This window comes from Saccostrea cucullata, unplaced genomic scaffold, assembly GCF_032062105.1.
Source record: "Saccostrea cucullata isolate Sc308-1 unplaced genomic scaffold, CSIRO_AGI_Scuc_v1 ctg281, whole genome shotgun sequence".
In the NCBI taxonomy this organism is placed as follows: Eukaryota; Metazoa; Mollusca; class Bivalvia; order Ostreida; family Ostreidae; genus Saccostrea; species Saccostrea cuccullata.
The window spans coordinates 28,542-83,903 of record NW_026926059.1 but is presented as its reverse complement, the minus strand read 5'-3'; the positions used below and the strand labels follow the sequence as shown (position 1 = coordinate 83,903).

Genomic DNA, 55,362 nt, shown 5'->3' with positions numbered 1-55,362 from the left:
GAAATAAACCCGAGTTGTATTAAGGCTAGGTGCAGAGTCAAGCATAATTTCATACATCTAATGTATCGAATTATTTTCATCATATTTTCAGAGGATATCAATGTCTCGAGGATTTTTCAGTGCATTTTTCGAAGGTTAAAATTATCCTTGATACTGTTTCCTCCAGGAAATAAACGTACTTTTTCAATTATTACACTAATATTAATCTGCAAGAGGTGTCTTTAGAATGCCGCTCTTTAATTATTCAAGATTTCATTTATATAAAATATTATAATAAATAGACAAATTGTAAATTCTAATTTCTCAAAAGGTGTCTCTTTTAAATTGTATTTATCACATATTTCAGTGTATCAGTCTTATTTCTCTTATACTTATTGATTATTTTGGTGGCGACCATTGTACCCAAGAGTTGCATTAATAATGTGAACGTTATCTTGTAAATGCTCCGCTCCCTGAAAATATGTATTTACGTACATTTACATGCATTCCAGAGTATGAATTAAGTTTTATTCTGTTGATGTTTGAATGAGATATTTTATCTGGAGAGAAAATCCCTTTAGCATTTACACAAGGCTTTTGCACGAGGAAGTATATTTTCAAGTTAATTGATTTTTGCATCGAATATATGGTTTATTTGAAAAAAAAAAAAACTAATGTTTTTTATCTTGCGGGTCTTTGTACGTCGAGGAATGTGCTTATTATGATATAGATTTAAGCTGTCGGAATTCTGTACCCGTTAAATGTAGATTTATTAGGTTATTGTTACATATTTTACAATTACATCAAACAACACTGCAATAACAGAAGATGAAGGAAGCCATTTTCCGGGTGTTCAGTACTCATTTATTACACACTTCTCCGGGGTGGCCTCACACAATCAATAACTTCAGAGTTCTTCACTTCTGCAAATACGTCTTTATTCTATGTGTACAAATTACCCGAATCATCTTATTGTTTGTAACGTGAATCGTGGGGTTATACAAAAGTTTGAGATCGGATTTATGTATTGGAGGATCCACTTGTCGTTTTTTCCATCCAAAATGACGCGCACCTGCCAGATAAATGTATTTCTTCGTGGGAGATTGATGTGTAATCAAGGACAATTAAAAGATCAAAACACTATTTCATCCGGCAACAAAAAATGCGAAAAAAAAGGAATGCAGGTTTGCGATCAGATGTTTTCGGTATCCCTCGGGTGTCTTCCAACAATCTGAGACACAGCAAACCATGGCATGAAAGACATACATATGTTATTGTAAAACAAGACGCAAGACGAAAAACGGATGGATTTAATAAAACATCACTACATCAAATACTTAAGGGGAAATAATTAAGAAATCATTTTTGTTAGGTTACAGGTGTGTAGAAAAGGTTGATTTAAGTTCAGGATGTGAAGATATAATATTGATATAATTTTGAACGTATTTACTAATTCTTTCATGATTTCGTTAATGACTGTTTATTTCATGTACATACAGTGCGGCTTGAATCGCCTTTTCCTTTTACCTGTAGTAGAAGTAAGCTTAATATAAGCACTTTCAATTTCGAGTATGAACAATTTTTATATTGATTTACTTTTTCTCAATATAAGATGATTGTTCTTTTTGAACTGTTTATACTTATGAGTTGTAAAGCTTCATATAAGTAATGGTAAAGTAAGTAAGCTAAGTTGAAAATGAATACAGTGGACACCACAAAAGATGCATTCATGTAGGTGTGTTTGAAAAGTACATTCTCACATCCTGGACCTTTTAACCATATAATTTACGTAAAAACACTTTTACCTCAATCGGCATTTTATTCTGCTATGTTTTATTACGTTCAGTGCCATTTTTTTAACTTCTGCTTTATTATTGAACAAATTAAAAGAAAGGCGACATTTAAAGGTTCAGCAAGGATGATTTGTACTGTTAACTTTGTGACACTGTCAAAATGGCGACAGAAGGTCGTAAGTCACGTGTCATCCCAATAATCAAGACACTATCAAAATTAATGACCAAGGACATTTTGTGCCATACATAAACCAATTCATAAATTGGTAGAACCCACCGAAACTTATTTGGAATGGAAACTGATTCTTTAGTGTACATAGTTAGGTGGGGGTTGGAGACACATATTGAGAAAAAAACCCTGTTTTTCTCATCGGTGCAGGGAGGGAGACAGACATCTTGATAGCAACAAGTTGCGGAGTTTTACAAGTACATGCGTATATGGTAAACTAATCAAACTGGGTGGTCTTATTAAATCATTTCTGTAGAATCATACAATTAGCTGATTGCGAAAAAGACCCCAGTTTCATAACATATATCAATGCATTGAGTCTTGTGTATAGAAGAGCTTTTCAGTGTTAATCACGAGTGCCTCGTACACGACAGGTTTTATTTTACAAGAAAACATATAGACTTGTAATGAGTTAATAAGAACACTTGTAGATGCTTTGAAGTCGAGCAGGGTCGTTTCAACTTCAATTGAGACGATAAGTTGCAATATGCACCTTATATACGACCATACGATGAAAGCATTGATAAGGTTACAGTCAGGAGTAAATTTCTTTTATAAATAATGACAAATGAAAAACCGATATTTCCGAACTGACGCACTTTATCCGCCCAGTCTCTGGGTCATTGGGTTTTCAGATTTCTCTCGTACTCGAAATGTCATTTACATAACACTGGTTAACTTCACTATACCAGTTATTCGCATAGACAATTTGATGATTCCTAATTACAACTCACTTGTGAATATAGGTTTGACTTTTGTGTCCTGTGTCATTCAATATATTTTACATTTTAAATTTAAGTTTGCTATTGGTTTTTGATCTTTAAATAGTGATGCCCTCTGACATTGAAAAGACGTTTGTCCCTGACATTGAATAACATTGAAAAGTTTGTCCTTGACATATTAGCGTGTTTCATTTGTTATTGTGGCCATACACATGTTTGATTTTCTTTCCAATAAATTGGCAAATTTGTTATTTACTTTGATGGGGATGTGGATATTTCCGTCTACAGAGCAAGATTTCAACGGGAATCCATGACCCTAGAGTGAGTCTTCCCCAGGGGGCTGATATCATTCTAGAGCAAATCTTGGGGTGCGTATCATCACCGCTACATTTTCGAAATTTTCATTACCGCTACAAAAACATTACATTACCCTACATATAAGTATACATTACCGCTACATTGCCTATTTCGTTAGCCAGCTTCTTAATGTGTGTACAGATTGATTTAAAGTACTAAATATACATACATGTAATCGATACCAAATAAGGTTACCAATTTGCAAGTAATAAAATGGTCCACCATAAAAGCTCTGCCAAAATTATTGGTTCATATATGAGAACTGAAAACAGCCGAAGAACTCCCTTTTAAGATATCTATTAAGCAAACGGAAAGAACTGCACCCGTATGACAGTGACACTGAACTTCGATAAATGTACATCAAAATTTTCCTCTGGTTATTTAACATCGCTAGATTTACAGAGACTGAGGGATCAAACAGTAATCTTTATTGAATCCACAATACTACTGGCTTGCATCTACACAAACGGACATGTTCAATTAACACTTTCAAGTCCTAAAAAGTGTTTGCAAAATTGAATTCGTGGAGTTGGAAGAAAAGAGTTTAGGAAACTTTATTGTTGGATAATATGCTTTAGAAAGAATCTGAAAGAGCATTAGTACAGTCTTGTATATATGAATCCTTTTATCTGCCTTCATGCAGCTCTATATACTCGTATTTTTATACAATATGTGTACAGGCTGTTGGTATGTTACGACTAATTAAACAAAATACTTGTAACATAGTTTATTGACATGATTAACCCTGCCTGCTAACACATTCTTAAAATAAAACAGATCGCTTGTAAAAGAAACAAGCAGAATTCATTAGATTCTGGCATGTACCAATTTCGGCCTTGACACCTGTCTTAATTGTCATGTACCTAATTCAAGGGCACCTGAACGCAGTTAAAACAGCAACCTCCTGCAAATGAAAACATAGCGAACATAAATTCCCAGATCAATTGTATTAAACAGGTGCAATCAAAAAATGGCGATTCTGGTTTTGCAGTTAAGAGAAAGGTTGTAGAATGCTTTAGAATAAACCTTGGGTTTTTGATAGAACTGCCATTTCATACAACACCTGTACCCTATCCACCAGGCCTTCAAACGTGGCATTCCTCCGCTGCATAAAAATGTATATTATGTACACTCTCGTTTTCTGAGGGTGGTCCACATAAACCTAAAAGGCGTGAAATGACAAAACATTTCTAATTTGACGTTTATACACGTTAAGGTTGTACTTGAAGAAAACCTCGTTACTTCTGAGAGTCATCGTAGGTCATTGTTAAAACACCTATTACTTGGTTTTCTTGACAGTTATTTGCTCGTAGAATATGGGTATTCTTGATGAAAACTTAATTTTTAGACACTTTATCATTTGATACAAAATAACAAAGAGGCTTTAAACAAACGTCAAGTTTAAATATTACTGATTATGGACATGGAATTTCTTTGGAGGATCTTTGACAGTTTTTGTTCTTAGTCAAAGCTGATTTGTCGAGATACGTTTTTAAACAACTATTACCACCTGAATGGTAAACATGCAGAACATTGCACAGTCAACATTGCTTTAAGACAGGTGATATTCCAAAAGATACTGACTATGGAGACTTATGATATATTGACAATATTTATGTAGTTTGGGAGATCAAGGCTTTTAAAAAAAAAATCTGTCGGAAATTTAATGGGTACCAACTGCGCCCCGTATTAGCAGACCTATTTGGTAATCATATGAAGCAGAATTTATGCTACGTGAAATGAAGTCTCTTGTGAAGTCCTAAATTTAACATTGAGATTCATTTCTCTCAATGTTCATTCTCGATTTCCTATGTTGACTCGATATTACAATAAAATCGAAGATGTCACAGAGTCTGACATATCGTGTCATATTTGGACATTTAGCTAGCAAAGGACGTAAATGATAACCCAACAACAAATCTTTATGAAAAACGTATTGACTTCAAATTTTTGTCCCTCAAGTGATTCAGTGGTTAGAGCTTCTGCTCTGGAGTCACGGAGTAAGGCGTTGATCCTTAAGTCGCGGGTTCGAATCCCACTGTGGGACGTGGAGACCGGTCCTTCGGATGAGACCGTATAAAACGAGGTCCCGTGTCGCAGTAAGTGCTGACACGAAACAGATCCCTCACTGCCCAATGACCATAAGTGCCGATTATAGGACAAAATTTGCAACTCTCCACAGGCAACTGGTGGCGTCTCCATATGAGTGAAAAATTCTCGAGAGGGACGTTAAACAACATACAAACAAACTTCAAATTTTCTTTCGTCATCTTCCCTAATGTAACATGCAGCAATATATCAATATTAAAGGAGGTATGCTATTGACAAACAAGTTGATAAATCGGTGATTTCATCCCCTTGTGTTATGTCAATATTCCGCAAATTGAATGGTTGATACAACGACCTTGTTAGCTAGTACAATCCATAATTGAACCGAAAGATGATTGTATTTTTAAATATAAATTGCTAGGCCATTATTTTCGCACTTAGTTTACGAATTGTTTCGTTTTCTTGATGACCGACACTGAGCACACGAGGGTGTGAGCATTGGACAAGGTACGAGCATATGTATGAGGCGCCGTTTTGGTATTTATTGGCAAAAAGTGATATCACCTATTTGGATAGGTGATATCACTTATTCGAATTGGTGATATCACCTATTCATTTTCAATAGGTGATATCACCTATTCGAAAAGGTGATACTAGTATCACTTATTAGAATAGGTGAAATCACCTATTCCAATTGGTGATATCACCGATAGGAAATGAATATGTGATATCACCTATTCGAATAAGTGATATCACCTATTCGTGCTGAATAGATGATATCACCTATTCGAATAAGGGATATCACCTAATAATTTAATTTAACTTGTAACACGTCATTTGATTGGATAAAAGATTCTATCCATTTTGTATAACATAACTTGCCTATGTCACAATGAGTTACGTCAAAAAACGTATTACTCCGCTTGACGTTACTTTTGAAATTTAATCAATGTGAAGCCTTATTCTGGGGGGAAAATTGCCTCCTTGTCTGCACTGAAATTCGCGGTTTATAAAGCGTAAACTGCCCCAAGTTATGTTATATCGTATAATATAAGTAGAAATAAGCTTCATTCCTTAATTCGACTAGGTGATATCACCTACTCAGTTTAAATTGGTGATATCACCAATTCGAATAGGTGATATCACCTATTTGAATTTCTTACAACATTAAATAATGAATGCCCCCTATAATATATAGATTACCACTGGAACCAAGAAAATTCGGACTACCCAGCTAGTTTTCTTACGTTTTTCCAATTTTTCTTGAAATTTATATGATAGATAAGTGAAATAAATTAATTTGTGAACAAAACAAACTACAATTTCTATTGAGGTTGATTAAAATCAAATGCAAAACTGTATTCTTTTGTCTCCTAGAATGATGAGTTATAAAACGAAAGTACAAGTATATAAGATTTAGGGACCTATAGTCTTGGAAGCTGTTGTTATTTCATAAATAATTTGAACAGGTGATATCACCTATTCGTGCTGAATAGGTGATATCACCTATTCGAAAAAGTGATATCACCTATTCGAATAGGTGATATCACCTATTCAATTTGAATAGGTGATATCACTTATTCGAATGAGTGATATCACTTATTCGAAAGGAATTGGTGATATCACCTATTTGAATTAGTGATATCACCTTTTTGAATAAGTGATATCACCTTCTCGAATAGGTGATATCACCAATTCAAATCAAATAGGTGATATCATTTTTTGGCAGTAAATACCAAAACGACGCCCCATACATATGCTAGTACTGGTATACCTGAACCCACCTCGTATGTTTTAGGGTCAGTGTTTGCTCCCAATTTACATTGCTTCAATGAATTTTTTGAGCTTGATTTTTTGTTTGTTATCTCTATGCATATTTCATTTATGCAAAAGGCTTACTGAGTTGGGTAATGTATTGATAAACGACCAAGGTTTTTATACGAAATATAGGAGATAATATTCAGCGAATGCAAATATCAGACGCTGACCAGAAATGAAAAGTAATACAATTTACATAATGAATTATAGTAGGTGTAATGTTCAGAATGTTTTGCAAAAAATAGGCGCTTTAAGAATAAGGAGAAAGAGCAGTTTAATGGCCAACATTTTTTTAAATTAATGATAATTATACACGTGAACACCAGTTTTTGTCTTTGACCAGGGAATCTTTCTGTCACATTTGTATTCTCCGATAAAACGCAAATATCCTAACAGAAGGCGTCGAGAAATAGAGAAGTTAACGTTTATTTAAATTGTTTGAAAATGTGGTCATATAAATAAAAATAACGAAGGGCGTGTTTTTTTTTATAATATTTATGACATGCTTGAAAAAATTTCCGTGGTTGTATTCGTAATACTAGTACCCCATTCTGAGAAGCCAAGGAGTTGATCCTTACGTCGCGACTTCGAATCCAACCGCAGGACTTGGAGACCGGTCCTTCGGATGATACCGTATAAATCAAAGTCCCGTGTCGCAGTAAGTGCTGACACGAAAAAAAGATCCCCCGATCACTGCTCAATGGCCCCGAGGGTCAAGTATGGGTCTAAATTTGCACGCGCGCGAGAAGTGGTGGCGATGGTCTCCATACGAGCCCATACCACAAATATTAACGTATTCAGGTGATTTGTCGGTTCCAATGCAAGCATGTTTGTTTAAATTTTTTAAACAACTGCTATTAATGTCATATATTTAAAAAGAATAGTAATTGTTGAGAAGTTTCAGTGAATACTAGATATAATGTTCATGTACATTTCTGTTGGCAATACCTTGTTTAAAATTGAAACGTACCATTACTCCATGCGCTGGCCTTCAAATGCGAGACTTCAGAACTTTTCACTCTGAAGTCTTAGTTTAACCCTTAACAGGAATTGTAATTCCCATATAAAGTCTTAAACGTGTTGGGACAATCTTCGAGGGATAAATAACTGATTTACAATAAAGAGGTTCTACAAAGGACGTCTGGCTCGAAATATTAGAGAAAGGAAAACAGTATCTCGAATCGAAATATATCTTGTTGAACATGTTCCTTTCTTGCTTTAGATATGATTCTACCCGTAGAGGTGAGGGCACTTGTTTTCCCCAGGAACATTTGTTCACAAGGGGCATGTTACTCTGGTTTATAAGTGAGATCTTTCGAAATAGAGATTGATTTATCAAACTTGATTTCTCGTACCTTTGAAAAAGTTCGAATTCATCATGATACAAATGTTTCTTGATAGAAATCAGCGTTATGTCACAATGACACATAATATTTTTATCAAATATACCATCAAATATTTATATCATTTTTTTTCATACGCACTTATCGGAGCTTATGGTTCAGTAACCCCTGTTAAAATTGGGGTTTTTTTTTATCAGGAAGGACGAACAATTTCAAATGTCATTTAACATTGCCGGTTTTATTGATAAAGATGATATGTTTAATATATGAATAAATATTGAATAAATTTAATGAATTTTTAAATTTACATAATTTAACGTTACACGGAGAAATGTATTGAGATAACCATGCCAAATTACAGTTCTACCAGTTCAATCCAGGCCCCAAAAGCATAAACTACATTGTGAACAACTAATCAATTTCAAAACAATACAACTTTAATATTATTTTGATGAAACGATTTCCATCGAATTTTTTTTTTATTATTATACAATCCTTTAAGTTTTGAACAAGTATGTTAAATAAAACTGAGGATATGCTAGTAAAAATCCAAATTTCGATTTAGTTTCTGGTCTTAAGTACAGGTGGCTGTAAACTCTGCAAGATTACCAATCATTGCGTTTGGAATGGAAGGATAATTTGTTACGGTACCATACTTCAGTACAAAATCAATCACTATTTCTATCATATCTAAAATCGAACATACCAAAGTACGTTAATCAATAATTAGTCTTCATAGATAAAGGAGGGGGGCGTCTGAGATTTCCCATTTGATGAATGTTTTGTCAATAGTGAACCGACGCCTACAATTTAATATAAAGTTAGTTAACCTGTTCATGTTAACGTTATAGCGATGCAGCAAAGTACACATAATTTACAAAGGCCATGCCCTTGAATTCCTAGATAACAATTACTTTAATGTGCATACCATTTTCATTGCCACTCAAGATTCTCCAAAATATTCAAATTGTATCTCTCTGTCTGCCACCTGTGTAATGCAAGTCAAAATGAATGAAAATTCTTAACACTTCTGATAAATATTCCACAAAATATTCTGACGTCAATGGCAAAATGCTGTCCCCGACAATAATCTAATAAATACCAATCTATATATTTTCAATGAGTTGTGTCATTTAAAGCTTTAAGAGAAACTAGCTAAATCTTATCTACGCACTTCAAACAGGTTTCAAAACTTAAGACTTCCGGAGGAAGATAGGTATCAAATTATTGATCTTGTAGGAGTCGTCGATAACATTCTGAAATCATTTCTATATACTTCTTCAGGTGAGAGTTGAGTGTATATTTCATTTCCTGCATTTCCGGGGCTTCTTGTGAGTTCCGTTGTAAAATATCTTTGAAGCTGAACAGCCGTCATTTTCACCCAAAACATTTTGTGTCAGAGGCTGCAAGTCGACATCCCTTGGCGGAGTTTTTGGTGGGGACAAGGGTGCCACTGATCTTCTGTCGAGTGTTCGAAAGAAATACCTCTGCTTGATAGATTTTGCTTAATTCTTGTAATCATTTTTTGCGGCATGTTCCATGCATCGCATTTTAATCACCTCCATTCATCTTGCTGACGTTATATTTTGAAATGTGTTCCTCATCCCAGCCCCCTTCTCATTCAAAATAGATTTTTATGTTGAAAACTAACATTTATTTATTCTAAATTTAGAAACTAATACGGAGAGTGGAAGAGCGTTCAAATTTATTTCTTAATTTTGCGTACTCCAAACAAAAATAACGATTTTTCTTCGTTTGTATATATAGTTTCTTTTGTTATTGTTGGTTTGTCATAAAAGCCCACCAAAGGTTTTACTTAAAAACTTAATATTTGTTTACTTGAAAAAGACGTTAATGATGATCTAACAACCAAGCTATATGATAAACGTGATGACTTTAACTTTTCTATCGTCAGCTTCCCTTACTTATGCAGCAATATATCTTCATCACCTGCATACGGAGTATATATATCTCAGTTGATTCGATACGCAAGAGCATGCTCTACGTATGAACAATTTCTAAAACGAGGTAAATTATTGACAAACAAGTTGATGAAACAATAATATCAGCAGTCTCGTTTAAAGTCATAATTTCGTAAGTTCTATGGTCGATACAATGACCTTGTCAGCAAATACAATTTATCATTGAGTCAAATGCTGATGACGTTTTTCATACCAATTGTTAGTCCATTATTTATACACTGAGTTGACGACGGATTTTCCAGTTATTTCCTGATCATGACAAGGAGCACACGGCGGGTGTGACCGGTCAGCAGGGGATGCTCATGCCTCCATGGCACCTGATCCCATCTCCATGGCACCTGATCCCACCTCTATGGCACCTGATGTTCTGGAGGTCCGTGTTTGCTCTGCTCCTATTTTGTATTGCTTTATGGACTTTATGACTGAATACTGTTCGTTATCTCCATATCCTTCTTGTATGTTGTTTAACGCCCCCTCGAGAATTTTTCACTCTTATGGAGACGCCATCACTTGTCGGTGGATAGCTGCATTTTTTTTTACCTTAACTCGGTATCTGGGCCATTGAGTAGTTTTTTTTGTGCCAGAATCTACTGCGACACCAGGACCTCAGTCTGTACGGTCTTATCCGAAAGATCTCAACGAACCCGCAACGTAATGATGAACTATTTACTCCACAAACCTCAAACAAATGCTCTACCACTGCGCCACGCGGGTGACAAAATAATTCAAGAAAATAAAAAAAAAAAACGTGACGATAATTAAAGACATCATTGTAACTGTTACAAGAATTTAAAGCACTAACCGTGACTATGTCAACGAATTAAAGCATTAACTGTACATGTAACTACACATGTACATGTGTGTCTAGAATTTAATTGTAAGTGCATGTGACAAGAATTAAATATTCTTACTGAAATTTTTTTTAAAGAACTGTAGTCATTAAATGAATTTAAGCTTAAGGCACTAATTGTAACTGTGACAAGATTAGAGGTATTGTTGTTACTGTGACGAGATTTAAGGCATTATTGTAACTGTGACAAGAATTAAAGGCATTGTTGTAACTGTGACAAGATTAGAGGCATTGTTGTTACTGTGACAAGATAAGAGGCATTGTTGTTACTGTGACGAGATTTAAGGCATTATTGTAACTGTGACAAAAATTAAGGCATTACTGTAATTGTGACGAGAATTAAAGGCATTGTTGTAACTGTGACAAGATTTAAGGCATTATTGTAACTGCAAGATTTAAGGTATTATTGTAACTGTGGCAAGAATTAAAGGCATTGTTGTTACTGTGACAAGAATTAAGGCATTATTAAAATTGTGACAAGAATTAAAGGCATTGTTGTAACTGTGACAAGAATTAAAGGCATTGTTGTTACTGTGACAAGATTAGAGGCATTGTTGTTACTGTGACAAGATTTAAGGCATTATTGTAACTGTGACAAGAATTTAAGGTATTATTGTAACTTTGACAAGATTAGAGGCATTGTTGTTACTGTGACAAGTTTTAAGGCATTATTGTAACTGTGACAAGAATTTAAGACATTAAATGTGAGAAGTATTTTTTATCGTTGCCTATTTGCCTGAAGTAGCTGAGAAAAGATTTAACACACTTGCTTAACTGTGACAAGAACTTTATTTGTGGTGACACCGTGTAAATATTTGTAAAAAAAAAAGTTTATAAGTATAAATTGATTATAATTTGTAATACATCAAATAAAAAAAGACCTTCATGTCTTAAGAATTTTTATTTTACTATTAAATTATTTTCCCACACTTTAGTCGGATAAAAATCAATATTAAACATATGCAGAGAGCATCTGACACGATGCAGAGAATTTATCAAAATGCATGATCAAATAAACGTATAAAGGTGCATAAAACAAATAAATTCAATGCCGAATGAAAGCAGATGTATTAAAAACCTACTAATCTGATAATCTGGTTAATAATTTAATCCAAGACTCCCTATCATATGGCCGTTAAGTCAATGTCAGACCCCTGCATGTCAAAGCACGCACGAACACCGGTCCTCTTAGCTTTCGATCATCATCCAAATTTTTGCTGAACATTTTATTACCATATTTTTTATTTGTAACATGTTTCATGAAAAGTCTGGAAAAAATTCATTAGCCCCGCCCCCAAAAATAAATTTACATATTTTCATACATACAATATTGTTGGAAGCTCGATACGGGGTGACCATCATTCATATGAGTGGTTTGTTTTATTTTATGCACCGTGTTTATACTTGTCTCGAAAGTTCAAAATCCAAATCTTACTTGTTGCTAACAAATTTCTTAAAATCTTGAGTCGTTATTGTAGAATATAAATATTTTATTTTGTTTATAAATGTACACAAAATGATCTAGCAATCAAAAGGCGACTTCAATAAAACTATATTTTACTGTTACTTCATCGAAAGCTCACAATTATTCGGGTAGGGCAGATTTCACGATACCAAGATCAAGCTATTGTTCTATTGTTCAATTTCCCAGTAATGTTTCACTTAATCAGTTAACTTAAGTTTATTTACAAATGTTCATGAGAATTAATTGTGTTAAACATGACCTTGATTATATAATATGTGATATCAGTACTCTTAAATTACGGAAGATCACCATACAAAATTGTCATTCTTCAGAAATTACTTTGAACTTGGGTTGAAAATATTGATGAAGTGATAAATATTTGTTTTATTGTAGTTAGATATGACTGTATTTAGGGCACCGGGTTTTCTTTTTTTACATGTTATTGGAATTCAAGGACAATATAGGGTAATTTCCAAGGATTTACAATAATCTTTTAAAAATGGTCAACATTCCTCGAAGCCGGCATCGAGGCGATGTAATGCAACAGTCCTGAAAATAGGTCAAACAGTGAAAACCCAAATCAATGATACTAGTACCACTTCTTCTACACTATATACATAGATCCTAAATATTAGAACAAACTAACAGGTAATAAGCATAAACACACTAATCAAAGATTTAAACGATACGATCAACTTCTCTTTTAGTCAAAATGTTACTGTTGTTTAAAAGACTGTATTTTATATTCAGTCTTGTGTTACATGTATATCTATAATTTATTAAATGATTTCGAGAAGCGAAAGATCATAATTTTTATGCTCCCGTAATCGAAGATTCGGGGGTATATAGTTTTTGTCGTGTCCGTCTTTCTGTCTGTCTCGCTGTTTGTCCGCAAAAACTTTTGCCTTGCCCATAACTTGATTTAGTGGAGCTATGACTTTCATATTTCACATGTGTATTCCTTGTGACAAGACCTTTTTCGGGTACCACCAAATTTGACCTTGGAGTTTGACACACTTTTACACAAAAATTCCCAAACTTTTACTTTGGTCATAACTTTTGATACTAGGACTTCCATATTTCACATATGGATTCTTTGTGCCAAGACCTTTTATTATATACCAACATCTTTGACCTTGAAGATTAACGTACTTCAAAAAAAAAAATAACCTCGGCCATCACCTCTGAAGGGTAAGGGCTAAGGCTTTCATACTTAACATATTTTATCCTTGGGAAAATTGAGTTTACAAATGAAGGTTTCGGATTCTTGAAGAAAGCAATGTCTTTAACAATGGTTGAAAATTCCGGGGTAAGATTTCTTGTTCATTAGGGTATCAGGAAATATATGGAGATAACGAACTGTATTCAGGCTCAAAAGTCCAATGAACAATACAAAATACGAAGAGAGCAAACACGGACCTCTGAAACATCAGAGGTGGAATCAGGTACCATAGAGGTGTGAGCATCCCCTGCCGACCCGCTATACCCGCCGTGTGTTCCTTGTCATGATCGATAGATAACGGGAAAATCCGTCGTCAATTCAGTGTGAAAACAATGGACTAACAATTAGTATGAAAAACGCCAGTCAGCATTTCACTCAATGACAAATTGTATTTGCTGACAGGATCATTGTATCGACCAAGAACTTACGAAATTATGACTTTAAACGAGACTGCTGATATTATTGTTTCCTCAACTTGTTTGTCAATTATTTACCTCGTTTTAGAAATTGAACATAAGTAGATTATGCACTTGCTTTTCGAATCAGCTGAGAGATACTAGTATTAACTCCGTATGCAGGTGATGAAGATATATATTGCTGTGCATAAGTAAGGGAAGTCGACGATTGAAAAGTTAAAGTCATCACGTTTATCATAGAGCTTGTTTGTTTGATTACCATTAACGTCTTTTTCAAGTTAATATCAAAATATGCAACAGATTTGTCAAACTTTATGCTCCTTAGCGTACATGTATTTCAAAAATTCATATTCCTTCGTGTGTATATACATTTTGAACTTCATGCTTATTGGCATGTATTTTTAAAACTTCTTGCTCATTATTTTCTTAAACGTCTTGCTCCTAAGCGTTTATTTTTTTAAATTCATACTCCTTAACGCATATTTTCGAACTAAACTGGTCGTCGGATGAGACCGTACGTATAAACCGAGGTCTCGTTTCGCATTAAGTGCTGGCACGAAAAGGACCCCTCACTGCTCAATAGTCCTGAGTTCCGAGCATAGCATAGGACAAAATTAGCAGCTTTCCACCAGCAAGTGGTGGCGTCGCTATAAACGAGTGAAAAAATCTGGAGAGGGACGTCAAACAACATACAAACAAACAAATCAAACCTTATGCTCCTTTGCTCATAGTTTTTACAACGTCATGCGCCTTAACGTATATATATACTGGAGACTCCTTCCTACAAATTTCTTTATAACACATAAATTTAATATTAATATTAGGACTCGGACTCCGAGAGCCTCGACTAAAAAAAAAGTTTAAAACTGCTTAAATTAATGACAATTTCTGTAGAATGCTATTTGTTCTTAACATGCATTCATATATTATCTAAAACTTTTATCTCAAATTTCCATTTTACAGAACAGAAGACAATTTTGAATTTAACCTTCTTAGGAATGCTAGCACATTTTGTCTTATTTCATGTCCGTCGAATTTCAGATAATAAATATATTTCTGATTATATTCTACATTGTATTCATTCATCCCTGAATAATTCCTTAATTTTTATCAAGACTTAGTGCCCTACAGCCAGGGATTAAAATTGTGAATGATGAACAACTTGAAGAATACTGTTGATTATAGGGTAGTTATGTAATTTTTTTTAAACATTCATTTTTATGGACTTATCTATAAACACAATACATATATTAAAATAAAAATGCGTTATTCACCATCTTTAAAAAAATAGAAAAGCAAATTGAAGGTCAATTTCCTTCGTAGCTTCCAAAAAGGGGTTTAATTCTTTTTCCAATGCTGTCCAGAATATTTTCTTTAAAACTGAAGTACTGGACAATATATAACGGTAGGTAATAAGAATACAGAAATCAGAAAGTTACAGACAATATTAAATAATTTCATTGCTTTTAGGATGTGCGCTTTAACGTTAACATGTTTAACTGTAGAACACGTACCTGGGAGGCAATGTCTCTATATTCTAGATAATTTGTTTTAAGATTTTTACAAACCCCTGTGAGATAGAATGACAATGTAATCTTAAGTACCAAACATTGTCTATAAACTTTCAAAAACTAGAAACGTGACCACATATTAAAAACCGAACAACCAAATGACATTGATCCATTTGGGGTTATTAGCTTACACAGGGAGCACATCGAAAGCCCGGACTAATCTCCCCAAAATGCCATCATGATCCATGTCACTGTTCATGGCAGATCAATTTACATCGTCCTTGTTCTAGAAGAAGGTAAAAATCATTAGATATCTGCACAGACAACCTTAGTTTTTAATTTGGCACGGTCTAGGCGGGGGACTATGTATACACGGGGCGCATTGAGTGATGGCGGAAGGCGTCAGTTGACATCCGTTTGACATCGGTGCACAAGTGTCCGTTATAACCATTCTGACCACCAGTGTTAGGCTTATATTATCTGTCAGATTAAGACTTGTCAGCCTGGTTTATTTAGCTTTACTTTCATTTTGACGGCGATCACAATTACTGTCACCTGTCACAAGGCCAATCAGATCTCGTTTCTTCCGAGATTTTACACCGATTTTTCTTCAGATATATAGAAAAACATACAATACAATGCATGAAAATTGATTTTTAATTTAAAGTAACAAAGTTACCCATTTTAAGAAATGTAAAAATATTAAAGAAGAATATCGTCTAGATATTATCATAAATTAAATACAGTGTTTTAATTTTGATTTTAATGAACCTTAAAGTACAATTAAATAGTATTTTAAAGCAAAGTAACTTGGCCCTTCATTTACTGGCGACAGTTTGTCCTGAATTTTGATCAGTTATCTTAAACCTCTTAAATTGTGGAAGTAACCCATGTTAGTGGATACATTGATGTTTTGTCACCTATTGAAGAACTCACGCAGATAAAAATTGTGTTTTCACGAAACGTACTTTTACCTATCTACGACTTGATATTATTTACGATATTTTCAATATTAAGCCTGGATTTGATAATTATCTTAACAGTATCAAATTGGACACCTTCGAAGGAGTGAAATAGATGGACATTGTTCTCAATAGCAGGTGCTTTGATTGTTTGAGAAGATAAATGATCAACAGAAAATCAAGCGGGGATCCAGCGGAGCTTCATATTTCTACAATTAAAACCTTCATCTGTCTTAAGTATATAAAAGATCTACACGCGAGAAATTGCACCAGATACAATGGGATTCTTTGTAAAGTGCCACTATGATGTATAAGGGAAGAAGTCCTTGTCATCGCTGATTATAACAGCATATTGATTACATAGATCTCCCATCAAAATTCGACTTTTTTCTAGACTAAGGAAGCTAAAGCTTAAACTCTTAGTCAGTAAATATTTGCTATTTAAAAAAAAATCTTAGTTTATAACGAATTTGGTGTTACAAATAAAAATATAAATAAATAAGTTTTCTTCTTTTTAATATAAATTATGTTTAATAATGAAATCTAAATTTAAAATACTTAACCGATTGATAATTTTTAGGTTTCTAAAGTATAAAATAGAAGAAAAAAAATCGAAATTTTGTAATTTATGTTACGTCATGCATTTAGTAATACTATTGAATTGGGTACTTTTGATAAATTAAAATGTGTACATAATCTTCCTTATAATTTATCATCTTTCGCTAAATCAGATGGAAAGTACCCCATGAATTTAATCAATATAGTGAAGATCTCTTCAATAAACCCCAGTGAAGAGAACACCCCATTCCAAACCCTTGAGAAGGCTGTTATGAAACTTAAGGGTGTCTAAAGTACCGTGTCCCCAGATTCTCATTCATAATAATCTCTCTATTACGCAGGCAAAGGGAGTAACAGTATATATTTTTAAATTTCTGACATGCAAAATAGACGTGTCACAGCGGAGTGAAAAACAAACTGACATAAACTGATCAGGCCTGACAGCTAGTCGGTCGGACTCGTTGTTCCTAGTGTTTTTTTTTTTCTGGTGACAAGACGGGTAACACAATCATTTATCCTAATTTTTATTTATATCCGTGATATTATTACCCTGATAATGCCGGTATTCCAAAAACCTCATTTTTAAATATCAGTACCGATATTATTAATTCAGTCAATAGACATAAAACTCTCCTAAAATGATTTGCAAGGTAGTTATAAATTAATAAGATGTTCTCGCCTCTGTGAATGAGATTTGTTGATACCAACTTGGGTGGTCCGGTGTATTATATGAAAAGGTAGCTAATAGCTGCTAGTACAAGAAGTGACCGCCTCAGTGAAACAGGCTCATTTTCTTATCTGGCAAATTTTGTGATTTTCCTCAAATGAAAAGAATGGCAGATATATTAATAGAGACAGTCAAGAAATAAAAGAAATTTGTGTTTCACACATAAAAAGGAAGAACACGCGATGAAAGTGGAGATATAATGGAACAATACAGATGCACATTAACCGCTGTGTTCTGAGTTAACGGTCAATTAATCGCCTGAATGGTAACTAAAAGTTTGGTCTTTTTTCCTTTGCTTTAATCTCTCAAATCGGACCATTCGGGAAAAGAAAGAAGAAACTTAAAGTTGAAATATCAAAATACTGTCCAAAGAGGGGCGGGAATAAGGAACTAGAGTACGCTAAGCGGGGCTGGTGTGAGAGTATGACGTTGGTTATAACAAACCACGTGTGGGGTCTCTACACAGCTTTTATACACATTGGTAAATATTTGTTCGAAGAAAAACTATGAAGATTTTCAGTATTCGTTGACATCCAGACTTATCAGCATCGGAGGAAAATATTACCTTTATGAATATAAATATTTTTCATAAATATTTTACAAAAATAATTTATGGTTTACTCTAGATAAGTTCTTCATGAAAGAGAGAGGAAGATTTTCCCTAAAGATTTGCTTCTATAAATGATATTGCTAGAATTGTCAAACGAAATGTCGCTTATGTTCCAGCGGATATCATAGAGACTTTGAAGATTAAAGATGAAACAACTTCGGAATACGTTGGTTGTCGATATTTGCATTGGCTGACGATATTGCAGATTTATGCAATTCAATATTTAACAAATGAAATTCAAAATGTGGATTTATACCTGTGATATGAAAAAACTTGCCCTGTGTGTTTTATTATTGCTTAATGCGTTTGTACTTGCAAGGAGAAAAAGACATGATTCCAAATTCTGGTACAATGATTGTGGTAAGTACTTTTGAATGAAATTAATGTTAATTTCTCAACATGACTGTTTGATCTAAATCTCTTTGTACACTTATAATTTAAAATTGGTTTCAAGAAATGCTTTTGATAATTCTGTTCAATACAGATTTTCAATCTAGTTTGTCAAAATTCCGTCGACGATTTTTTAAAATTAGATTAAAAAATTATTTTTAAAGCGTTTGAAGAAATAATACTAAATTTTGTAAAATTTTCATTTATTATGTTTATGTCCTAACATAAAATAATGGAAATGTATTATAATAATAAGATTCTTCGTAAGGCGCGGGTAAAAAACCAAATTACCGTTTCCTCGCAAAGTATACATCAAAGAGAGAATGGTGAAAGTAATTCCAGCTGAGGTTAAATGTCAGACAAAAAAATCTCTAATTGCTCAGATAACACCTGTGTGTTGATTAAATTAGAAACCTCAGTCAATAACGCGTAATATCAACCTGCCGTATTTTTAATTGAAATTGAGATTTTTTTTTTTTTGACTTAAATTACATCGGACTTGTTAAAGCCCAGCAAGAGGCAGAATTTTTGTAAATTAATTTGAATTGTCATTGGCAGGTGTGATTGATCTCTGCTAAGGTGGTATATTTTAAAAAGGTTACATAATACAAGATTGACTCCAAATCAGGGTGGTCTTGTCTTTAAGATATGACACAAATTATTTCGTATCTAACAAACCTGTGTTGAATATACATCTTATTGTGCATGATGTCAGTACAAAGAGAAAGCTTAAGCCATTACACACTGAAATAAGATTCAGTGTTTTCCTTAAGAACCAGCTACCAGGCGAATTGACCGCTTCAATTGACAAAAATGCCGCTTTGAAACAAAATTTGTTGTTAGGTCCATAGATATTTTGTTCATAAACATCAGCTCCTAGCCTGTTACAACTGATCTCTAACCCCTTACTTTGAAAGAAAGGGAAAACACTGTAAGATTCTGGATATCTTGACTGTTCCAAGTTCAAACCATTTTCAAACTCTTCAGAGCATCGAACCTATCAGCATCCTTAATATTCAGCTTTGAATCGTGATTCTGAACAAAACATTCGTGACTAGGGGAAATGTCTAAATGATGTATACATAGAGTGTAACTGAACTAATTTCTTAAATATCTAAACAGAATTTATTTAACAACTGCAATAACAATGAAAATCAGATATAGTCGATAAAACACAGTAAAAATCGAATCTCTAAAATGAACGAGTTAAAGATTAAGGCCCTAGTGTAAAGTACAGCGAATCGCTTTACTTTTTTGCGTAATTCCGTACTCTTTGATATTAATTGGAGAATTTGTGATTCCTAAGGTTGCTTTAATACTTCTGTTGCATTCTTTACAGATAGTTTACACTAATCTTTGGCCATGTGTGAGCTGTAAACATAAATTATCTTATTTGTAATTCTACGATAACTGTCAGTCGATATATCTTTCATTGCAAGCAGGTAGTTGCGGTGCCAAGGTGTGAATATATACAAGACAGAGCCTGGGAGTTCTACTATTGAGGGAAAAGGCTCTCGAAAAAATACACTGTTTCTCAATTTTCAATAGGCATGTTTATTTCTAATGGTGTATCTGGCACCTTACAAGTCCTTTGCCACCTTTACGATTCATTTGCTGGGCATAAGCAAAATCAACAGTGAAAAAATATTCCAACAACCAATCGCTGAAAATCAAACGATCCTTCCGAATAAAAGACCCCTAAATATTTTAGGTGTTTTCTAAATACCATGGCATTATTATCGTTTAACCCCTGCGCTGACCTCCCACGCGGAAGCTCGATAAACCTGCAAACAGGTCTCAATCTTTCTGGTGTATGCTCATCATTTATAATAATTTTATATACCAGAATTGGCACGACATGGGCTATTTCTTTCTAAGATGATAAACCGAGCGCTTGAAATGACGCACCTCGAACGTGAAATTTAATGCAGGTGCCTGTTTGTTTATTAAGTTATATTATTGAAAAGTACTTTACATTGGGAATAAAATGAAAAAAGTTTAATGCAGTATATAAGTTTTGGTTCCAAAACGGAAGCTTGTTGATATATTTGTTTAGGAATGTACATTAATTTAACAGCAAATGATAGTTAGAGATGTCAAATAGTTTTCCACGCCTTGAGTTTTATCAATTGGCAATAAGATCTCGTACATCATTACTTATGTAATTTTGACGAATTTTTCTTGAAAAATAAAAACATCTTGAGATGCCATACCGTTGAAACGTTTCTGGCACAGGTGAGAACAAAGCGCCGACCACAATACCCACAAAGCGGCCTCTGTGGTTAGCGAAATGTGTGAAGATGTTCGCCAATTTAGCTCTCCGCGGGTTGCGGGTAGGGGAGGGGAGGATGGGTTAGTGTCGTATTATTATGTGGTTTCATCATTTACAACACTCGTCAATTATATGGTATATAATCACTGGTTTTCTTGCAAAGATTAAACAGACCACGTTTATTACACAACCGACCTCTTTGTGGATTTGACACGGCTTTTTTCGTTTCTTGAAGTGGCTTTTTGAGAAGCTGTTAAATCTAGCTGTAATACTATTTTTTCTGTACACACTACATCAGTCATGTTTAATATGAACTTGGCTTCAGTGATTCACTGTCCAAATAAATTATTACTGGAAAAAAAAAACGAAAAGCAAAAACAATAATAATTATAATAGATTAATAACGATAATAAAATTCATTCATGAATTAATTTGACGGAACAAAGATTAGTACTCAATGTAATAAGATACTATGAGGGCATATATAACCTAAAAACTCCACTTTAAAAAAAAGTTTTAAATCAATCAATCGTCCTAAATTTATAATACTGTTTGAAGTAAAAAAAAAAAAGAACAAAATGATAAAAATACGAGAAAAAAAAGAGAAAAAAAATCTGTCGTATTTGCCCATCTATAGTTTTAATTCAAATATTAGTCCTGCTTGAATTTTCAATTCAGTTCTTTATTTTATTCATATTACGTTTTTCTCTTTCAGGATCTGAAAACCGATCAGTGATATTTAACGAGTTGCTGTTATTCCCCACTCCAATAATCACACCAGGAACTTTATATATCAGTATGAATGGGAACATTACTCGTGAACTACCGAGGAAGTTATCCATCCAGTTAACAGTACATAAATACTGGATAGGAATTCCATTTATGCTTCCGTGTTTTAATAATCAAATTGGTTCGTGGTAAGTGAGTAAATTATCAAATCAAAATTCCTTGCAAGTTTCATGCCCTATTCACAACGAAAATCGAAAACAGGTTCGAATTTGAAAATGGTAAGCTAAAAATTGCATTTATTTCAACATTTTTAGCTCATCGGCGGCAGAATTATACCACCATTCATCGGAGCTAAGGGATGTGGGTTTCTTCTTATAAAAGTCTCCCCGCGTCACATTCCTGTCCATCTATATATATATCTTTATAGTTAGTAATAACAAATTAAACTATAAGCAATCATCTCATTTCGGCCTGACGACAAAATGATTAATCCACTGTGGGACGTGGAGACCGGTCCTTCGGATGAGACCATATATAATGTCCGTGTCGTGGTAGGTGTTGGCGCGTAAAAGATCCCTCACTGCTCAATCTCCCTGAGTGGCGAGCATAGGTATAACTTTGCAGCCTTCCACTGGTATGTGGATGTGGTGACGTCTCCGTGTGAGTGAAAAAATCTCGAGAGGGGCGTTAAACAACAAATAAACAAACAAAAGAAGTGATTAATGTCAGGACAATCAGTTTTTTTCCTGTTAACTGGTTTTTCAAGGCTTGGGATGGTGGGCTCTGTAGGACTATTTCTTTTTTCTGCCGAAATATGGCTGAAACGTTACTGAGTTGTTGCCGACTCGGCGTAAACGACAATCAATCAATATGTCTAAAAATTCTTTAATCAATGAGAATAAAGATTAGTTAAATGGATAATCAATCATTGCAACTCCCAGTCAAATGGCAATGAAAGCATTGAAGTAGTAATAAACGGTGTCTGCTCCTTAATCTTAAATAATAAGCATGATTTGATAGATCCCTTATGATTTAGGTGTTTGCTTGTCAAGGTCAAGGACCAATGTCACTCGGGACAGATTCACATTACTGTTCCATTTATCGTTCACACAGACTCAAACATTGCACTTGATGCATACATACTTTACATGTAAGCTTTCAGTCTTATTATAAGCATAACATATAAATGCATATGGTGTTTTTGCAAATGAAATATCAGGGTTTTTTTTTTCAAAAATATATTTAAAGAATATTACTATAATAGGGCTTGGGATTGACCAGAGATTTCGTATTGCGGTATATTACGATACACTACTAATATTTATAACTGAGATATACATGTATAATGCAATACTAGTATTCTTAACGTAATGAAAATGGCATTTTCTCATTATATTCACTTCAATTCAAAGGCAGAATGTACAAATTAACTATGATAAGTGATCAAAAGGGAAAAGAATCACGTTGATTTAAATACAGTTATTTACTGAAATACACCCATACAACAGCTTCTCTCTTAATGTTTTGCTTAATCACAAACCTTTCTGACAACTTTTCTTAAAATTTAAAGATAGTATTCCCAAGTCAGAACATTTTGCCGATATATTGGTATTACAAAAAGAAAATTGCTTCTGTGGAAATTGTGACCAAGTTTCTTTCAAACCTTTCGTTAGAACTGTTTCATGAAACATATGGAAATAAAGAACACTAATTGAGAGCAAAAGTCCATAAAACAATACAAAATAGCGGCAGAGCAAACACGGACCTTGAAAACATCAGAGGTGGGATCAGGTGCCATAGAGGAGTGAACATCCCCTGCCGACCGGTCACACCCGGTGTGTGCTCCTTGTGATGATCAGAAAAATTCGTCGTCAGTTCAGTGTATAAATAATGGGCAAACAGTTAATATGAAAAACGTCAGTCAGCATTTGACTAATGATAAATTGTATTTGCTGACAAGGTCATTGTATCGACCATAGAACTTACGAAATGATGACTTTAAACGAGACTGGCTAAATTCTTGTTTCATCAACTTGTTTGTCAATAATTTACCTCGTTTTAGAACTTGTTCATACGTAGGGCATGCTCTTGCGTATCGAAGCAACTGAGATATATAAACGCCGTATGCAGGTGACGAAGGTATATTGCTGCATAGGTAAGGGAAGTTGACGACAGAAAAGTTAAAGTTATCATGTTTATCAGAGAGCTCGGTTTTAGATTACCATTAACGTCTTTTTCTATTGAAATATCCAAATATGAAACAGATTCATCAAAGGGCGTTATTAGTGACGAAGTAGAGTTGGACCCTGACTTAGGTCTTTTCTCACAAGTCGTGGGTTATTTTTGTGGTTGAATTCTCTAATTTTGATTCCAACTCTGTTATGTCAAGGATTCTTGTGGTATGTTTGGTCAAAATTGGCCCAGTGGTTCTTTATAAGCCAAAAATATGAAAGTTTACAGACTGTCGGAGGGACGACGAAGAAAATTAAATCAAAAATCTAACTTAAGCTTCAGTTAAGGTTAGCTAAAACAATTTATATCTGCCCCAATTTTCTTTGACTTTGTTGATACCTGAATCAATAAAAAGGGGACCCAACTGAAAACTGACACAGTCAGATAGAATTCCCTTTAGAGAGTGACAAAAATTCTTTTTTACAGTAATAAACGACAGGAGAGTTGACACTGCACATTATAGATATTAAGACATTGACAGTCGCAACGAAAACTTGAGTACTATGCCATTATTGTGCAACAATTTTTCCCGCATCACGGTCACGTGTCCAATATAATCAAATTGTACAAAACTTCTGTCTATTTTTGCAATAAATACGGCATATCATATTGATAAAATCCATTTACTGAATTGAAAGAACATCCCCCAAATAGACGCCGAATGAAAATATACAAGCAAAGTGAACTGTGATGACAAAGGGTACATGTACTGCAAAGATAGAGCATTGTTTTTCTCTAAAATCACCGATTTTTAACACATATCAAGTCGCACCACTGTGGCAACGCACTTTGAAAAAATTACGCACTTTGAAAATTTTTTTCAAAGTGCGTTAAAATTGGGACAAAATCAACGCACTTTGAAAAAATTTTTCAAAGTGCGTTAAATTTGGGACCTACTCAACGCACTTTGAAAATTTTTTTCAAAGTGCGTTAAGAGTCTACATCAATATATTTTACCATGGAGACACTTAACGCACTTTGAAAAAAAAATCATATTTTAGTCATGGAAAGATTTTATTTGTTATTTATCTTTCAAAAAACTAATCCTAACCCTAACCTCAAAAATGAATTGATTTACTCCCGTCGAAAAGAGGAGAAGACGGGTATAAGATCCCTCAGTCCAAATCTTTATCTTTCCAATACATAGGTGTCGGTAACAAACGGGGGAGGGGAGCAATAAACCAAAAAGGGGTACGCTGCATTTTCAATGCTTATACGATGTATATATCTTTCCAAAAAAGGGGGGGTAGCCCCCCATCCCCTCCCCTGGCCCTTCGCCCAGTCTCGATGTCTATGCTATACTCAAAGCATTCATATAATTATGTATTTACCTAACTGGTATGACCTTGAAAACTTCCAATAATAAATGAGTTAATTAAAACAGATTAAAACTAGAAATTTTTAAGTACAGTAAAACGTATGAGAGAGAAAGAATTTTCATAGTTTTGAACAATCAAATTGGCCCCTTTTTATTAAGATAAATGCTAAGCTGCTTGAAGCTATCCTCTGTTAGTGCCCCCTATACACCTTTACATCTACTTATCAAAGACTTGAATTAAAAAAAAAAAGAAGAAACGAATTAATGAACATAAACAATCGTCACTCAAGACCCTTTAATTTTCCCTTTTATTTTATCAAAACCTTAAATATTTAAAACGTCAATATCTCAGGTCCTACAGTGACTTTATCATAAAAAAGTTATCAAACCAGGATCTGTTATTTATCATACCGATTATTTGAAGGAATATTGATCAATCTTTACATTTTTTTCAAAGTGCGTTAATATGGTCGATATTAACGCACTTTGAAAAAAAATTATTTTTCAAAATTTTTTTCAAAGTGCGTAATTTTTCAAAGTGCGTTGTAACACACCACTCTATTAATTGCACACAAGTTCCAGTTCCTTGGTAGTACTCTAGCCCCTTGATTTGAAATTGAATAAGCTGCAATTTATATGATGAAATACCAATTAGTATTTTGGACATATATTACATCAAGATGAAATACAATAATCTTGATTTATATTGATAAATACATTTTCGTTATTGAAGATTTTCCTGTGAAAGAGTGATAGAACCCTACGCTGACAATGGAACAGATCAGCTATATATTCAATGCATGTACATTGTATATAATATACGATACAGACACTTGGAAGTCCAAGCAAAATTTGTTTTATTGAGTAAAGGATGACCTTTAATTTTTATAGTATTTGATATTACGATACAATAAAGTGAATACTTCTCATTCACATTTGATTATGGATACTTCTTTACTCCATTTTTCACCCAACAGAGAAATCGCTAGCTAGAGTGTTGATAACTTGTCTTTGCTGCAGTTGATTTTCGCCCGTATTGCTGTATACACTTGCAGACGTTATATATTTGAAAATCATTTCCCTAACTTTCTTAAGTAGGAACTATATTTTAAATATAAGTAAAATTTGTAACACCAAGTACCATGCTCTTCATTTACAATGATTAAGTCTAGATTTTAAAACAAACCTACGTTATAATTGTTTGTAAAGAATCCATGCAGAGGATCGATACGTTTCTCTCATGTATGTAGAAAAGGCTTTTGATGTTGTTCTATACTTTGTATTGACAATCCTTCTTTTTTCTTTCAGTTTATATGAAGATATTTGTGAAAAATTAGCAGCATATGAGCGGCGGCGAAGATGCCCGAGGATGCTCCGTGATTATAAAATCCAGTGTTACTGCCCATTCCGAGCGGGAACGTTTAGTTTTAAAAATCTCGCAGTCAATATTCCAAAAATAGGAGGATTTGCCGGGGCTTTTGTGAAAGTAAGAGTAAGCATTGGATTTTTTTAAAATATATTTTTTTCTTATAATATTTTACTTGAAGCTTTTTTTTTTTATATATAATTGTAAGTAATAATTGTGTACTAGTAAGGGAAACATATGGAGATAACGAACATTATTCCAGATCAAAAGTCCATAAAACAATACAAAATAGCAGAGCAAACACGGACCTCCAAAACATCAGAGGTGGGATCAGGTGCCATGGAGGAGTGAGGGAGCAATAAGCCACTGCGGTAAAACACGATGATCTAAAGCAAAGAACTATATGTATTCACTACTGATCATCAGTCAGTTTTTAAATATGCATGTGGATACAGCACAGGGGCTTGTCACGAAATATTTATCTTCTTTTAATATAGTTACCCCTACAATAAAAATACACGTGTATTTCTGTGGATACAGAAGAAAAAAGCCCTTGTAATTGGTAGTAGCATCAACATGAAATTCCAATACTAGGTACATGTACTTAGAGAGAAAAAATATCCTATAACATTAAAGACACTAATCCGTCGAATACGGCCAAATTTTACTGAAAGATGAAACTTTTAATTCTAATTAGATTCACTGTACATTGTATATTGATGATTCAAATGGTTACTCAGTATGTCAAATGATCACAGTGATGCGTTTAAACCCATAAATAAATTTATTGGATGAATATAAATGTCAAATCGTATTTTTTTTGTACAGGGAAGAGCGTTAAAACGTTAATAAACAACACGATCTCATATTCGATCTGAGTGATCTCACGTTTCCTGTATCCCCGTGTCATAACCACCAGATTGTGGCGCGTACTGTTATATGCAAGTGCCTGTCATTTACGTTTAATCAGACTTTTCAATTTCAAGGTAAAGAACACCTCAAATATTCACAATAAAAATACTAATAAATGTTTATAAAATGAAAAAGGAAAATATTTCCAAAAAGCGGGGAAAGCGTATTTGATAAAATTTGTATTCCATCTTTAAATAATTTAAAAGAGAATGCCAAGGTTTTCTATTTTAAGTTAACTGGTATCTCAGCCATTCCTATTTCTGTCAGGCATGAAGTACAGAAGTGATGACATAGGTGTCATATGTATTTTGACGTTTTCATATCGTTTCACTGGCAAGATTTACCAAAAACATTGAACACGGTGTGTGGTACTAGTTATATCTATATCTAGATTCAATGAAACTTCTGAAACGTTACATTTTCCTTATTTTCGTCCAGACTTATTCCCGAGGAGATAAAAATACTCCGGTAATAGTATTATTTTTGGAGCCTAAAACTTTTTCTTGAATTTTGGCAAATTATCTGATAATCCAATTGTACCGAACGACCTGGCTGAGTAGTGAATCTGGCAGAAAATTTGACAAGCACTTAATCGTCAATTTCATCCCGCTTTAACTCATATATCTTCAACCCCAAAATATTAATTAAGTAGCCCCTCAAAAAAGAAATGAATACTCCTTGTTCATGTAGCTGTCAGCTTATTTTCAATAAGACGTGAAATAATTTCTTCCTCCGTGCTGGTAGGAGGAGCGATACTATTGGATGTCACAAACTCACCAGCGTTATATTGACCAATAAATGACACTCTTATGGCACGCGTTATGTGCTGATCTTTATTAAATCCGGCGTTGATCTATTGTTGTTATACGAGGCACATTAACCTCGGCAACGATCTCTTTCTCCTCTATGACAGTAGCGAGTCACAATCTTGGCACTTAATTAGACCACCCTCGCAGAGGAAACTATAAGCCAACCAAAATGATAGAAATTTAACTGCGTTTCCCTCCCATTGCCTTGGCAAGGCCCATTCAAGATAGAAACATTCAGGGGACACCTGTGAAAAGAAAAAAAAAACGAAAACATACGTTATTAAAATAAGTTAATTGATATTTCTGCACACGTGGTATGAATGTTATACAATTTCCTGTTTCGAAAGGACTTTTCAAAAGTATGGAAAAACTGCTTTTGAAAAGATTGTAGGCTAGATTTGCTAAAAATGTAATGATGTGATATACCTACAATTAATTGTTCAATCTTTACAAGAACCAGAAGTCTCTGTCGAGACTGAAGCTCTACTGGTTTGTACTTATAGCAAAGGAAGAGAAAAGTACTTAAGCAGATGGAAATTGAAACTTTTCAACAGCAATAAATAGAATAATGATCCTAGATTAAGTCTCTTTATGTTCTTAGTGCAGTCTACTTGCAAGCCACATTTATATTATAATCAGACTAAAATTGTATTTGGAGTAGAATTTTGAAAGAATTTCACAGAAATTTCTATTTTTAGTAACCACGGCAACACCGTTCATCGAATCAAAAACCGATACACAGAATTATGTATCTTAGTGTAGTCTACTTGTGTGCCAAGTTATATTGAAATCAGACTAAAACTGTAAAAAAAGCATTTTGAAAGAATTTCACAGAAATTTCTATTTTTAGTAACCACGGCAACACCGTTCATCGAAATCAAAAACTGATACACAGAATTATGTATCTTATTGTAATTGTGTGCCAAGTTATATTGAAATCAGATAAAACTACTTTCTAAGTAACCAAACACCGTTAATTGAATTCAATCTTTACAAGAAAAATTTCAAAGAAATTTAGCTTTAATATTATTGCACAATTATACTTTTGAAAAATTGTTTACAGACAGACAGACGGACGGACGACGGACGCATTACTATCGCATAAGCTCTTCTGGTCTCTGACCAGTAGAGCTAAAAATAAAGAATTTAGCTTTAATATTATGCACAATTATACTCAGGGGTACTCTAATATATAAAAGATTTTAAAAAATGAAAACGTGTTTAACATTGAATGCAAATAATTAAAAATAATTATGAATTTATAATTTTAAATTTACAGGGTGACTACGGTGTGACAATAAAAGTTCTGGATGACTCTATGAGTGTGTTGGGATGTGTTGAAATGAAACTTTCTCTGAAGAAGCGAAATAAAGGGTGGCTTTTCCGAATTTAATGCAACGTGTATTGTGATATTATTTTTTGGATACGGGTGCTATCTGAGTAAATCTACGAGAAATCCATTTTTACTGTGTACTATTTTTGTGTCTGACAGTGATACATTTGCAGCGCTTTGTTGCAAAATCGACAAAAGGGATATGCTGGGAAGCTGCTAATAGGCCTTCGTATTGACCCGGTCCATGTTCTACTTGTTAAGTGTGTTCATTTTCGACGGGTATAATGTGGAGCTGAAGTTTTTAGCTTTTTTGTGATTTCGTCACTGTAGCTTTACGTCACAAAAACACTTGTGAAACGGTAGACTGTTGTTCTGTGTTAACATGGAGACTACCTCTTTTTATTTTGTTTTCTTCAATACGTTATGTACTACTTTGTATGTTTGTTTCGCAAAGCTTTTGTCTTGATAAATAAATGCATGTAAATCCAGTCATTTAAATGTTATTCATTACTTATTGTACATCTTTTAAAAAAAATAAAATATTGTTGTTTTATGAAAAAGAACTTTGTTTTCCAATGTATTAATAAAAGCATACGATACCGACATAAATATGTCGAGAATTGATCTCAAGAATCTATTAACAATACAAAAAAGCTAAGATGACAAATGATACGAACCCCTGGAAATTCTTAAGTTATGATTAGGTGCCTTGAAGGATTAAGCATCCCCTGTTGACCGTTTGGATTGCCCTTCTCAATTCCTTCGTTCCACAATATCTAGGCTTTGAGCATGTCACAAGGGAGGGAATTACATCAGAATACACCAGTCATTTCGCTCAATTCTTATTTGTTGATCAGGAAGAATCACGAGCAATCCTGGTAGTTGATCGCACATACACTCACATCAGAAGACTGATATTTTCAAAGAAGAACTTACAGTAAAGGACGACCATTATTGAAACCTATGGTGATTTTTTCTACCTCAGGGTACTTTCTGAGTATCTTGGGCCGATACTTCTCCGATTCCGAAAACAATGATACAGTTGTACCGCCATCTTACATCATGCTATGAAGAAAAACGTAATCAGCATGAGCGACTGGGTCTAAGAAAACAATGTTTTGTAGTTGAACGAAGCTTCGGGGACTACTCGAAGATCTTGGTAAAAAGGCACTGATGCCATCTTTCCTGAAGAAGTGTGAGAAACAGCTAATCAGTGCCGATGCAACTTCCAAGGAAAAAGCAATTTAAAAAAAAAAGCCATCCTCTACCTAAAAGAAATAGAAATACAAAGAAAAGGCTCTTGAATGAATTTATGTTCGATTTTTCTTTTAATAAAAAAATATACACATACCGAATAATAAACTCGGTATGTGTATATTTTTTTTTATTAAAAGAAAAATAAGTAACGTCAGGCGCCTGTGGAATTTATGTTCGAATAAATAATATATTTTCAGATGATGTGGGTTATAGAATCAGGAAATGCAAGGATCAAGAAATTTAAATTTCTTAATCTTAATCACGTTCTACTCACAAAGTGAACAATACACTTCCATACACGCCCATCATTGACCTACTTAACCAGAAGTCTCTGTCGAGACTGCAGCTCTACTGGTTTGTACTTGTAACAACGAAAGTGAAAAGTAGCAGTTGAGAATTTAAAACAACAACAAGATCCCATTGTTACTTGAGTATCATGTAACAACTTTACAACAATTGAATTGCTTCATGTTTTAAACGAAAGGTCAAGAAATTTACAATGTTGAAAAAGGCACCATTATAAGTTGCTTACTTTGGTTACTTAATACCCAGAGGTAGATCAGAGGAACAAAAAGAAAATGCATTTCCACTTTTTAATCAGTTGTGCACCACACCCCACAGGAACCACTGACCCTGGGCGCACATATTTCAAAATTCTGAAAATTTTATAATAATTTTTTTTCATCTTTAAAGGTTGATCAATACCAAAGAGTAGATTTCAAAGCATTAATTTATTTTCAGACTATGTAACCCCCCATCCCAATACCCCTAACCCTGGGGCCCTGAAATAATCATTATTAATATGTGCATGTACCTAGATCATTGGCATAATACACAGGAGCAAAGGGAACGATTTTCAAAGAATTCATGCAATTTCACTAGATAATTAATAGAGCCCCGCCGTAACACCTGAACCCCTGACCCAGGGGCCATGAAATTCAAAATTTTGGAAGGGACAGCATTATTCAACATAACTTTTTACATAATACCCAGGAGCAGAGGAGAAGATTTTAAAAGAATTAAATGTATTTCACTATATAATCAATACAGCCCCGCCCTAACACCTGAGAACCCCTGACCCTGGGGCCATGAAATTCAAAATTGAAGAAGAGGCAGTCGTATTCAACATAACTATATGCTTGGTTAGTTTATTTAGTACCTAGGAGCAGAGAAGAAGATTTTAAAGAAATAATGTATTTTCACTATATAATCAATAGAGCTCCACCCTTACCCCAGAACCCCCAACACAGGGGGCCTTGAAATTCACAATTTTGGAAGAGGCATGCGTCCTCATCATAACTATGTACATAATTCACTGGTTTAATGCCCAGGAGCAGAGAAGAAGATTTTCAAAGAATTTAAGCAATTTCACTATATAATTAATACAGCCCTGCCCTAACACCCGAACCCCTGACCCAGGGGCCATGAAATTCACAATTGTGGAAGGGGCAGTATTATTCAACATAACTATGAATTTGGTTTGTTTATTAAACACCCAGGAGCAGAGAAGACGATTTTCAAAAAAATGATGCATTTTCACTATATAATCTATATAACCCCATCCTAGCACCTGAGAACCCCTGTCCGTGGGGCCCTGTAATTCAAAATTTCGGAAGAGGCAGCCTCATTCAACATAACTATGTATTTGTTTAGTTTATTTAATGCCCAGGATTAGAGAAGATTTTCAAAGAAATAATGCATTTTCACTATGTAATCTATTGAGCCCCGCCCTAGCACTTTAACCCCTGACCCAGGGGCCATGAAAGAACTACGCACGCTAACTCTTAGTTCCCGCCTACATTTTACAACAATTTAATTTAATATTAATGACAGCTTGGTTATAAAGTCTTTGTTTAATATAAAGAACAGTTAATACCAGTGCTAAATAGTAAAATATCTCAAATTCCAGCACTTGAAAGAAGGGGAGTAGACGATATTTTGCACTAAAATCGGGCCTAAAAGCGTCACCATATTTTGAAATAGTCTTGGATATGGATTAATGTTTCTTAAAACTGTTCTTATATTTTACGCACATAAAATTAAAGATATGTACATGTATTAGTAAAAATAATGTTTTAGTTGAAAACCGCTTGGGATTTTGCTGAAGAAAAAAAATATTTTTGTCGCTTTTTGTCTATAAACATATGCCCCCCACCCCCATGAAACACAAAAAGCATTGGTGTGAATTTGTGAAATGACAGTCCATATTTCCTATAAGAAGGAATTTGTTTCACGAGGGGCTGTTTTAAAAATATTTCCCGTTTTCCGTTGATTTCTATACTGAAAAACAAGAGTTTTACCAAAATTTTAGAATTATCTCTCGTAGTATTCCTAAATAATAATATTAATGTTTTATGAAAATCCATATAAACATCTATATAAATATAAAAATCATTCAAATATCATAACTTTTGAAAATTGATTTGGAGGTAGGCGGAAGAACAATACTATCGTTCGCAGTTCTTCACAATTTTGGTTGAGGACTCGATGCTGATTACAATCATGCAAACAGTTTGACTACTTGATGTCCTGGAGTAAAGAAGATTTATAAAGAATTGTAGTATTTTAGTACTAATTTTAGTAGTTTTGGCCCAACCCCTCAGGCCCCAGGGGGCAGAGACCATGAAATTTACAATTTTTTGCCCCCTTCACCCATAAATGCTTTGCGCTAAAATTGGTTGAACGGTTGCAAAGAAAAAGCTGAAAAAGTTCAAATGTTAACGCACGACGACGGACGAAAACGGATAGCAATAGGTGACCTGAGTTTACTCATGTGACCTAATAAATAGAATAATAATCTTTGATTAAGTCTCTTTTTGTGGCAAGATTGCAATAAGACTGCAAATATAAGAGGAGCTTTTAAAAAAAATTATAGAATTCTCAATTTTAGTTACCATGGATCATCATTCATCAAATTAAAAAAAAAAAACAAAAATGACAATGCTGTATCTCAGTGTAGTCTACTTGCATGCCACATCATAATATAATCAGACTAAAACTGTAGGAGGAGTAGCATTTTGAGAGTATTTCAAAGGAATTTCTATTTTTAGTAACCACGGCAACACCATTCGTCAAAAACCGATATACAGAAATATTAATGTAATCTATTTGTTTGCCAAGACATACTGAAATCAGACCTAAACTGTAGGAGGAGTAGCATTTTTATTTCACAGAAATTTTTATTTTTAATGACCAAGGCAACATCGTTCATTGAAATCAAAAACCAAAACAAAGAATTATGTATTTTTAGTAACCACAGCAACATCGTTCATCAAAACAAGAGGTCCATGGGCCACATCGCTCACCTGAGCACTTTGGCTGGGATAAAGTAGAAATTGGTTTATTATTGAATAGTTTATATCCAAAAGTAGTCCCATGACCAATCATAGCTTTGCTATTCTTCATAAGATGATTTTTTTTTAAGAATTTTCCTATATAAGTGTATGTAAAACTTTGACTGGCCATTGTGGCCCTGTCCTACCCCCGGGGATCATGATTTGAGCAAACTTGAATCTACACTACCCGAGGATGCTGCCATATAAATATGATCAATTATGGCTTTGTTATTCTTGAGAAGAAGATTTTCAAAGAATTTTCCTATATATTTCTATGTAAAAATTGGTCGGCCATTGTGGCCCCGCCCTACCCCCGGGGGTCATGATTTGAACAAATTTGAATCTACACTACCTGAGGATGCCGCCATATAAATATGATCAATTATGGCTTTGCTATTCTTGAGAAGATTTTTAAAGAATTTTCCTATATATTTCTATGTAAAACTTTGGTCGGCCATTTTGGCCCCACCCTACCCCCGGGGGTCATGATTTGAACAAATTTGAATCTACACTACCTGAGGATGCTTCTATATAAATACGATCAATTATGGCTTTGCTATTCTTAAGAAGAAGATTTTTAAAGAATTTTCCTATATATTTCTATGTAAAACTTTGGTCGGCCATTTTGGCCCCACCCTACCCCCGGGGGTCATGATTTGAACAAATTTGAATCTACACTACCTGAGGATGTTTCCCCATAAGTTTCATCTTTCCTGGCACAGTGGTTCTTGAGAAGAAGATTTTTAAAAGATACCACCAAATTTTCATTAATTCTCAATTATCTCCCCTTGAATGAGGGCGTGGCTCTGCATTTCAACAAACTTAAATCCCCTTCACACAAGGATGCTTTGTGGCAAGTTTGGTTGAAATTGGCTCAGCGGTTCTTGAGAAGAAGTCGAAAATGTGAAAAGTTTACGACAACAACGACATGACAAACAATTAAAGGACAAACTGTGATCAGAAAAGCTCACTTGAACCTTTGGCTCAGGTGAGCTAATACAAAACTGACGCATAGAATTATGTATCTTAGAATAGTTTACTTGTGTGCCAAGTCATACTGAAATCAGACCAAAACTGTAGGCGGAGTAACATTTTGAAAGTATTTCACATAAATTTCTATTTTTAGTAACCACGGCAACACCATTTATCAAAAACCGATATACAGAAATATTAGTGTAGTCTATTTGTTTGCCAAGACATACTGAAATCAACCTAAACTGTAGGAGAAGTAGCATTTCTAATTACAGATTTTTTTATTTTTAATGACCAAGGCAACACCGTTCATTGAAATCAAAAACCAATACGAAGAATTATGTATTTTAAGTAACCACAGCAACATCGTTCATCAAAATAAAATACTGACGCAAAGAATTATGTATCTTTATAGAATAGTCTACTAGTGTGCCAAGTCATATTGAAATCAGACCAAAACTGTAGGCGGAGTAACATTTGGAAAGTATTTCACAGAAATTTCTATTTTTAGTAACCACTGCAACACCATTTATCAAAATGGAAAACCGATATAGACAGAAATATGTATTGAAGTGTAGTCTACTTTTGTGCCAAGTTATAATGAAATCAGTCCAAAACTGTAGGAGGAATAGCATTTTTGAAAGTATTTCACAGAAATTTCTATTTTTAGTAACCACGGCAACACTGTACATTGAAATCAAAAACTGATATAAAGAATTATGTATCTTAGTGTAGTCTACTTATGTGCCAAATTATATTGAAATCAGACCAAAACTGTAGGAGGAGTACACAGGCGCTTGTTTCATACAGTGAGCTTAGTTTTCTACTATATAATAACACAAGGTATCCATCTTTCTCGAGACCAAAAATGTAGGTCACCAATTCAAACCCCTTTTTTATTTATTATACGCAACTGGCAACAAAAACCCACATGTAATGGTTAGCGGAATCCCCCTTCTTGGACCTCATGTATATTTCCTTACCTCACCCCCTCGCGAACTTTGACATTGACCATAAAATTACACGCTTCGTCAATCGAAAGAAAAAGTACATCTCTAAACAGCTCAGCACTTCCGGTTTGGCAATCGCAATATGATTCACAAGTTCTCATTGGCTACTGGTACTCTCGGGAGTTTTCCATGCAATTGTATAAGGCACAAGAGAAAACCGAAATATTATTTTGGCGCAAATTTGAAAATCGATATTGTTCTAGGTTTTCTTTCAAATATTTTGTGAGATGACAACGTGTTGGTGATTTTTAAGATGATTTGATAGTTATTATTAAAGCAAAAATATTTTGTTAATGATCCTCTCTACACCAGTGCAAAATGTACCAGTAGCCAATGAGATCCTGTGTTTTATATCGCGATTGCCAAACCGGAAGTGCTGAGCTGTTTAGAGATGTACTTTTTCTTTCGATTGACGAAGCGTGTAATTTTATGGTCAATGTCAAAGTTCGCGAGGGGGTGAGGTAGGGAAATATACATGAGGTCCAAGAAGGGGGATTCCGCTAACCATTTCATGTGGGTTTTTTGTTGCCAGTTGCGTATAATAAATAAAAAAGGGGTTGAATTGGTGACCTACATTTTTGGTCTCGAGAAAGATGGATACCTTGTGTTATTATATAGTAGAAAACTAAGCTCACTGTATGAAACAAGCGCCTGTGGAGGAGTAGCAGGATTAAAAATGTTTCACAGAAATTTCCAGTTTTAGTAACCACGGCAACAAAGTTCATCGAAATCAAAAGGGTAGATAGACTTATGTATCGTAGTGTATATAGTGTATTCTACTTGTGTGCCAAATTATATTGAAATCAGACCAAAACTGTAGGAGGAGTAGCATTTTGAACCAGAAGTCTCTGATGAGACTGTAGCTCTTATGATCTGTACGTGTAACAAAGGAAAAGTAACACTTGGATTTGAAACTTTGCAACAGGCAGCAATAAACAGAATTATGTATCTTAGTGTAGTCTACTAGAGTGCCATATTGAAATCAGACCAGAATTTTAGGAGGGGTTGCGTTTTAAAGGAATTTCACCGAAATTAAAGGAATTTCACCGAAATTTCTATTTTTAGTAACCATGTCAACGCCTTTCTTCGAAATCAAAAACCGATTTATTAAATTATGCATCTTAGTGTAGTCTACTAGTGTGCCAATTTATATTGAAATCGGACTAGAATTGTAGGAGGGGTAGCGTTTCAAAGGAATTTCACCGAAATTTCTATTTATAGTATCCATGACAAAACTTCATCGAAATCAAAGACTGATGCAGTTATTAATGTATCTTAGTGTAGTCTACTTGTGTGCCAAGTTGTATTGAAAGCAGACCAAAAGTTTACGAGGGGTAGCGTTGTAAGGAATTTCTTGAAATCAAACCAAAACTGTAGGAAGATTAGCATTTTAAAAGTATTTCACGAAAATTTTTTAGTAACCATGTCAACACCTTTGAAACCAAACACCGATTAACTAACTTATGCATGTAGTAGTTACCCCATATCATACTGTTGGTTATGTGCAGATACCCGATGGGCGTGGTCATAATGACACGAGGAAGCGTAGCTCCCGAGTTGTCATTATGACCACGCCCATCGGGTATCTGCACAAATTCAACAGTATGATATGGGGTAAATGACTTGTACCATAGTTTTCAAAAATCACTCATACATAAGTCAGCTTAGGAACAGGTCGGACTGGTTCGTGTGATTGAAGCATTAAGGTGTTTGGTTTCAATGATACATGTAGATTTTACTCCTTCGTGTCCTTGTGACCACCTCCATAGAGTATATATAGGGTAAGCGATTTGTATACAATACTTTTCAAAAATTGATTGTATGTTGTTTAACGTTGTCCTCGAGAATTTTTCACTCAAGTGGAAACACCACGTTATGCCGGTGGAGAGCAGCAAATTTTGTCCTTTAATCCGCATTCAGGGTCATTGAGCAGTGAGGGATCTTCTTCGTGCCAACACCTGCTGCGGCACGGGACCTCTGTTTATTTGGTCTCAACATCCCACAGTGGGATTCGACTCCTTATTCGTGACTCTAGGGCAGGCGCTCTAACCACTGCACCACACGAGCGATATAAAAATTATACATATCTAAGTCCGTTTAAAAAGTTTGTCTGATTTACGTAGTTGAAAAATTAAAGAGTTTGGTTTAAATGAGGTATGTAGATTTGATATGATTTTTTTCTCGTAAATGCAATAGTAACAAGAGGCCCACGGGCCTTATAGGTCACCTGAGTATCATGTAAGAACTTTCAAGCGATTGTATTTGGTTCGTGTTTTAATCCAAAAACCCATCTTCGCTAGCCAAGGGTTTCTGATACGCTCCTCTCCTCATAAACCCTTGGCATACGGTGAAGTCAAAAGACGGGATTGTTTTCCGTCACGTGATCTCGAGTCTATCAGGTACGCACTGATTGCGTCATCGCCAGAAATAAAGACACGTGTTAAAAAAAATTAAATCAAAGTTTTTTTCAAGAATAATTAAGAAGCAATAATTGAGTTATGTTTACTCATTATTTATAGAACAAATCTGAAGCTTCAATATAGATTCTTAATCACATATTTAGAAGATATTGGATGACACCATGGCTATTCATAGAATTGAATGTTATCTTACGGATCGTTGTTTACTTGCGTTTTTCATTTCCGAGATTAAAGAGTGAAGATGTATCCCGAACGCAAATATCGTCATTTACAAAAAACAATTGCTGATTGGTCGACCTGGGTATACTGAAATCCAATCAGAACTCTGGAAAAAAATCCCGATTTCTATGAACACCGTATGCCAAGGGTTTATGAGGAGAGGAGCGTATCAGAAACCCTTGGCTAGCGAAGATGCCAAAAACCATGAAATTCACAAATTTTGAAAGAGGCACCATTGCTTATCAAAGGGCAGATTTCAAAGCATTAATTCATTTTTAGTCAAAGTACCCCCCTGGTACCCCTGACCCAGCAGCCCTGAAATTATCTATTTTGAAAGAGGCCCCTTTCTTCATTATAAGGCCAGCATTTTTTTATGTTTAGGTTTAGTTATGAACATGAGAATAAAAAAGTCCCGAAGGAGAAGGAAATAAAAAAAAAATTTTGATAAATCAATTATTAACATTTGTACATTCTTTTTTTATGCTATCCTAATAGGCTCCTTACCACTGGACACATAATGCTTTCAAATAGGAAAGTAGAACATTTAATTGCTTATTTCATCATCTGCCATTTTGGGCCAGTTATATAAATTTTGTGATGTTGATCAAAATATATTTTAAACCAGAAGTCTCTGTCGAGACTGTAGCTCTACTGGTTTGTACTTATAACAAAGGATTAGAAAAGAAGCCATTGCCATCAGACCAAATCTGTAGGAAGAGTAGCTTTTTAAAGGAATTTCACAGAAATTTCTACTTTTAGTAACCATGGCAACACCGTTCATTGAAATCAAAAACCGATGCACTATTTTATGTATCTTAGTGTAGTTTACTTGTGTGCCAAGTTATATTGAAATCAGACCAAAATTGTAGAAGGAGTAGCGTTTTAAAGGAATTTCACAGAAATTTCTATTTTTAGTAACCATGGTAACATCGTTCATCGAAATCAAAAACCGATGCACTATTTTATGTATCGTAGTGTAGTATACTTGTGTGCCAAGTTATATTGAAATCAGACCAAAACTGTAGGAGGAGTAGTGTTTTAAAGGAATTTCACAGAAATTTCTATTTTTAGTAACCATGGCAACACTGTTTATCGAAATCAAAAATCGATGCACTATTTTATGTATCTTAGTGTAGTATCTTTGTGTGCCAAGTTATATTGAAATCAGACCAAAACTGTAGGAGGAGTAGCATTTTAAAGGAATTTTACAGAAATTTCTATTTTTAGTAACCATGGCAACAGCGCTCTTCGAAATCAAAAACCGATGCACTATTTTATGTATCTTAGTGTAGTATACTTGTGTGCCAAGTTATATTGAAATCAGACCAAAACTGTAGGAGGAGTATCATTTTAAAAATAGTTTACAGACAGACAGACGGACGACGGACACCTTATTATCGCATAAGCTCTTCTGGTCTCTGACCAGTAGAGCTAAAAATCAATTCTTTAAAAGCCTTTCAATATATCATCATTTTTTTAATATGTGTTAGGTGAATGTGTAGACATTGTTCTAAAATTTACTTGATGCCTAAAATTATAATTCCTATCATAAAACAGACAGGGAGTATTAGGGAGTAGGGTGAATATTCTTTCAATTAAGTGTGAAATAATTTTTTCTGGCTGATACAAATGATACTAAATGCCTGTATATATTTGTATATTCTTGCCTTTTAATTGTTAATTTTTTTTATTTCTTCAGGTTATTGTTTATTTCTTCCTCAAATGGACTTAACTTCTCCCATAGTTTTATTCATTACATCTGATGCATAAGCAACCCTTTTCTGAAGAATGATACTGTAAGCTACAACAAAGACCTAAACACTGTAGCTGGCAATATGTAATAGCTACTACGGGCAGTTTAACAGGTCCAGCACAATGTCTTGATTAAGCTATATGGCTTTATAAAGCTATATATCTTAATAAAGCTATTAAAAATAGCTTTATTAAGCTATTTGGAATGTGAAATATTGAAAAAAAATTCTTAAAAATAAAAACGAGAGAGTCGCATTATGAGTACTTGTCAACAAGTTCACCCGTGCATAAAAAATACTCACTCACTCAAATCAAAGTATAAAAGCGATGCGTGTGGGGCGCTGACCTTAATAAAAAGTTTGTTGTTGACACTGAAATAGTCCAGATTATGGGATTGAAGTGTTTCTGTGATAAAAATGATGAAAACTAACCCTCTGGAACATCAGTAGTTCAATTCCATCCTGGGCGCTCTACACCGGATATGCTGTCTACAACGTAGTTGCAGAAGAAACACGAATAACGGTAATTTATCCGTCATCTTCGTATAAAGTATGGAACCTCATTATCAATATAAATACGTCAAATGAATCGTTTGTATGAAAGTTAAACTAGTAATCAATAAGGGATAATTTTCATTTTAGAAGCGGAATAAAACATTTGTATACTAGAAATATATTATGTTAGTGCATAAATGACAGAAAATGCATAATTTATATAACATATTATTTTATCTCAAGGGAAGGGGGGGTGAGGGTTGGAGGTGTGTTACAACGCGAAATGTAACTAGTGCTAATTGTAACGGGGACCGTTACAGATGTTCCCCAAACGCTCCCCAACTCCATTTTGGTGCCATATTCCCTGTAAGCTTCATTAAATAAGACAAACGCTATGCATTTGAGAATTGAACAACGTTTACCCAGAAGTATACCAAGTTCATTCAAATTTTAGCGTTGCATATATGAGTGCATGTACGTAATGACCATATCATCTTGTATACACAATCTATATAATTTAATATACCAAATATTAAAGTATTTAATCCAAAAGTATTTAAAAAAATACGCTCATCCAAGAGTTTTTTTTATTTTACTCATTTCACGTGCACGCACGTGCATACATGAACATGGTGACCATACCTTCTTGTAGAAGTTTATTACATCTATCTATGTTCTAAATCCCACCCTGTTTGGTTGAAAACCAAGGGAGTTATAGCTGTTTAAAGTTTCAGCCAATCAGATTGAAGCACACGTACACACACGTGTATGCATGTGCATAGTGACCATACCTTCTTGTAGAAGTCCATTATCTCTATCTATGATCCAAATCCCATCCCGTTTGGTTGATAACCAAGGGAGTTATAGCTATTTAAAGTTTGAGCCAATCAGATTGCAGCGCACGTGCATGCACGTGTTTTTATGAAAATTGCTATACATCATATTGTAGAATATCCTAATGCATGGCAAAGTTCAAAATTTCAAAGCATTTTGTCAAAAAACAAGAAATATATTGAGACTTTAGTTTCAACCAATCAGAGCGAAGCGCACGTGCATGCGCGTGAGATCTTGCTATTTTGACCATGTCAAATTGTATATGTTACTAATATATCCTAATACTATGAGTGTCAAAGCATTTCATCAAAAAATGTAAAAAGTTACGCTTATATCCATTATATTGATCATTTCTCGTGTTGCACGTGTGCGCTCTTGCAAGCACGTGCGCGCAAAATGACCTTCGTTCCGCAAATCTACATAACATGTCTACTGACCCTAAAAACATTTCACCTTATTCGGATGTGTAGTTTACGAGATCATTCGCGGACAAAAAAGTGCCCAGGAAGAAGAAAAATAATAATAAGAAACAGAGTAAAAACAATATGTTCCCAAACTTCGTTTGGGGAACATAATAACAATGCGGAATGTAATAAACCTTAATTATTAAATTTTGCGTTCTTACATTTTCCGTCGATATCAACGCAAAATGTAATAACAAAACATTTAATAACACAATTTTTGGATTATTTCATATTGCGTTGTTATATTTTGCGTCGAGATTGAGCAAAAGGCAAAAATGCAAAATGTAATAACACTTTTTTTTTCGTCAGCCAGCAGATTTAGTACAATTTTCAATAGTGTAGTGACCGATGAAAATAAAATAAAACAAAATAAAGATATATGCAATTTCTTTCAATTATTAAATTTTATAATATATTGATTTAATTAGCTACATGTATTTAAAATTAGTTTAATAAATGTTTTAAAATCATAGGTATTGCAAATTAGAAACGTACATCTGTGGGCAGGGTAGTTTGGGGTATTAACCAGTGTGCTTTTGTTTTTTATAGACAAATGCAATGAATTTTTTTTAAAAGGCTATTTATTTGTATTGGCAGGAGTAAATTATGCACTAGGGAAGGAATTTATTGAAAATGATATCATACTGTTCAATGCAAATCAACAGCATTGCAAACAAGCAAAAACAAAATTCTCTCTTTTTTTCCATCCAATAATAAAATGGATTGTTTCTGCGTGTCCACAGAAATACAGTAATGAATATACAAAGTAAAAACAACATCCTATCCCTGACCGGTTCATTTTTCGTATTCCCACTTTTTGAAAATCAGGTACGAAAAGTTAAGATTTCAAATGGGAATAGGTTTAATTTTTGTGTTAAAAAAATATTTGTTACTTTCTCAAATCCATATTTTTGAAGGAAATAAATAATATTTCTCACAAATTTCTGTCTTAAAATGTAAAAAAAAAATGTAAATTAAAAAATACAGGTGAATCTAAGAAGGGATGTAATTAGTATAATTATATCAATAAAACGAATTAACTATCTAAACGTCTATTGTTATTTGCAAGGCTTTTGCAAGTGGGAATAAGTGGAATTGAGATTTTTAGAAAATTGGGAATTGAATAAAATATGTATTATTGGTTAGAAATTTAATAACACTATCAAAAATATGCCAATCAAAGTTAAATTAATTCTGTATAATTAAGTACATTGTATTCAATATAAATAAAATAAGAGTCATTAAAAGGATACATTTTGCATTGATCTAGACGCAAAATGTAATAACTCAAAATGTTACAATCCAGATTTATTACATTTTGCGCTGTAACAGAGGTGTTTGCAACTGGTATTGGTACAAAATATTTAATTATTTTTTTTAGATAACAATGCCAGTTTGTAGCTGTAAAGAACATTCCAACTTTGCAAAAGATGTACCTAATAAAATATACAGACTCTCCAGCAAAAAATTCAAAACATCAGTTGTTGAAGGTCTTGTTAAAAATGGTCATCTGTGCAAAAGGGCAGTATATTTATGCACAGCATGTGCTGCTTACAGCGAGAAATGTTTAATTTCCAACGAAAAAGACGTAGAAAACAAACTGGTTGATCAAGTTATTGATTTAATTAAAAGCAGCAACATCTCTGATGAGAATGTGATTAAAATTACAGAAGCTATTGGCAGTAGGGAAAGCAGAAAGATGAAAGACGATTTTAATGAAAACATTTTTACCCAATACAAAAATGTAGATTTTTTAACATCTGCCACTATTGATACGTGGATATGTGAAAGAAACAATGTCATCTCGTCTTTGTTATTGTCACTTTGTGGGAAAAAAATGTGTGACTTATCATCCACAGAAAAAACAAAACTTATATTTGCTATCGAACATTTGTACTCTCTCATATCTGCCAACATAATCATGCCATTTTCTTTTAGTTTGAATCTGTTAACATATTACATGTCAAACAGCAAAACAGTTTGCAACATGTATTTTTCTGCTCATCCCGCTGGGAGTTACTCTTCTGTTTTGAAATGGATAGAAGACCATGCAACAACTCCTATAAGCGTTCCATTTCAGCATGACTTGATAACTTATTTTGATAACAATCAGGTTTTGGCAAGGAATTGGAGAGTGCGTTATGACGCCAAAGCTATTTTGAGCTATGTAACCACTGTTGTTCACTTTTTTCCCAATCCGACTACAGAGTTACAACTTGTGAACAATTTATCTCCCAGACATTGGTTTTATAACGTTATCATTTCTGACAAGTACAATGCTATTGTCGAATTCATCCATTCCTATGAAAATTTATTCAGATCACTACGTGAAAGTTTCATAGAAAGTAGGATAAGTTGTTTGTTACAACAACAACATCCAGGGCTGAATTGTACAGAGGACATCGTTTGTGACCTTTTGAAAAACAGGAACATGAAATTTTCAGATCACTCTAGAACACAGGTTGATGTATATTCGTTTTTACCACATTCACATACCAGTCCCCCAACTATTCAAATGGGAAATCCAATATCAGTCAACCCTTGTTCCTTTCAATCTGTTCAAGTTGTGTTAGAAAATTTAAAGTGCACTACTGGAATACCCGACCATAGACAGTGGAGTATAGTGGGATGTGATGGGCTCCCCTTCCTCCTGTCTCATAGAATTATTAAAGATAATCCACATCTTCAAGATTTACTCCTTCAGCCTGGACTGGGACATGTTGAAATAAATATGTCCAAAGGTACTATAGCTATAGCTGTCTTCTTATTATCATAAAATTGTTTACAAATTCAAGGAGCCTAAAAAATAAATCAAAGTATCTGTCTCTCTTTTCTTCAAATCCTTTGATTGCTCCCACTTTAATGCATGTTGAAATCAATATGTCCAAAGGCACTATCTATATCCATATATAATTCTATATATATGAAAATTATTTTAAAATAATAAAAACACAATTACAATTACAGCTGTCATAAAACTGTTATGGCAAGTGATAGGGTTAGATTTGGCTAAACTACTAGGCTACAGTTCACCAAAAGCACTGCAGTCCTGCTTAGATGCTAATGATCATCACAAGGCCATGCAGTTTATTGAAATTCTTCTTTTCGGAACAGGTCTGTAAAAAAATGACAACCATTTTAATAAATAGAAATGAAATCAATATATACATCTTATTTCTGTTTCAAACATAGCTTTAAATATAAGCATATCCTATTCCTAGGAGATGAATTATTGTTCCCCTACGTTTTTCATTGTTCGGAGAGGGAAATGGTACCCTCTGGAAAAGGGTTTTCGACTGGTGTAAGGAAGTAAAGGATCCGAATTACATGTAAATAACTGAATATTATGAATTAATATGTCTATATAATAAAAGATTTTGTATTAATACACAGTTTACGTACATGTAATGCAGGTTCTTGCTGGAGTCTATATTTACCTATGCACTAGCAGTGTACATGTTTAGAGCCGGCATAAGGCGTAATAACAGTGACGTCATTATGGCCTCCAGACTGAAGTTTTTCCCTCTTTACTTTGGTGTGTCTAAAACAAACTACCAGCAAATCGAGCTATTAGACATCATCATGAGAGTATGTGCACCAACTGAAGTCCTCCAATTCATCCAGGAGCACGAGTCTTTCTCTCGTAAGACAGCATGCCCTAACCCCCAACTGCACAATAATGCCAAATGACGCACTTAAATACTAACTTTATTTCATGTCGATGTTGTAAGGCGATATTTGATTGGTAAATTTTCGTACACTTGATTTGATTGGGTAAAGAACTTTGCGTTTCGTTTTTTCCTCATATGCATATGACATATCATCAAGATGCATAAAATTATGGAGAAACTATGGACATTTTTAAATACAGTATCAATTATGAAGTTTTACCCAAAAATATTTGGTTACATGATATATAAATGAGAAATCCAGATTTAATCAAGGTTGTACGGGGATTTGTTCCAGTATTTATTCCATCCACCCTCAATATTTAAGGGCTAAAGGATGCATGCAATAAGACCCCTTTCAATTTTTTTTATATTGAATCTTTTTTCATTCCTATCAATGAATGTAGGAAAATGATTAAAAATTTTCAATAAAATGAATATTTAGAATCTGGGAATGCGAGCAAAGGTGAGGGATGCGATCAATTTTATATTGGAGGCGAAAAACAGACAGGCAAAAAGCTGGCTTCCCAGTGGCGCACCAAAGGAGAAGCATTGGATGCAATGTTGCAGAAATCTAGATAATCTCGAAGATGCAAGTATTTTGCAGACATTTTAATAAAATAAACATTAATAAAAGAAAGAAAACAATATAAAACAAAGTAGGAAGATAATTTTATTACAGAATTTTCTATCTATGGATAGGACATTTAAAGTTTGTTTTCTTTAAAATGGCATTTGAAGAGAAATAAAACCCCATACACTGATCATGTACCCAATACCCACATCGGGCACGGTCACACCCAACCCAATGTCCACGTGTCTGTGTTGTCAAACATACATTACAAGTATCGGGCACTTTAGAAGTGATGCTTTCAGTTTGAGTGCATTTGCTTTTGTACACGGCTTTGTCGACCCTTCTCTTCTTGGCAGTCTGATTTGCAGATGATCTCTTTTCTCTTGATTCAGAGTTAGTACATGTATTAGGTGGGAGAAAGGTGGGTTGAGGAGATGGAAACGAAGGAGAGGGAGAGGAAAGAGAAAGTTGTGGGGAGGGTGTTTGTTCTCTGTTAGGAATTTCATGTACCTCCGCTCGTACTACAATGTTAGTTCTGATAGGTTGGGGTGATGGAAAAGAGGAGGTAAGGGGGGAAGTGGAGGAAGAGGAAGTGGGTAAATGAAAGGATGGATGTGAAAGAGGTTGTACTGATACAGAGAGAGGGGATGCTGTAGAGGTAGTGGTTGTTGAAGAGGGAGGGAGTGCTGTAGAAGAAGGGGTTGCTGTAGAAGAAGGGGGTGCTGTAGAAGAAGGGGTTGCTGTAGAAGAAAGGGGTGCTGTAGAGGGAGAGGTTGCAGTAGCGGAAATAGATGCATTATTTTTGTTAAAGGAAGACATCAAGTGTCGCAAGTCCTGGAAAACAAATCATATATACGAGTACATGTACATCTATATATCATCTTATCAATAAAGCATACACATAAAAAGGTCCTTATTTAAAAGTGTTTATATATATATATATATAAATATATATATATATATTTTTTTACAAATTTCCATGATTATTTATACCTTTTCATAATAGGCGGAGGCATATACCGATCTTTTTCCGGATGAAGTTTTAATAATGAGAAGAATTTCACTCTTAGTCGTTTCGTGAAAGTTTTTTGCCTGCAATGGAAATTAAAAAAAAAACACCTTATTTTCTTGCTTGTAAAGGAATTATTGGAAGTTGAAATGCATAGCTACAACCCTTCCTCTAAACGAAAATGGTTTCCTATTTAAAGTCCTAATTAGGTACATTTATACTTTGAAATAAGGATTTTAGATTGTCGTAATATTTAAACTACTCTTAAACATTAATCTGTTTTTACAGATTAAAAAGAACATCAAATCACAATTAAACATCAGAGATGGTGCTGATGATACCATATACCACACCGATCTACAAAACGAAGTATTGCAGTGGAGAGCTCAGATACGAGAAGCAGATTACTTCATTTCTCCTCATTCACCAAAAGATCATACTTCTCTTTCCAACAAATCTTTAGATCCAGACCTAGTAAATTTTTCCCAGAAGTGTAAAAACCATCGATTGCGTTACATCCAGGAAGCATCCAAAATTAATTCAGTTAAAGTCTCTCTCTCTCTAGAACCAATTTTTTTCACGTCTTTTGATAAAACCCACTATCATGCAATAGAGAATAAAACAAAAGCAGAAATTGCCTCCATAATTAATGAAAACATCCAGAAACTCCTAGATTTGGACTATGAGGCTGGTACGTCCAATATATATTTATGCTTCTAAATTCTAATATTCACTTCGTACCCGACCATAAATAAATCTCCTACTTATACATGTATTGTTTTTATTATATCAAAATAAAGGAGAAGACATGAGATTGAAATGGTTGAAGGAGTTCAAAAACGGTTCCAAGAACTTATACATCAAATTCTATAAGGATTTGACGGAGCTGTTAGAAAATGCATTCGGATGTGATTGATGATAAAGGTACAAATATTACTTTTTACCTTTTTTAGCAGTGTGGTTTTCTTTTTATAAGTTGAATTATGTCTCATAGAGGCATCTTCAATAAAACTTTCACTTGCGGGTCCGCTTCTTTTTTTGCCCCTCTTCTTCTGGCCTTTTTGGTTTTTACCGGGGTTTATTTTATTTTCCTATACAAATATAAATTAAAGAAATAATAATGACATTAAAAAGGAATAATTAACCTTATATTTCATCCATATTTTAAAAAAAAACATATTTCTTCATGTTATTAAATGTACTGGAATATTGTACAATTTTAACGCTATTGTGCCTCCGTAGATTGTGACCTGCAAGATGATGTGCCAGCTGATTCCGCATCTAATGTTTAGTTTGCAGAAATCAGTTCCGGTGTAGTGGCATTTAGAAGCGGGAAGCCATCATACACACCACAAAGTAAGTGTTGTCTATGCATTTTTATCTAGTTTTGCCATTTTTTGACCCCGTTTCTCTACATGTAAACAGGACATGCAAAAATATAATAAGTTCGTTTTAAATTAACGCTTCCGTCAACAGCAAATTATCTTTGAACGTTAATTTGACATGTATAAATCTTCGATAAAATGCACTTACCATCATGCGTTTTCTTTTCTTTCGGGTAAACTGGAATTATTTTGGGCAATTCTTCCACTCTTTCAATATTCGAAGGGCCCAGCGCTTCGGACGCAGCGCTTTTATAATGTAATTTTTGTTTGTGAGTATTTATAATGCACGGTTGAACTTGTTGACAAGTGCTCATAATGCGACTCTCTCGTTTTTATTTTTAAGAATTTTTTTTCAATATTTCACATTCCAAATAGCTTAATAAAGCTATTTTTTATAGCTTTATTAAGATATATAGCTTTATAAAGCCATATAGCTTAATCAAGACATTGTGCTGGACCTGTTTAAAACCCGGGGGAGGAAAATAATTTACAGACAGATACTTTTGAAACGAATACATAATTATCTCACCAGCATGTCATTGTGCAACAAAGTCGTCAGCATTTTATTTGTCCTTTGAACGGGTGAAACGTTTTGAATGGCACTCTTATCGATGAATTTTACACTAAACCAAGCTATCTTCTCAGACCTGTCACCTAGCTTTATTTACCCACAGTTTCATCGTAAAAGCGGAAGTGTGAGTTCGTAAATTTGAAATCTCGATCCCGACTCAAATTTGACATCAGAACGAAAAAAATTGTTGTATTTTTTTCTGAAAATTCAAAACCTTGAGCGGAGGGTTTATAAAACTGAAAATAAAATAAATCCTGGCCTTAAATATGTAATTAGATCATTAGCAAATTAACCAGGAGCAAAGGATAAGATGTTCAAAGAATTCATGCATTTCACTATATAATCATTAGAGCCCCACCCTGAAACAAGAACCCCTGACCCTGGGGCCATAAAATTCAAAATTTTGGTAGAGGCACTCTTGCTCATCATAACTATGTACTTAGTTAGTGTATTTAATACCCAGGAGCAGAGAAGAAGATTTTCAAAGAATTCATGTATTTTCACTATATAATCAATAGAGCCCCGCCCTAACACCAGAACCCCTGACCCTGGGGCCATAAAATTCACAATTTTGGTAGAGGCACTCTTGCTCATCATAACTATGTACTTAGTTGGTTTATTTAATACCCAGGAGCAGAGAAGAAGATTTTCAAAGAAATAATGCATTTTCACTACCTACTTATTTAGCCCCGCCCTAGCACTAGAACCCCTGACCCTGGGGCCATGAATTTCACAATTTTGGTAGAGGACTCATTGCTGATTACAATCATGCAAACAGTTTGACTGCTTGACGTCCAGGAGTAAAGAAGAAGATTTTTAAAGATTGCATTAATTTTAGTGGTTTTGGCCCCACCCCTCAGGCCCCAGGGGGGCAGGGACCATGAAATTCATAATTTTTGTTCCCCTTCACCCACAGATGCTGTATACAAAATTTGGTTGAATTTGGTTTATCGGTTTCAGAGAAGAAGCTGAAAATGTTCAAATGTTAACACACGACGGACGACGAACGACGGACGCCGACGGACAAACACTGATGGCAATAGGTCACCTGAGTGACTCAGGTGACCTAAAAATCAAAAAATCAAATTATGATGAACTTGGTTTAACTTAAATTTTTGTAAACCCGATATATACTTTGTCGTTTCACATCGGTACGTTGATTGAAATGTTTGTTAGAGGTTATGTACATTTCAATTTAATGAAAATTAGATCTTTGATCGGCTAGATCCGCAATCGAAAACTTTAATTAAGTACATTAGTGTACACTTTTGTTTTTACTTCATGGTTGTAGCGTGTTTCCTCTGTTGGTTATCAATAGTACGATATTGGAATCTACTAAGCTAACTTCACCCTGGTCATGACACTTTACAAAAATGTTTCAAAAATCAAATGACTTCTGAAATTTTTTTAAAGCTAAAGTTAAAGTATTGGTATGCCCTTTTTCAATTGTTAATTATTGCATAATGCTGAGAATTTTTACTCTTTTACTCTCCCGACTTTGGTATAACAAGCCCATGTGATTGTTTCATTTAAAAATTGTGCATGCTTTTATAGTTCTTTTGTCCCGGCTCGATGGGCGGAGTTATAGAAAAGTGTGGGTTGTGTACAGAAAACCCACACTTTAAACAAAAGAAATCACACCCAACTATGGTACAAATTAGTGAGTCTACATTTGTGCCAAGTTATATTGAAATCAGGCAAAAACTATAGATAAGGAGTACGGTTTTAAAGGAATCTCCCAAAAAATTTTATTTTTAGTAACGGCTAATTGTATTTGGCGCGTCAGCGCGTCCATCTCATCCCAACATCACAAAAGTATTTCCTCCCTGCATTAAAACGCTCAAAATGACAGCAATTTTCTTTATAATTTAAGCATTATATATAACTTGGCACACAAGTAGACTACACTAAGATACATAATTCTGATTATCGGTTTTTGTTTTAGGAAATGTGTTTTTAGTCTGATTATACTATAATGTGGCATGCAAGTAGACTACACTAAGAACATAGAGAGGCTTAATCAAGGATCATTATTCTATTTATTGCTGTTGTCAAGTTTCAATTCCCAGCTTTTCTCTTCCTTTGCTCTAAGTACAAACCAGTAGAGCTTCAGTCTCGACAGAGCCTTCTGGTTTGATTTCGAAGAACGGCATTGCCGTGGTTACTAAAAATAGAAATTTTTGTGAAATACTTTTAAAATGCTACTCTTCCTACAGTTTTGGTTTGATTTCAATATAACTTGTCACACAAGTAGACTGCATTAAGATACATTATTCTGTATATTGGTTTTTGATTTCAATGAACGGTGTTGCCTTGGTAACTAAAATGCTACTCTAAATACAGTTTTAGTCTGATTTTAATATAATCTGGCATGCAAGTAGACTACACTGAGATACATCATTGTCATTTTTTTTTTTATTTTGATGAATGATGTTGCCATGGTAACTAAAATTGAGAATTCTGTAAAGTTTGATTAAAAGCTATTCCTACAGGCGTAGTCCTGTTGCAATCTTGCCACAAAGAGACTTAATCAAGGATCATTATTTTATTTATCGCTTTTGTAAAGTTTAAGTCCCAACTGCTACTTTTCTCGTCCTTTATTATAAGTACAAACCAGTATAGCTACAGTCTCGACAGAGACTTCTGGTTTGTTAGGTGGATCCAGAAAATTTTCCCTAGGAGGTGGTGGCTCAAATCGCAAGGGGAAGAGGTCCGAAGCATAGCTTAAGTAATTTTACTATGTCAGTTTAAACAAGAAAACATTGAAGTAACCATCAATTTTCGCCCGGGAAATAGATAAAGTAAACACTCTAAATGAGTCTTAATCATCAAACCGCTTCGATGTGTGTGAAAAAGGTATGCGTCTAAACGATGGAGACGATAGTCGAGAATATTTTGAAAACTTATAGTCGGATGAAAATCGAACAAGAAAGATGCCCTTTTAAACTTTATCAAATATTCAAGTAAATGTTGGCTGCATAAAATATACATTAAAACCAGACACATGCATCACCTATTTTCAAAAATGTATTTCACTTTAAGAATATAAAACACGAGCTGTATACAGTACGTTTTTATGCGATAAGTGAGATTCGATGTTCTAAAAAAAGGGGGGACTTGTCGTTTTTGCTAGCGCTAGCAACTACTTTAGTCCAAATTCCTTGAATACGCATGCTCGGCTTCACGGTCGTGAAATCTGGGAAAACTGTGAAAACTACAATAGATAGACAGTACGATAACAATTTCGTTGTATCATGTTGTAGCATTAAATAACTATGTTTATTTATTGTGTAGCTTACACTTTATTTGTAATACTTCAAATTTTCCGGGTTTTTTTTCTGACGGAAAAACCTGAGTCATTATCTGATTGTTCTAAACAAAGACAGGGGATGTTTTTTTTTTTCACGTCTAAGCACAACCCAAGATAGACTCTAATTTCTGATTGGTCAATTCAGCCAATCTTACACATTCCAGAAACAAGGACATACACTAAAAATAACGAATAAATCCATCATTTCTTGACAAAGATGACCCAAAGGACCAAGCTACTTCGCATCTTCACATTCGGAGCTCTCTGGATTTCTTTATACATCATACACTCTGAGTTTTTCTATACTCCTTTAAACTCCCCTGTTTTTTCTTTGCTACATTACCAAGAAATTCTATTCTTAAACCAGCTCATACAATGCCTCAATCGGTATCTTCTCCATATTATATAGAGTCTCCCCCCTCTCTAGTAAAGGTCATAAATGTTCCGTTGCGCCAAAAATCCAATAGGTCACACCCCCTTCCCCCGTCGTTTCTTTACCTATGTGTCTCTAATTAAAATACACTTCACAAAAAAATTATAACTTAATCACTCTCCAGCCTCGATAAGAATTAAGAAATCCAGCAAAATAAATCACTTGATCATGGATTCTCCATTCTGTGTTTAAAAATTGCTTCGGCGCTAGGACACCGATCTTTTTTAAAAGATTAACTTGTTTGATAGTAAATGATAACCAACTTTATATATTAAATATAAAAAACATATATATTTTTACAGATTCACTCTGTGGAAGTAAATATATTGTTTATCTCGTAATTTATCAAGGGAAGGAACATTCTGATTAACAATTTTTTAAATGTTTTGAAAACCTTTAATTCTGAATAACTTCTCCCACCTCAATTCCCATACACCAACACCTAAACTTATATGTATAGAGCAGCCCGGTCCTCCGGGCTGTAATAAATGTGAATTTTCCAGGGATCCGGATCCCCTTTGCATACATGCGTTACCATAATTTGTACAAGAGTAATCCGAAATTTTACCCCAATATTTTGAATTGGCAAACTTTCAATTTCTCTCTCAATACATACATCCATATATATATACATCTCCAAAGTTTGACTATGATATTTAGTGCTTTAGATTTTATTAATTTACTTTATGTAGGCGTTGGAACCGGGGGGGGGGGAGGGGCCTACAAAGACAGACATAATATAGGTAATAAACATTGGGGCGTAGGTATAGCGCCCCCCTTTCAATAGGCACGTTGCAGTGTAGTCGAAGAAGGGTAAGTGGTGGTGTTTGAAAGAAAGATTTGGTACGGAAAGAAGTTAGGGTTAACTAACCCGGACAATAGACACATTCACCCCCCCCCCCTTTTTTTTTAGCTCGTTAATATTTTCAGGTTCGAATTTTTTCTTTCACTTACTACCCCCCCCCCCCCCCCCACACACACTTTCAATTTGCTTTCGACGCCAATGTAACAAATTTAAATTTACAAGTATTACGTTATGAAACCAGACTTTAGAATTTTACCTCCTTTTTAAAGAATTGATTTTCATGGCAATAAGCTGACATTGGTATCAGTGCTTGAAAAAGATTCCCTCTAACGCCTTAAGGTAAAGATCAATACCATGCTTTAAAATTAATGAACTACTACTAAAAATTAACTTTTTTTTTATTATGAGGATGGGGACTCCAGTAACTTTGGTTACAGAAATGGTTTTGCTATAATTAATATAATATGTAATATAATTTGCTAATAATTTTAAACAAACTTTTTATCAGAAAAATACCTTATTAATTTATTGAAAAATTGAACAGAGAAAAAGTCTTCTTGCATATCATTCTAAGGTTATGGTGAGATCAAAACAAACCTTTCCTTTTCGACTCTGTATATTCGTGTTATTTTCTTTTTTTTATTTTCACAAACTTCCTTATGAAGCATAAATAAACATAATTTGAAAAGTTGTGAACGTGTCAAACGTAAACTTTTATTGAAACCGTCATGAAAATCAACTCCTATCAGTTCTTTCAGTACTTTGATTAGTAGAGGAACATTGAATGAAATATCGAGCCCGATGCTAACAAAATTGTATAAGCGATCAATTTTATGAACAAAATCCGTTGCGCGAGCGCGCAGAATACAATTAAGACTTAGTAACCATATCAACGC

The 55,362-nt window shown here is 34.2% G+C and overlaps 2 protein-coding genes and 1 pseudogene across 3 annotated transcripts; all 3 read left to right on the top strand.

Moving 5' to 3' along the window:
• The first annotated feature begins 18,541 nt into the window (after positions 1-18,541).
• On the top strand, positions 18,542-30,466 carry LOC134270495 (ganglioside GM2 activator-like). 2 transcript variants are annotated; one of them, XM_062752717.1, is made up of 4 exons: positions 18,542-18,953; positions 21,971-22,172; positions 26,843-27,020; positions 29,901-30,466. In XM_062752717.1, exons 1-4 carry the CDS (start codon positions 18,824-18,826, stop codon positions 30,012-30,014), a joined length of 624 nt encoding a protein of 207 aa, XP_062608701.1. In that variant the 5' UTR covers positions 18,542-18,823; the 3' UTR covers positions 30,015-30,466. The 2 variants fall into 2 exon arrangements, with proteins under 2 accessions (XP_062608701.1, XP_062608700.1); XM_062752716.1 differs by having other exon boundaries at positions 26,843-27,026.
• A 13,632-nt stretch (positions 30,467-44,098) lies between these two features.
• LOC134270494 (uncharacterized) lies at positions 44,099-46,709 on the top strand (annotated as a pseudogene).
• Positions 46,710-47,479: 770 nt separating this feature from the next.
• Positions 47,480-49,637, top strand: LOC134270512 (uncharacterized). The gene is made up of 5 exons (XM_062752737.1): positions 47,480-47,549; positions 47,592-47,731; positions 48,251-48,653; positions 48,763-48,886; positions 49,205-49,637. Exons 1-4 carry the CDS (start codon positions 47,480-47,482, stop codon positions 48,876-48,878), a joined length of 729 nt encoding a protein of 242 aa, XP_062608721.1. The 3' UTR covers positions 48,879-48,886; positions 49,205-49,637.
• Positions 49,638-55,362: the final 5,725 nt, after the last annotated feature.

Excerpts from the sequence above, each read along its gene's own strand:
- LOC134270495 (XM_062752716.1), top strand. The coding sequence starts at position 18,824 with ATGAAATTCAAAATGTGGATTTATACCTGTGATATGAAAAAACTTGCC. Across the intron at positions 18,954-21,970 it reads ATTCTGGTACAATGATTGTG|GATCTGAAAACCGATCAGTG; the intron begins GTAAGTACTTTT and ends TTTCTCTTTCAG. Across the intron at positions 27,027-29,900 it reads GGGCTTTTGTGAAAGTAAGA|GGTGACTACGGTGTGACAAT; the intron begins GTAAGCATTGGA and ends TTAAATTTACAG.
- LOC134270512 (XM_062752737.1), top strand. The coding sequence starts at position 47,480 with ATGTTAGTTCTGATAGGTTGGGGTGATGGAAAAGAGGAGGTAAGGGGG. Across the intron at positions 47,550-47,591 it reads AGTGGAGGAAGAGGAAGTGG|AGAGAGGGGATGCTGTAGAG; the intron begins GTAAATGAAAGG and ends GTACTGATACAG. Across the intron at positions 48,654-48,762 it reads AGATTTGGACTATGAGGCTG|GAGAAGACATGAGATTGAAA; the intron begins GTACGTCCAATA and ends ATCAAAATAAAG.